The 72,089-nt window shown below is 36.5% G+C and overlaps 1 protein-coding gene, 1 long non-coding RNA gene and 1 other non-coding gene across 3 annotated transcripts; 1 reads left to right on the plus strand and 2 right to left on the minus strand.

Annotated features, from left to right (window-relative positions):
• Positions 1 to 32,290: 32,290 nt before the first annotated feature.
• On the minus strand, positions 32,291 to 33,640 carry LOC140177980 (uncharacterized). The gene is made up of 3 exons (XR_011869860.1): positions 33,472 to 33,640; positions 33,325 to 33,378; positions 32,291 to 33,248 (listed from the first exon to the last, which is right to left on the minus strand). It is a non-coding gene; the product is annotated as an uncharacterized lncRNA (long non-coding RNA).
• A 7,387-nt stretch (positions 33,641 to 41,027) lies between these two features.
• On the plus strand, positions 41,028 to 43,289 carry LOC112732600 (1-aminocyclopropane-1-carboxylate synthase). The gene is made up of 3 exons (XM_025781362.2): positions 41,028 to 41,506; positions 41,592 to 41,723; positions 41,955 to 43,289. The coding sequence occupies exons 1-3, from the start codon at positions 41,336 to 41,338 to the stop codon at positions 43,107 to 43,109; spliced, it is 1,458 nt and encodes a 485-aa protein (XP_025637147.1). The 5' UTR covers positions 41,028 to 41,335; the 3' UTR covers positions 43,110 to 43,289.
• Positions 43,290 to 51,034: 7,745 nt separating this feature from the next.
• On the minus strand, positions 51,035 to 51,142 carry LOC112739169 (small nucleolar RNA R71). The gene has a single exon (XR_003170107.1). It is a non-coding gene; the product is annotated as a small nucleolar RNA R71 (small nucleolar RNA).
• Between the last annotated feature and the right edge of the window lie 20,947 nt (positions 51,143 to 72,089).

Here is a 72,089-nt window from a genome sequence, read left to right on the forward strand (position 1 = left end):
AAATATTATGAAATGAGAAATCTCTCATTCCGTATTAATCATACCAAATGGGTGTGACCTCCAAAAAAAGGAGTATCAATTTTGAATGCGCCTTTGAAAATTCAAGGAGGCCAATATACAGTCATATGATTGCGCTTGTTGGTCGGATTCCACAAGCTAATGCTGCCAAAACTATACCCCACTTCGTTGAAATAGTGAAACATCTACTAGAAGATCTCATGCAGGGCCAAAAGAATAGAGATACAAGTATAAGAACAGTCTCCAAGCTCTCTGATAGCGCGCGAATAGAATAGTAGATCATAAACCAATTGGCCAACGGAAAAAGAGTTGTACCGGAGTTAAGTTTTCTTATATAACAAGGAGAGAAAGTATTCCTATAATGGTTGCATGCACTTTTAACATAAAACAAATTAAGTCTAGCCGTAAATATATTAAAAAAAGATGCAACCCGTTTTACAACATTGTCACCAAAGAGAACTGCAGAAAATTTATATGAGTACAAAATGACATGTAAGTGTTAGTATTGAATGAAGTCATGCAAGAAAAGGACGAATGAAGTTATCTAATTTTATTAAAAATGGGCCTCTTGTTTTAAATTGAATTATAAGAATAAAGTCATCTAATTTTACTCTTGAGAAACTTGTAAGAGCATATAAGTTAAGATTATGAATGCTGTTAAATTATAATAAATACATTATTATAGAACAATTCTAAACTAAAGTTGTGAACGAATTTATAGAAGAATAGAAATGTCTAAAAATAAATTTATAAGTATCCATACTTAATTGATCCAAAAAGTTATGAATTTGTAGAATAATGGAAATGTCTAAAAATTATATCATTAAATAGGTTTCAAAATTATATATAAATAACTAACGTTATGGAATACTTTTGTATTCTCAATTAATACCCTTTAACCTGATTTGATTTTATCTTTGAAAGAGCAATAAAAAATTGTTTGGACAAGTATAATTCCATAATTGTTAAAGTTTAACTCTGAAACCTATTAATAGTGATAGATAATAACATACACAATAAAGATAATGAGTCCTTTTCTATGATTAACGTCATCTAACAATGTGTTCGGTTGGTCGGGTACCGGACGTTTCGGGTTAGGACTCTGAGGTCAATGTTTCGGTTGATGGGATAGCTCGTCTGGTCGTGGTTTCCAAATTCCGGGTGTGCGAGGTCCCGAGCACTTCCGATGGAAAGGGGGGGGCCACCTGCAAAGACACTCCGACGCCCTTGTCAGAATATGTGCAGGCGGAGAGAGAGTGATGTGTGAATATGACGTACCTTGGGGGGAGAGCCAGTCTCCCCTTATATACATGCCAGTAGTGGGCCCTTCTAGTGGACAGGCCCACACTTTCGAGGATGTTGTCACACGGCTGTGCACAAGCCGTACGGGACACGTGTTCGGGTCGGGTGGAGGGCGAACCATCGGGCCGGCGCGAACTCGGGTCGAGTCGACCCGCGCGAGTTTTGGGCCAGGCCGTAACAGTGCCCCCGACGCGTCAGCGATGGTCGTGAGGGCCATGGGTGGCGCGTGACGTTTTCCTTCGTGTGTTGTCGCTAGGTCGTCTGGTCGTGGGAGGGACGCGTCTCTTGTGCGCGTGTCCCTTGATTTGCTGTGGCATTTGTTTGCCGTTTCGTTTTTCGCGCTGGGAATTTAATGCTCATAATGATTTGAAAAAACCCGTGCGTAAAGACTATCTTACCCCTGCTTCCTTTCGCGCTTCTTTGGGGGTGGTTTTTAAGTGGTTTTCGCCCTATCCACCTCCCACTCTTATCATTTCTAACTTCTTCTCTCCCTAACATCCAAAGCTTCCTGCGCGAACCCCTTCCTGCTTCTACTTTCAGCCCAGATTTCCTTCATCTTTCCAGGTAATCTTCTGGTTTCTTTCTTCTGATATCTGCGTTATGCTCTGTTATTGCGTGATTTGTTGTTTGCATCTACTGCATGGCTGGTTTTGTTTTTGATAAGAGGTTTTTCTAGTGTTGGGATAGGTGGGTTAGAGAGGGGGTACCATTCCAGGGTAGGCTTTTTGGGTGGTTTGTGAAGTAGGTGCAGTCTTTAGCCGTATCTGGTTGTGATTGAGTTGGAAAGACGTAGTTTCTGAGTTTTTTCGAGCTTCCGACCTCATAGACTAACGGAGTGGTACCCCGCTGTAGGTATGCCTCGTGTCGTCTCCCGGTCTTCCGGATCTGCTGCGGCTTACGACCCGTATGCTTGGGTAACTGATGATATAAGGAGTTCACCCAACCAGATGGACTTGGAGGAACTGACGGAGTTCCGGCAAGCCGGTTACCTATGTGGGGGGACTGACGAGGAGGCCAACTACGAGGCTATTGTCCCGCTTCCTCGTGAGCGTATTTATGAGCTCAATTTCCATTCTCCTCGCGTTCCCGATTGGATTTGGTTTTACAAGTCCATGTTCACACAAGTCGGTGTTCGGATACCGTTCTCCGATTTCCAAATGGCGCTGCTGAACCGGATATCCGTCTGTCCGTCTCAACTTCATCCGAACAGCTGGGCTTCGATCCGTTGCTTCGAGATGGTTTGCGAGTACTTGGAGCTACCGGCTTCAGTGGACGTTTTTCTCTATTATTTCAACCTTACCAATCCCTCCAAGCAGGGGAAAGCAAGAAAGGGGTTTCTTTCTTTCCGTGCTGCTCAGGGTAGGAAGATTTTTAGCCTCTTTGAGGATTCCTACCATGGCTTCAAAGATAAGTATTTCAAGGTTCGTCCCGTTAAGGGTCGCCATCCCTTCTGGTTGTCGTTAGAGGGGGAGCGCCTTATCCAGACTTACTGGAGCTTCGGCGCGGGGTCGAATCCTTTTGTGAAAGTGTCGTACAAGAGGTTGTCGGCTGTAGATAGACAGATAGCGGACGTTCTTCTTGCTATCTTTGAAAAGAATCCCGTGAACCCCCATCTTCTCATGGGTGAACGGGAGGCCGGTCGGAGCTATATTCGTGAGTTCCTTTTCTTGTTTACGTATGCTTCTTGCTTTATTCGTTTGTCGGCTTGACGGCTAACGTTCTTGTTGTTTATCGCAGTGGAAATGTCTGCTACCGTGACTGGTCTTGAGAACCTGATGAAGACCTTTTTTGATGCTAGTGATGATGAGAATGCCGAAGGGAAAGACGCCGGCAAGTCGGAGGGTCCATCGGGGGAAAAAACGGGTCAAGCTTCCCCTGCTCAGGATGCCGAAGAGTCGGGAAAGCAGGGCTTGGGGGATCAGGCTTCCCCTCTTCATGAGGAGGGACCTGCCGACGAGCAGGTGACTCGCACTCCTCAACCGGATAGCGATGTGGAGCTTATCCATACTCCTAGGAAGCGAAAGATGTCTTCTAGCCCGGAAGGGGTCCTTACCGTGATGGAGAGGAATTTTGATGCCTCCAAGTTCATTGACTCCCAGTTGATACCCGGGACGGAAGAGCATTTTCATGCGACCGAGCTGTCCGGACAGGCGAGGTGGATGTATCGCACCTTGCTTCGTGGGGCCGTGATAGCTCGGAAGGCTGAGTTTGAGCTGTCTGGTATGGAGGCGCTTCAGAGGAAGCTTGAGTCTTCTGTTAAGGCGAATAATGACTTTAAGGCTCAAGTTGAGCTCCTCCAGGGTCAGCTGTCCGAGATGGGGGGAAAGCTTAATGCCGCCGAGGAGAAGTCGTCGTTTATTGCGGAGAGGCTGAAGGCGTCCGATGAGACCGTGGCTCGGCTTCTTGAGCGTGAGATGACATTAGAAAATCAACTGAACGCAGCTCAGGGTCGAGTTGTCGCTTTGGAGAAGGAACGGGAGCAGGCCATTTCGGAAGCGAAGGCCGCTAAGGCAGAGGCCGTTGATCTCAAGAAGAAGCTTAAGGTGGCCAAGGAGCAAGGGAAAAGTGCCATCTTGATGACCGAAGATGCCCTGAAGGCCCAGCTGAAGATTGCTGCTCCCGATTTCGAGATCTCGTCAATTGGTGTTTTTAAGACCATCCAGGACGGGAAAATTGTCGATATGCCGAGGAAGTGAGGTCTTATAACTTAGGATATTTTGTAATGTATTTGTCGAACAACCTGTTGATGCTTTGTCTTTTTGTTTGCCTTGAACAATTTTACGTGTTCGTCGCGCGTTTTGATGCTTTGTTAGTTATCACGGTTTCATTATTTTGTCGTGTTGTCGTTTTCGTGTTACCGTTTAATTTGGGCGGGCTTATGTCTTGTGCCCGTCTTGCCGTTTTCGTACTTGGTAGCAGTTCGGACCGGTTTGGTCGCGTAGTCGTTGCGTTGGTTGAGGCCCATGAGCCGTCTGGCTCCCGGGGTGATCAGTCCCGGGGTGCCGTTTTAGATTTTGGTCACGAGGAGCAGATATCAAGTAAGAGATTTTTAACAAAAGATAAAAAATTTGAACAAGTAAAAATTACTCGACAGTTGGGTAAGTATTTCACAAGGTAAGTAAATAAGTTGAATTAACATGTGGATGGGGCAGATACTAACTCTCCGGCAAGGCTCTCTGGTCGTTGAGCCGGTGGGTCAGGAGTAGAACCTCTTTAGGTTGCTTGCGTTCCATGTTCTGGGTATTTCCTTGCCGTCCAGTTTTTCGAGTTTGTAAGCGCCCTTGCCGAGTACCTCCCTTACCCTGTAGGGGCTTTCCCAATTTGCCGCCAGCTTGCCTTCTCCTGGGGTCGGGACGCCGATGTCGTTGCGTCGTAGGACGAGGTCCCCTTCTTCGAAGTCTCGTTTGAGGACTCTTGCGTTGTAACGCAGGGCTATTCTTTGTTTCAGCGCCGTCTCTGTTAGGTGAGCCATCTCCCTTGTTTCTTCGATCAAGTCTTTCTCAATCGCTTCGCTCATGCCCGCGAGGAGTAGTCGGGGGCTTGGTTCGCCGATTTCAACTGGTATTACCGCATCGACCCCATAGGTTAGGCGAAAGGGGGTTTCTCTCGTGGCGCTTTGCTCGGTTGTCCGGTAGGACCATAGGACGGAGGGGAGTTCGTCGGCCCAGTTTCCCTTCTTGCTGTCTAGGCGCTTCTTTAGACCAAGAAGGATGACTTTGTTTGCGGCCTCTACCTGCCCGTTTGTTTGGGGATGTTCTACTGAAGAGAACTTTTGCTTTATTCCCAGGCCAGAGAGGAATTCCATGAATTTCTTGTCGGTGAATTGGGTTCCATTGTCCGAGATAACGACCTCTGGGATGGCGAAACGGGTTATCACCTGCCTCCACATGAACTTCCGGCAGTTGGAGGACGATATGGTGGCTAGCGGTTCAGCCTCTACCCATTTGGTGTAGTAGTCAATGGCTACAATGAGGTATTTGACTTGTCCTGGGCCGACCGGAAAGGGTCCCAGGAGGTCGACTCCCCATTGTGAAAAGGGACGTGTAGTCGTTAGTGAGCTTAACTCGGAGGCTGGTGCTTTGTGAAAGTTGGCGTTTTGTTGACACTTTGTGCATTTTGTGACGAATTCCTTCGAGTCCTTCATCATTGTTGGCCAGTAGTATCCTGCTCGGACGAGCTTCCTTGCTAGGGCTTTACCTCCGATGTGGTGTCCGCAACACCCTTCGTGGACTTCTCTGAGCACGTAGTCCGTTTGGTCGGGGTGCAAACACTTCAACAGGGGCTGGCTGAGTCCCTTTTTGAATAGTTGTCCTTGTATGATTGCGTATCTGGCCGCCTCCCTTCTCAAAGCCTTGGCCGCCTTCTCGTCTTCGGGTAGCTTGCCAAGTTCCAGGAAGGTGGTAATGGGGTCTAGCCATGAGGGGCTCGCCCCCGTCAGGTGGAGGGCGACCGTTGGTTCCTTCACCATGCCCTGGATGAGCGACCGGTTACCCGATCCTGGCTTTGTGCTCGCTAGCTTCGACAAAAGGTCTGCTCGTGTGTTCTTTTCTCTTGGAACGTGCTGGATGATGATCTCCTGGAACTGGCTCATCATTTGCTTAACCTTTTCCAAGTATTTTTGGAGGAGGGGGTCCCGGGCTTGGTAGCTTCCGTTTACCTGCGAGGTGACGACTTGGGAGTCGCTGCATACTTCGACCCTTGTCGCCCCGACTTCCCGAGCCAGTACTAATCCGCCTAGGAGAGCCTCATATTCAGCTTGGTTGTTTGACACTGGGAACTCGAACTTGGTCGATTGCTCATAGATGACCCCTGCTGGGCTTTCCAAGATGACCCCCGCTCCTCCGAACTTTTGGTTGGAGGCTCCGTCTACATGGAGCCTCCACCGTGTGCCCGTTTCCTCGGAAGGATCGCCCGTTACCTCGACTAAGAAGTCAGCCATTGCCTGTGCCTTGATTGCATGTCGAGGCTCATACTGCAGGTCGTATTGTGAGAGCTCGATGGCCCAGGTCATCATCCTTCCAGCCAAATCAGGTTTTTGCAATATTTGCCGAATCGCCTGATCTGTCCTTACGACTATACGGTGACTTTGGAAGTATTGTCTTAACCTTCGGGAGGATACTAGGAGTGCCAGCGCCAGTCTTTCCAGTTTGCTGTACCTCAGCTCCGGTCCTTGGAGTGCCCTGCTCACGAAGTAGACTGGCTGTTGTGTCCTTGCTTCTTCTGTGACGAGGACCGCGGCAAGCGCTTCCTCGGTTACTGATAGGTAGAGGTAGAGTGGTTCTCCGGCTCTGGGTTTCCCGAGGACTGGTGGTGCCGCCAAGATTTGCTTGAAGTGGTTGAATGCTTCTTCGCATGCTGGTGTCCACTCGAACGTCACCCCCTTTCTCATTAAGTTGAAGAAAGGTATGGCCTTTGCCGCCGATGCGCCGAGGAAACGGGACAAAGCTGTCAATTTCCCAGCGAGTCTTTGGACGTCTTTGACGCAACCCGGACTCTTCATTTGGAGGATAGCCTGGCATTTTTCGGGATTGGCTTCCACTCCTCTTTGAGTGATCATGAAGCCTAGGAACTTTCCGGCCTCCATGGCGAACGCGCATTTGAGTGGATTAAGCCTCATGTCGTGTTGTCGTAGGGACGAGAAGACATCATTAAGGTCACTCAGGAGATCGTCAGGTTGGGCGGTTTTTGCGAGTATGTCATCTACGTAAACTTCCACTGTTTTGCCCAGGAGTTCGCTGAATATCTTATTCATCAACCTTTGGTATGTGGCTCCTGCGTTTTTTAGGCCAAATGGCATGACCTTGTAACAATAGATGCCTCCTGGCGTTATGAACGCCGTTTTTTCCTCGTCAGGTCGGTGCATCGGTATCTGATTATACCCTGAATAGGCGTCCATGAAACTCAGATATCTGTACCCTGCCGCTGCGTCAACGAGCGTATCAATATTAGGTAGGGGGTAGCAGTCCTTGGGACAAGCCTTGTTGAGGTCAGAATAGTCTACACACATTCTCCACCTCCCGTTGTGTTTTTTAACCAGAACCACATTCGACAACCAAGTCGAGTAATCCAATTCCCGGATGAATCCCGCTTCTAAGAGGCTGGCCGTTTGCTTGGCTACCTCGTCCGTCCTTTCCTGCGACATTTTCCTCCTTCTCTGGGCCACTGGTTTGGTTCCTGTCTTTACGGCCAGGTGGTGTGACATGAGCTGGGGGTCTATTCCTGGCATGTCGGCAGGCGTCCAGGCAAAGAGGTCGGCGTTAGCCCTGATCATCTCCATCAAAGGCTCCTTTATTTCGTGCGGGAGGTTCCTGTTTATGAATGTGAACTTATCGTTTTCCTCGCCGACTCTGAACTTCTCCAAGTCTCCTTCTGGCTCTGGTCTGGGTTTGTCGTCTACCCTGGCGTCCAGGTCGGCCAGGAAAACTCCTGACGCCTCCTTTGATTTTTTTCTGAGAGAAAGGCTGGCATGGTCGCAAGCGACTGCCGTTTCCAAGTCGCCTCGGAGGGATCCCACGGATCCGTCATCGGTGATGAACTTCATCACCAGTAGTTTCGTACTGATAGCTGCCCCCAGGTCGTTAATGGTCTTTCTCCCCAGGATGATGTTATAGGCCGTTGAATCTCGTAATATTACAAAGTCTGCCATGATTGTCCTTCGTCTTTGCCCTTGTCCCACAGAGGTCGGGAGTGTGATGATTCCGTCTGGCTTTATAAAGTGGTCTCCTAACCCTACCACACCGTGCTGGTGGGTCGTCAGGTCGGAATCTCTCAATCCCAGGGCATCGAAAACGTTTCGGAACATGATGTTTGAGTCTGCCCCCGTGTCTACCAGGATTCGTTTGACGAGGCCGGTTCCGACCCTAGCCGTAATGACCATGGGCGGACTTTCCGGCGCTTCGTCGAACCATTGGTCCTCCGGGCCGAAAGAGATAGGTGGGAGACCCTTAAGACCTCTACCAGGTGGGGCGGAGATCGCTAAGACCTTGGCATCTTTCTTCTGCGCCGATTTCGACCTCGGGGCGGTATTCCTGGCCGTCACCACGTTTACCACCGTGAGACCGTGGTCGTCACCCTCTGGCTCCTGGCGCCGTCTTGTTGGTCGGGATCTGTCCTCGTTGTCGTTGTCCCGGTTGCGTCTCCTTGGTTCCCTTATAAGGTGGGAGAAGTCGGCGAGTTTGCCGTCCCTGATAGCTTGCTCGAGGGCGTCCTTTAGGTCAAAGCAGTCTTGGGTCTTGTGCCCGTAACCCTTGTGGTACTCGCAGTAGAGGTTCTTGTTTCCTCCCGTCCTGTCCTTCAGTGGTCGGGGCTTCGACAGTATCCCCTTTTCTGCTATCTGTTGGTAAACTTCAATGATCGGTGCCGTAAGGGGGGTGTAGTTGGTGAACCTCCCAACTCGGGGGAACGGCTTGGATGGTTTGCTCGGGCCGCCGTCCTTGGCGTGTTCCTTTGGTCTTTCTCTGGCTTCGAAGTGCTGGGATTGGTTGTAGGCGGGCTGCCGCTTATTGGCAGCCACGACCCGGCTGACTTCCTCGTCATTAATGTATTCTTTGGCCACGCACTGGATCTCTTGCATCGTCCAGACGGGCTTCGTGGTGAGGTGTTTCCTGAAATCCTCATTTGACAGCCCGTTCGTTAAGCACAAACTTGCCACTGAGTCCGTCAGACCGTCAATCTCCAAGCACTCGTCATTAAAACGGTCCAGGTACTTCCTGGTCGGCTCTCCGGGTCTCTGTGTCACCCCCAGCAGATTGATTGGGTGTTTGGCTTTGACAATCCTAGTTGTGAACTGAGCCAGGAAGGCGCGGCTGATGTCGGTAAATTGGGTCACCGAGCCTTGCGGGAGGTTGTTAAACCACCGTATTGCCGGGCCCGCTAAGGTGACCGGGAAAGCGCGACATCTGACCTCGTCTCCCACCCCTTCTAGGTTCATCCTGGCCTCGAAGGCCGTCAAGTGTTCTAGGGGGTCTTGTGTTCCGTCATACTTCATGTCTGTCGGTTTGTCAAAATGTTTTGGTAATCGGACCTCGAGTACAGAGCGGTGGAAAGGGGTCGCTCCTATTATGACAGGTCCTCGGGCAGTTCTTCTCGACTCATTGTTTTCGCGGTGACGTTCCTCGTCGCCTCTGTTCGACGCGCGCCGCCTTTCGTGTCGGGCGTAGATAATGGGGTCGCGACTTCTTCTTCTGGGGCGTATCCGTTCCTCAGTGCTCTCCGACTCGCAATGGGGGCTCGGCGTGCGCCTCGAGTGGCTTCTTGAGCGGGAGCGGGTGGGGCTCCGCTCTGGGGAGCGTTGGTCGCGCTCTCTTTCTGCTAGTCTGCGCTCTAAGTCTTGCATTCTGTGGCGTAGTTCTTGCATTATCCTGGCGTGGTTGTCACCCGTCCCCCGAAGGGGCGTCTCTCGTGAGTCTGCGTCGCATCCCTCGTGGGCGACCGTTGCTGCTGCCGGGATTCCGTCGCGACAGCGCCTCCCCCGAGTATGGGAGGCGCTACCTCGGAACCAGTCCCAGTCTGGACCAGTACGAAATCCATGAACGTCTAGTTCCCCACAGACGGCGCCAATGTTCGGTTGGTCGGGTACCGGACGTTTCGGGTTAGGACTCTGAGGTCAATGTTTCGGTTGATGGGATAGCTCGTCTGGTCGTGGTTTCCAAATTCCGGGTGTGCGAGGTCCCGAGCACTTCCGATGGAAAGGGGGGGGCCACCTGCAAAGACACTCCGACGCCCTTGTCAGAATATGTGCAGGCGGAGAGAGAGTGATGTGTGAATATGACGTACCTTGGGGGGAGAGCCAGTCTCCCCTTATATACATGCCAGTAGTGGGCCCTTCTAGTGGACAGGCCCACACTTTCGAGGATGTTGTCACACGGCTGTGCACAAGCCGTACGGGACACGTGTTCGGGTCGGGTGGAGGGCGAACCATCGGGCCGGCGCGAACTCGGGTCGGGTCGACCCGCGCGAGTTTTGGGCCAGGCCGTAACACAATGCATATATGAATTAATTTACACATATAAAGTATATGTATTGTTTCATTTGGGATGCATTTGTCCATTATTAATTTATATAGTTTAAACAAATTTTTTAATCAATAAAACTAAAAAATTAAAAAGCAATGAAAACTTAAAATTTTTTATTACTCGTGGAAGAGAATTGGTTTAACAATTAATAGAGTAACATTAAACCAAATGAAATATGACATGTTATCTAATCAACATAAAAATATTAAAAATTCCTTGTATAATAAGAGTGATACAAACTATTGGATATAATGTACATGGAAAAAAAAGAATGTAAAAGAAATAAGTTAATGTTTTAGGGATAAACTAGTAAGTGCGGTTTATAGCTTCTATATTTCTCGAGATAGAATGTTTATTCAACCAAACGGAGATTTTTATAAGCAAAACATTTCAGTATTATTATCAATTCAGATACTTCTACGTAAGTATAGCTATAAAAATTTCAAGCACAAATCTTCTTACTAATCAGTCTCTTTTAACTATGGAATAAAAGTCTCAACCTTAAATAGTTCTCAACAAAACAGAAATTGTAGCCGCATCTGTTTGTCTATGGCTGAGATGGATCAATTTAGATTTTGTATGAACCATGGACACTAAAAGTATTAGATCTCTAGGACAAACTGATTGGAATATTGTACAAAATACCTTTTACTTATTCAGAACCATATAGCCTCTAGAAAGGTCCAATCTTATACTAGCTGCATATAAGAATGACAATTATTATTAGCTATCCTAGAATTAAAAAAGTATATTGCCTCAGGAATAAGACACAAAAGACTATACAACGACCACTGTTGTTATTCGAAGAAGCATGAAGAAAAAATAAGTATTAGTTATATGATACATTCACATTTTTAGTATTTTTTCTTCATGATTTTTATTTAATTTGCTAAGAATTCCTATTAGATAAGTAATGATTTCATGGTTAAATGAGCATTACTTTAAGTTAGTTAAATTCATTGGTTATAGAAAAATTTGGAAGGAAATTGGTAAGGAACAAAGAAAAAAAAACAGAAGATAGGTGTCATCAAACACTTGAGAAGTACATGAAACTGGAGTAAACAGAAAGCTCTCTGGATTAAACAGGAGGCTCACTAGAAACAACCCACAGTGGCCGTGTGTGAAATGTGGGAGACATGGCGTACCACTTTGGGGTGTAAAAGGGATCTATGCGTACGCATCTAGCTAGCATGTATACGCACAAAGATAGATAATTGGCCTATCATGCATACGCATGACTTCACTTCTACGTGGGACGTAAGATCACAACCGTGGCATGCCTGATCTAATCAGAGAGTAAAATTTGGGATGCCTAAGGCAACGTGGAAAGTGAAAACCTTCACGTGGGACATGGGCTTGTCATGCGTACACACTAGCATGCATACGCACAACCAGGGCGAATAGGAGGTATCATGCATAAGCATCTAGCATGCGTACGCACAACAAGAGATTTAAGAGATATCATGCATACGTATCTGGCATACGTACGCACAACACCTAGTTTGCGTGGGACGTGAGTTTTTGGATGTGGAACTCCTTGAGCAAAACAGAAGCAAAAATTGAAGGGAATTAATACCACGTTCTACGTGGGACACTCCGCATCCAACGTGAGCAAGCAGGGAGTGAATTGAACCAATAGTGGTGCTCTACGTGCAACGTGAAAGACTCACATGTTATGTGAGATTCTAGTCACCTTCCAAGAGCCTCAACTTAGCCACTAAACCTTCAATTCTTTATCACTTGTGTGGTTGATTCAAAGCTCAACTTAAGCCCACTAATCATAAGCATTAATTGAGGATTGTAAGAAGAAAATATTGAGGACTTTGTTGGAGAAAAATATTTATGAAGAGGATTTCATTTTGTTTTAATTTTGATTCTGTTTGAAGTTTGAATTTTAAATTTGTTTTAGGGTTAGTATTTAAGGGAAGAATAACTAATGGCCTCTCTTCTTCGGCAATTTTTATTTTTAGGTTTTTTCTAAAGACATGAGCAACTAATCTCCTTGGTTAAGGTTAGGAGCTCTATTGATTCCTATGGATTAATATTCTAGCTTTTCTACCTTTGATTAATGCATTGATATCTTCTTAAGAAAAAGTTTTCATTCTTCATTTAAGGAATTTGAATGTGTTGGGAAACAATTCTCTTCTAACTTGAATTCTTTTAAGTTCTTGGAAAAGTTGATTAATCGAATTAAGCTTGAAAACTTATTCTTACAACTCTTAAGTTTTGAAACTAGGCTTGATAGGTGACATCGAATCAACTAGGGGAGATTCTTATAAATTGTGTGGCTTATAAATCAGTGAACGTGCTTTAACTCTTTTCTTAAATAATTGACTAAGGAATTAGCGATTAATTAGGTTATAGAGAAATTGAATTACCAAGTGATTGGGGTTTCATTATTAATGATTAGCCATGGATGTATCTTTGCATGATCAAGATGAAAAGTATTGATCCGGAAGTCTCAACATCTCTAAAACCTTAACTTTTTTAATCATATTACCTTTCAACACTTACTGTTTGCCCTTGTTTACTTCACTGTTTATGTCAAAGCTTTCTAAAAATCTAATTTTAATTGTCTAACTAGAAAAATCGATTGACTATTGCTTGCTTAATCCATTAATCCTCGTGGGATCGACACTCACTCACCGTGAGTTTATTACTTGGTATGACCTGTTGCACTTGTCGGTAGTTGTGATATGAAAATCCGCATCATTATATTACATATATCAAATTCACTAAATAAATATGCTAATATACGCAAATGGGGAAATTCTTAGTATTTAAATAAAGTTAACCTGAACCTTTATAGTATAAAAAGAACAATAGATTAACATCCCATAAGCAATGGCGTGCAACAAATACGTTTCTGGATAAATCTTTTCATCTGAAGCCGCAAACATAAATTTCTAGCCTAAACTAAATTGATAAACTGCTACAATAGATAAAGGTGCATTACTCGCAATTAATTCTTTTTTAATTTTCTGATTACAATTCAGGATATCAATTGATCAAAGAGGATTAGATAAGTTGAACAGAACATGAATAATAGCTGTTAAATTTCTACGAAAAGAGCAGAATAAATAGATAATATTATATGTGAAGTTGTTGTATTGAAGTTGTTGTTATATGATACAAGAGTCACTCTATTTATAGGAATATTACCAACTAACTTCATAAATATTCTATCTACTAACTACTGGCTATTACTAATTTAACTCCTAACTACTAACAACTCTAATAATATTATAATAGCATTGGAAAAGTGAAAATAAGAGACACCCAAAAAAAACAATAGTATTTGTAAAGTTTCATCAAACAAATTGAAGAGAAAAAGATGGAAAGGAGTTTACTTGTGGGCAATGTACTCATGTTCCTTATCAATGATTTGCTGAGAAGAGGAAGAACAAGCGTGGCCTTGACCCCTTGAGGAGAAGCCCCATGTCATTTGCTTCCCGTGCAAACTCTTTAAAGCAAACACTAAACTGTACTCCTTCAGCCATGGAAGATTGAACAATGAATAAATGAATGATGCTTTTTCTAGTTAAATCTCATCAATCTGCTTTGGTTTTTGCTGATGTGCTCTCTGTTTTCATAGTCTCACTGCATGTGCTCTCTATGTCCGCCACTGAGAACTTTCTAGCAATCTACTATCTTCTGCCGCTTCCTCCTCCATATCCATCACTACAACATCGATGACCACCATAATATCTGTTGCACTCGCTGTGACCACCACCGCCACCACCGTATCATTGTCCACCATCTCATCCACTATTATGAATCTACTACCACGGTTTACGTTGTTTCCACAGCAATGAATTCTCTGAAGTTTGGATCCATCAGGTACAGTGATATTCTCTGTCTTGGTGCAACTATGAATTTTATAATTTTTACCTCCAACTCAGATTAAGAACAAATAAAAAGAAGAAGAGGAACTGAAACGAACGAAGAAGAAAAAAAAGAAAATAATGGAAATAAATTTTTTTTATAATTTTTATTTTGAATTCAAAATTTAAAATTTTAGAGGAGTGTGATGTGGTGTATTTGATGGAGAGGTGTTATCGTAGGTAATACGATATACGATGCAGGAAAAATTTGGAGAAATACAAGAAATTGCACGTAGGAATTTAACTATAGAAATAACCTTCTTTTTACGGAATATTATAGGATAGGATATTGATACTCTTGGCGTTTGTTGAAAGCAAACCAAAGATGAAGCAGTTGCCAATTTCATTGCATCTTTAAAATATAAAAAGGACAGCTAATAGCTTTGGATAAAATATTCAAAGACTTACTCCCATATTCTATTATTATTATTATTATTATTTGTGAATCCTTTCGGTCATTGCTTTCTCCACGAATGATTTATTAAAATTTGGTTCAAATAGTGAATCTGAGAGTTTGAAAATAAATTTGAAAGTGTATTCATTATTTATTTTAGTATCAACAAAATTATTTATTTTCTATTCTCCTTCTTCTCTTTTCACCTTTGGTCATAGTTAGTTCGTTGTATAAACTGGACTATATATATAAATATAAAACAAAATATCCATAGGAGTCAAATAAAAGATTCAACGTTATAAACAAAACATTTTCATTAACTAATAATCTATAGACTTAACAACAATAACTAGAGATTTATTTAGAGTTAAATCCTAAAATATCCATGAGATTGGCCGTTTTTATCCAAAAGATTTTTAAGATTTTAATTGTATCATAAAAGTTTTTTAGATTGAAAAAAGAGGTAAATATCAAATTGATATCTAAAAGATTTTAATATTAATAAAATAGTATCTAATTTTTGTTATGATAAAATAATTTTTGAAAAATTTTAAAATTTAAAAAAAATGACTAATTATTGATTTAGTTATCTGGAATTAAAATTTAACGATAACGTGTTAGTTAACAATTATCCTAATTACAAAAATTATCCATATTTAATTTTTATAATTTGAAAATACCTTAATTTCAATTTTTTAAAAGATCCATAAAAAAATAATGGCAAAAGATCATTTGATTCCGATACATTATTTCGTGTGGCGATTCATCATTTTTTGGATGGATCGGAATAATTAAATAAGGAAAAGTAATTTTGAAGAATATTTAAAATTCTTAATGACAAAATAATGTATTTGGATATCTTCTAAAAGAAATTTCAAAATTCAAAGGATTTTAACGAGAGATTTTGCTATTGAAACTGAGAAATTTTAATTTTTTTAAAGGAAAAGAATTTCATCAGCTCCCTCCATGCAAGAACGTCGTCGAATATCGACAACTTTATTAACAGATTTAGCGATGAAATAAATTTGACAATATAAACTTTATTAGTAATTGTTTATTAACAAATTTTTTCATTCGTTGTTAATTACTAGTGGATATAAACTTTTAATCGTGAAATTCTGAAGTTTGTTATCGTCAGATTTTTTTTGTGGTAAATCCGACTGTAAACTCAAATTTTATCTTTTTTTGAAAAATTTGTTTAAAAATTCAATATATAATTTTAAAATATTTAACTTTAATAATTTCTAAACTAACAAAATTCAAAGTTTTATAATTTCTTATAATAATTTGTCTATAATTTTTAGTTAAAATTTTACAAATAAGTTTAAATATCAAAATTTATTATTATTAAAAAAAAGAGAATTTTATTAAGCAGAAAATCAGATTTAAAATGCACCAAATCCTCAATTACAAAAATTGAACAAAATTAAATCAGAAATCGAAAGAGCAATACTGATGAGCATTAGAGATTAGGCTATACTATAATACTACTATATTACATAAAGAATCAACCATACTAAATTATTTATGATACTAACAATTAATTAATTTATTGTGTCTCCCCATTCTTCTATCTTGATCCCAATTCTATGACTAATTACAAGTGTAGTTGAAGAATCAAATGGTTAGTGTAGTGAATCTGTTATGTTACCATAATCTTACACTTTACATTGTTACTGCTACAAGAGTGTATTGAACTTGTTGCATTACTAAGGCTCCGCCAACACTGTATATCCTAGCAGTATGTCTCATCAACCTGTAGTAAGGTTTTGCATCAAACCTCATCAGTTCGTCATCGGAAAATCCCAAGAAACGCCGCAGTGATATCTTACAACTTTAGCTGACACGATTTATTAGTACCATATTAAAAAAATACATGATTATTCAATCTAGCTACTGGTTCACTGGATCAATAAAGGTTCAATCGTAGTTCAATCGGAATAACCAAATTATAATAAAATAATATATAAAATATAAATAAACACACAAAATATAATTATATTATAATATAAACCTTAAAAATATCATCCAAATTAAAAATTCTAAATCAACCAAGGTGTTATCTAATCTCATCAAAGCCCGCACAAGTCAAATAAAAAAAATATCCAAACAAAATTAATAAGTATGCAGCAATTAGTATACAAATAAATAACCGCTAAAACAATAAATAGGCAGCAAGAACAATAACATCTAGGCAAATAAATTCAATAACTATATAGTAAAAAATTTAATAACACCTAACAAAAAATTAGCAAAAGAATTATTAGAAAAAATTGAACAATTATTAGCAAAAAATTTAACAAATCAACAAGAACCATAACAGCAATAACTACGAGAACTAAATAATTATTAGCAAAAAATTTAAGTAATTATGAACAATAACAGCAAATAAATTCAATAACTATAATAAGTGAACATCTATACAACAACAACATAACAATTAACAAGAAGAATCGACAACAAAAAGAACAACTAACAGAGGCTAAAAAAACAATCAGTAACGAGATGCTGAAGAACTTAATCGAGTAACAGAGTCGCGCACTATACTTAAACACCGAAAGAATAGAACTGGAGGCGAGCAGGTCTGAAAGAGACGGCAACAAAAAGCAGAAGACAATGACAAGGTAACAGCAGAGCTTGCAGAGTGGTAAACAGAAGAACTCACAACTTCAAACTCTGGGAGAGAAAGGGGACACACCATCAAATTAAAGAGGACAAAAAGGGATTAAAGCAAAAAGGGAATTATAATTTTTTATTAAAAAAATGAAAACAATATGAAATAGGGAGAGATATGATAGATGAGGGAAACCTACCTGGACGACGGAGGAGAGACACAACTCCGGCGACAGAGGGAACGGCAGCGGCAGCTCTTCCAATGATAGTGGAGACGGAGGGAGCAACTCCGTTTGAGGCAACGAAACATGATATATACAGGCGACTTGACGCAAACTTTAGAGGAGAATGGAGGTGGACATTGCTGGCGGAGGGTGGCCAGAAGGGGTGCTGGAGGTAGTTGCATGGGGAAAGAAGAGAGAGGAGAATGGAAAGAGAGAAAAGAGTGTTCTCGAAAGTGAGAGGAGAAGGCCGCGCATTTTGAATTTAGATTAGGTTTACCGGCGGATAAATCCGACAATAATACATTGCGTATGACCAAAACAAAACGTTTCATTAATTGAGCTTTACCGGCGGATAAATTTGTCGATAATTCCGACAGTAATGCTCTCGCCAATTTTTTTTCCTTCAAATATTATTGGTGAATTTATCATCGAAAAATCTAATTCAATAGTAACTTTTTAATGATCGACTAATTTATTGTCATATCCGTCAATAAACCTGCAACATTTTTTTTTTGTAGTGCGTCTCCTTTTAATTCACTTCAAAATGTATTTGTATGAATTAATTAACACTTATAATTAAAAAAACGATAATTTCATTTTCGTTTTTTATAATAATTTTTTTGTGTTGTATTTTTATATAAATTTATAGAAAAGAAGTAGCAATAGTAAAATAGAAGCTAGTAGTTTTATCACGCATTTTCCTATAACTAATAATTGATAAAGTCCACTACATATTTTATTAATGAAGATAAGTTAACTATCTTTTCCAAATAAATCATTTTAAAATACAACCAAAAAAATTTAAAATTAAAAAAATTCAATTACAATATTTAATTTTTTTATATTTAAAATACATCAAAGTTTAAGAATACGCATCTAATATAAATACACACTAAAGCATTTAACGTAATGCTACATGCATAAATATAATATCAATTATATAATATTAACTATCATGCGTGCATATAAAAAGTTATTCGTCACTAAATATAAAAGATATATTAAAAATGCGTTAAATAATATATATTAGTTAATTTTTTATATGTATTTTTTTAAGTGATTTAATCAATTGAATCTAAAAAATCGATAAGTTTATAAAATAATAGAAATATTTAATAACAAAAAAATTAGTCAAAATTAATAAAAAAAATTTATTTAATATTTATTAATTATTGTAATAATAACTAATAAATATTAAATAAAATAAATTCTAACCCCCTTTTTTTGTTTCTTTATATTAGTATTAACAAATTGTATTCTATACAAGTTTGACATTGATTGTTTCACTATATAGAAAATTATTAGTAATTTCTATGACTATAATCTATCATCATTATTCTATTGAATAATAATTAATAAAGACAAGTAATAATTCATGTTTCCCCCTGATGCATGCGAGCATTTGGGACTCGTTATCCATTGGGTTGGTTTTTGGGGTGAGGTTGCAACATCTGCTATATAAATTAAAAATGAATCATTGCTACGGAAAAAATGTTTATGACGACGGCCTTAATTATTTGTGGACTGAAGAAAAATTATGCTTGAAAAAATTTGGCCAGTAGTTGTACTTTGGACTGAAGTATAAGTATTTATGTTTGCAAATTGCAACTCTCATTTTTCCTTGGAAAAACTGATGGCGTTTGACTCATAAACTCCACGTGGGCTACAATTGCAGCCATAAGATATATTTTGACCAGACTCTGTTTGGACTTTCTTTGGAGTATTCAAATTCAAATAATAGACGGGTGAAATTGCAATTGACCGAGGGCTGCCTAGAAAACCAAACATAAACATTTGTGGTGAAGGCTTTCGAGTTTTGAGTATTTGACTACAAAAGATTGCTCCTTGTCATTGGAGCATTTATGTTGTTATCACAATCACATTCTTGTGTGTCTGGGCCACCCCCATGTGCGAATTATTCTTTGTTTAATATCCAGAATTTGTATTACTGTTCATATTATTGTTTTATTTTCTGATCTTATTTAGATTTTTGAGTAAAGTATCATTTTTGTCCTTAATGTTTGGGGTAAATTCTATTTGTGTCTCTAACATTTAAATCGTCCTATTTGTATCCTTAACGTTTGTAAAAGTAATTCAATGTTATCCTGCCGTCAATTACACATCATGAGCACTTTAGTTTGAGTTTTAAAAATTTCTTCTTGAAGTTAGAATACAAATGTCTGGGATAGAATCGATGATCTACTCCGAAAAATAGCTCATCAAATGTTGAAATTAATTCCTATAACATTTACATAATTCACTTTTTTAGGGACATAATTAAATCTAAACACAAATAGTGGATATAATATTAAAATCGAACACATCTAAGTGAGACCTAATTGAGAGTGAATACATCCAAGTGAGAATAATTGAAAAATATAATCTGATTTGTTAGTATAATTAATAGTAGGATAACATTGAATCACTTTTATAAACGTTAAGGATACAAATAGGACGATTTAAACGTTAGGGACACAAATAGGACTTATCCCAAACATTGGGGACAAAAACAATACTTTACTCTAGATTTTTTTTACTGAAGACTTGTTACGGCCCAATCCAAATGTCATGCGAGCCGACCTGATCCATAGGCCACACGACCCGAACGGGCGGGCGCGAGATGATCAACGGCCGACCCAAACACGCGTCTTTTACAGCTCACTACTACAGCTATATTGGGAAGCTTCGAGGAAGGTGGATCTGCCCTCGTGGGACCCACTCCTGACATGGTATATATGGGGAGGGTCCTATCCCTCCCCAAGGTACGTCACCCTACTCCAAATTCTCACATCACCTATACACTCTACTGACTTGGGCGTCAGAGTGTCATTGCAGGTGACATCCCCCTCACTTCATCAAGAGCTCGTCAAATCGGCAGCCCACGCGAACTGTTACCAGCGCCCAGGCCAAGACAGAGACCCATTTTCTCGCACATCCTACCACCCGAACCGTCCCGTAACCCGACGTACCAAACAAGACTTAACTTTTATTCATAGAAATCGTTAAACAATACTTACAAATAATAACAAAATTATTAATTCTATATATAAAAGAGAAGACAAATATTTTCTATATTATATTATAAACTGAGAAGAGATATAATATTTACTTACAATAAATAATCTTAATAAACAAAAATAAAGATAAAATTAAAATTTTTTTGTTTTTGAATTTACATAGAAATACTATAACACAACAGAATATTTTTTTCGTATATAGAAACAATAACGGTGTAGTGCAATGAAATGGATGGACGAACAAAAATTTTTCTGCTATAAAGTTAGTATAAATCGTAACTTGCGTTTTACTATTTTCAATAGTTTTTTAATGTTTTTTTTGTTCATCAGAATAATAAAACGTAGCCTCCGTTTTATTGTTTTCATGTTTTTAAAAAAAAATTTATTTTCTTGTGGCCCAAACGCATCGGGCAATATTTTAAAATTTTTTGAAACAACAAAACGCAGCCTGCGTTTTTTGGGGTGTCAGATTTTTTTTTTTTTTTTTGAAATAAGCAAAACGCAGGTTGCGTTTTTCAAGTGTCAGAAACTTTTTTTGGATAGCATAAAACGCAGGTTGCATTTTTTGGAGAAAAAAATATTTTAATCAAGAGTGTTGCCTATAAATACGATTCGGAGTTTATTTGGAGTCCCTCACTTCACTTCTACTCCTATTCTTCTCTCTTCCGTATATTTCATAGTTGTGAATTTTTTTTACAGTTACTTGTGTCAAAAAAAGTCAGATTAGGTGGGTTGAAGTTATGGAAGGTGTTGTAAATTTGCGAGTGTATTATAACGGTGAGATTATACCAAACACACACGAAGGAGTGACTTTTATTTGTGAATGTCCATTGTCATTTGCTATTTCATGCACCATGAATTTTGTAGAGTTACAAAATGGTTTTTGTGATAATATACAAAGTCACATTTCAAAAAGGGTGAGCAACATTTTATACAGAAATCCTATACAAATATTTGGTGGGTTGATATAGTTTCAAATAATGTCCATCACTGATGATGCAAGTCTACAGCAGACATTCTGTATTTATCAACAAACCCGATTTCACGTGCCGATGATAGAGCTGTACGTTGAGTTCGAACAACATTCGGGACTGGACGCAGTTGGCGAGGAGGTCAATGTGGATAAGCTCGGGGATATAGATTGGGAAGAAGATAACAACGACATTGAAGAGGAGTTCGAAGCCAACTACGAAGTCGATGACGAAAACGACGACAGAGACTTGGTAGGAAATCTGGCGGTACAAAATGAAGCGGATGCGATTGTAAGCCAGCACCCCTTTGGTGTTCTGTCTTTTATGCGGATTCTGGATCTCGAAGCCATGCATGCCCTAGAATTTTCTGAGTATGCGAATATGGGTATGTTATGATTATTAATTCAAGTTACCACTAGTGTGCATTTTATTTGCCTTGTCTGACTGATGGTGGTTCGCATGTCGTAGGTGAAGGTAACGTTGCGGTGGAAGATGGTGAGTTTAATGTCGGAATGGAATTTGGTTCTTGAGAGTCGGTGATATCTGCAATAAAAACCTACATTATCTCTAGAGAAGTTGATTACACTGTGTATGAGTCTAAGCCATAGACATTTTATGCGAAATGCAAGGGTTATGGTGCTGGATGCGATTGGCTTATCCGAGCTAGCTTGATTCGAAAGGAAGCTTGTTGGGAGATCAGGAGATACAATGGCAAACACATGTGTACTATAGGGACGATCTCACAAGATTATGCCAAGTTGGACTCAGACACAATTGCAGATGGTATTAGGCTGTTGGTCGAAGTAAACCCGTCGATAAAGGTGAAGTCTGTTATTGTAGAAGTTCAATCCAAGTTCAACTACACTGTAAGTTATCGTAAGGCTTGGTTGGGAAAGTAGAAATCTGTAGCAAAAATTTTCGGTGATTGGGAAGTTTCTTACCAGACTCTGCCAGTATGGTTGAAAACAATGATTGCGAAGATGCCAAGGTCTCGTGTTCAAATCAAAACGCTCCCCATTTATCTGAGAGTGAGGAGGTTCAAGGTGTAAGAGTTCTTCATCGCGCTTTTTGGAGCTTCTATCCGTGTATTTTAGCATTTAGACACTGTAAGCCATTGGTGCAGGTTAATGGCACACACCTGTATGGAAAATATAAATGTGCAATTCTAGTGGCGGTTGCACAAGATGGAAATCAAAACATTATACCTATTGCGTTTGCGATAGTCGAGGATGAGACAACAGATGTGTGGGAGTTTTTTCTAAACAATTTATGGAGATATGTTGTTACCATTGATGGCTTTGGCATCATTTCTGACCGCCATAACTCCATCGACGCAGGAATAGCTCACAGTAACGGTGCATGGTCACCACCAAGAGCGTGGCACATGTTCTGCATCTGACACATCGGGTCCAATTTCTTAAGGAGGTTCAAGGCTCCGTATTTGCATAAGCTCATGGTTAACACAGGTAACTGCATTCATGGTTCTGGGCATTTTTATAGTAATTTTTAAACAACTGCTTATGATTACATGGTTAGTTCACAGGCTATTCTAGGACGGAACAGGAGTACAACAAAAAACTACCAAAGGCTTAAAGAGCAGGGTGAGGCATATACTCAATGGTACGATGAGATCGGTGTTCAGAGATGGGTGTTGGCATTTGACGGAGGTCATCGTTGAGGACATATGACGACAAACTTGGTAGAGTGCATTAATTCTATCCTGAAGGGTGCATGCAACCTCCCTGTGCCTGCCATTGTTAGGTCTACCTTCTATTGGCTAAACGAATTGTTCACTCGGAAGAGCGCCGAGGCTCATGAGCATGTCCGCAATGGATTCACGTATTCAGAATTTGCAATGAAAAGAGTAGAAGAAAGTTTTCGACGTGCAGAAAACATTGTGGTCAATCGATTTGACAGGCGCAACAAGATGTTTGAGGTTCGTGAACTATAAGATGGTTCCATTTACACTGTTAACCTTGCGCAACGACACTGCGATTATGGCTATTTCCAGGTTGAGTGACTCCCATGCCGCCACGTCCTCGCATGTTGCACTAACCAGGGTCTTGATTGGCAAGTATATGTGCATGACGTGTACAAGATGTTTGAAATTTGCAAGGTCTACAGAGGCGACTTTGTCCCGATGGGTGACCCATCTACGTGGGCTCCGTATGAAGGAGCGAAGGTGATCGCGAATTGTATGTTGAGGCGCACGACCAAAGGAAGACCCAAATCAACTCACTACTTGAATGAGATGGATTCGCGGGATATGCGTGGTCCTCGCCGATGTACTATATGTGGACGGGAGGGACATAGCCGGAACCGATGTCCCCAGCACGCAGGTCCAAGCTCCGTCGGGGGTCAATCTTAATTAAGCCTTTTGTATGTTAACGCATTTTAAACTAGTTAGTAATTTTTTATGTAACTTTTTATGACCTATTTAACTTTTTATGTACCTTCATTACCTAGTTCAAACTAGTATGTAAGCTTTTTATGTCTATGAACAATTTATTTATGTATGCATTAAACACTGAATAATAACTACGAAGTTAGATAAAAAGTACAACAACCTAATAGGTACGATACAAATCTAAATACACAATAATAGCTACGATGACTAATAGAAACATCTAAATATACTATACGATCTAGAACACTGAATAAAAAGCTAAACTCAAATAGACTGAACTAAACTGCAACAACCTACTTCCTGGGCATCTTCTTCGCGTATTGAGATGGAGTGTATTTATCCAGAGGTGCAGTCTGTGTTCGTAAATTATACGGATGATCCTAAGAAATATCGGCGTCACCAACACCAACATCTGGCATGCTGGCATCGCCAGCATCGCAAAAACCCGAACCACTCATGCCCGGAGCACTATATCCACCATAATGAGACTCGTGCTGGAGGTCATGTCCCATAAATCCCTCTTCCGGCTGCAGGTATTCATTCAAGTCGAACAACTCGGTGCGCGGTGGTGCGGAAGGACGAGGAGGATCTACATGACCCGACGAACGATCCATGTCGAAGTCACTGCATGACCTGATGTGGCGCGACGACCAACAGATGGGTCACTACCAGTAGACCCTTGCTGCTCTGGTGCCAGAAATAGATAAGCTGTCTCTCTCATGAGCTAAGAGAAGCTGATCGAATCAAGCCACCAAACGGACTGGACTGACCATATGCCGAAATTACCATCTATGGTATGTAGGGCTCCGCTGCCTGATGTTGTTGTAGTTCCGGTATGTACGGTTGTTGCTCCTCATATGCCGAAAACTGTTGACCGTAGGCCGACTGCTGAAAGTGCTACTCATAGGCCGGTATCTACTCTTCTTCTTCCTCCCACACTGTTGTCCAAACCCTTTTCCTCCCCCTCAGAGTTTGAATCTCTCCCTGGAAGTGGTGGCTTGCATTTTCTTTTCACTCTTCCCCCTTCCACCTATGTTTTTGTATTTTAAAGGCCCGCTGAAGACCCTCTTCCACCATGTGTCGCACATGCATGCTCGGTGCTGGCAATCGCAACCTGCGATTTTCAATTGCTTCTTGACAAACGCAACCTGCGTTTTGTGCGGTCCCAAGGCAGTCAACACAGCAGGTTGCAGGGAGCTTGGACACATTTCATCCTCTGGCTGGCCTTCGTTGACAAACGGAAGCTGCGATTTGCAGCAGCTGCAGATGTTGCAGCTTTTGCATTTTGGAGTCTCTGAAAAACGTAACCTGCATTTTTCATGTTACTGGCATGGCAGATTCACATTTTTGGATTACACGCCATGCACCAATAATGCTATATATCACGATTTTCATCTCCATTAATAAATTAATTTCTGCCAGAATTTGTATACTGTTCATATTTATTGTTTTATTTTCTGATCTTACTCAGACTTTTTTTACTAAAGAGTTAACTTTTATTTATAGAAATTGTTAAACAATACTTACAGATAATAACAAAATTATTAATTCTATATATAAAAAAAGACAAATATTTCCTATATTATATTATAAACTAAGAAGAGATATAATATTCACTTACAATAAATCTTAATAAACAAAAACAAAGATAAAATTAATTTTTTTTGTTTTTGAATTTACATAGAAATAATAAAAGGGATCTATATATGGTGTTTATTGATGTGGAAAAAGCGTATGATAGGGTGCCAAGGGAGGTCTTATGGAAGGTTTTAGAAAAGAGGAGAGTAAGGATCGTATATATTCGTGCAATTAAAGACATGTATGATGGAGCCACAACTAGTGTGAAGACTCAAGGTGGTGTGACAGAAGAATTTTCTATTGGTATAGGATTACACCAGAGATTATCCTTAACTCCATACCTTTTCACATTAGTCTTGAAAGTACTCATAGAGCACATCCAAGAGCCTATGCCATGGTGAATGCTTTTTGCCGATGATATCGTCCTTATGGGAGAGTCAAGGGAAGACCTAAATAAGAAGTTGAACTTATGGAGAGAAGCTCTAGAAGTGTATGGTCTGCGCATAAGCCGTAACAAGACAGAATATATGAAATGTAAGTTCAGTCTGAGAAGGAAAAACCCTAATATAGAGGTGAAGATTGGAGACAACATCCTACAAAAAGTTAAAAGTTTTAAGTATCTTGGGTGCATCATACAGGATATTAGAAAGATTGAACAGGATGTAAATCATAGGATCCAAGCAGGTTAGTCAAAATGGCGGAAGCATTTAGTTTTATATGCGACAAAAAAGTGTCTTTAAAATTTAAAGGTAAATTCTATCGCACCGCTATAAGACCGGCTATGCTTTATGGTACAGAGTGTTGGGTGGCCAAAGGGGAGCACGAACATAAGATGAATGTGGCAAAGATGAAGATGTTGAGATGGATGAGTGGTCATACGCGATTGAATAAAATAAGGAACGGAGATATAAGAGAGAGAGTTAGAGTAGCACCCATTGTGGAAAAGATGGTTGAATCGCACCTCAGGTAGTTTGGACATGTGAGAAGAAAACCGATAGAACACCTAGTCAGGAGGGTGGATGAGATGGAAGATGGACAAGGGGCGAAAGGCAGAGGAAGACATAAGAAGACCATCTATGAGGTGGTTAAACGAGATCTACATGTAAACAGTCTCTTTGTAGACATGATACATGACAGAGCACAGTGACGTCGTTTGATTCATGTAACCAACCCACCTAGTGGGACAAGGCTTTGTTGTTGTTGTTTTGTTGTTGTTGAATTTACATAGAAATACTATAACACAACAGGATACTTTTTCTTCTCATAGAGTAGATTTGAATTTTTTTTCAATCCGTAAAATTTTCTATAAACAAAAAGCTTTTCTCTTAATATTTTCTTTTCCTAGATTTAGAGAATTTATATAACCAAATTCAAAACACCTAAAAAAAGAAATATAATACCATAAAAAAAATATTATATTACAAAAAAGAGAAAAATTACTAAAAGGTTATTAAGATCTAAAATTTAAAAAAAAATCTAAAAAAATAAAAAAATAATAAATTAAAAGAAAAAAAAAAACAAAAGAAGCTAAGGAAGAGGGGGAAAAAACAGAAAAGCAAATGAGAGAAAATTAAAGAGAAGAAAAAAGAATTAAAGAGAGAGACATCCAAATCTCAAATTTATATTTTTAAATATTAGATTTTTATTATTAGGCATTATTTATTTCATCGATAAAAATTTTTTTATTCATAAAATTATATTGCTAATATTTAGAGGTGATAAAATAGATTATGTGACTTGTCCCGTTTAGCTAGCTCTCTTTTTGAGTCTAATTTGTCAATATAAAATAGACATAATGAATTGACAAATTAAGGTGCTAGTTCCTTTAATTTGATTTTTTTTTCTTTCTTATATAGCAAAATATTTAAAATAATCTAATAAAAATTATAAATATAAATGAAAATTAAAAAAATAGTAAAGTTGCAGCAATTCCTTATATCTTTTATTTGTTTCTAAGTTTTCAACGTTAAAAACGTTAGTTCATCACAATTTACAAGTTCAAATTACTATCAAAATTAAAAATAATAATTTTAACTTAATTTTCACTAAACAAACAATTTTAGAACAAAAGAATTTACAACACCAATACAATACAAAAATAATAGCAAGTTTTGTGACAAGAAAAAACAAAATAACCATCTTTGCTTTAAAAAAATGTTAAGTCACGCAACCTAAACGAAGAGCCAAATAAAACAAATAAAGAAAAAATAAAAAAAAAATAAATAAATTACCTATTGATACGGATGGAAAAGAATATGTTTCAATAATGACGATGTTGAGATACTGCAACATAGTTAAGTGAAAAATAGTCGGTAGAAAAATTCGAAAGCAAAGATACTAAATGACAAGTATATATGAGAGTAAAAATGTCAAGAAGAAAGATGAATGTCACCAAAAATATTGAAAGGTGAATGTCACTAGAGATGTTGTGATGTCAAATTGTATAAATATCATTAGTAAGAAGATTGTACAGACTAAAGACAACGAGATAAAGAGCAAAATATTCTCTCTTAAGTTTTGGTTCTTGAGACTGTTGTTAGAGGAGTAAGAGAAGTGTGTCAAGAATCAAGACTCTAATTTTAAAGTTTTGTATATATACTCATGTGGTCCTTACTTTTTTTTTAAAAAAAAAAATTAGAGTAACCTGCTAAGTCAACCCATTTCGTTGCTCTAAAACCCAAAAATTTATTATTATGAGTATGATTTTTTTTTTTAAATTGAACAATAAAATCTCAATTCAACCAGTTTTTTTTAACGAATTTGACGGATTATCAAATTGAATATATTTTAATATTGTCTTTATTTTTTACTTGATTCAAAACTTTTTAGTAGATTTCAACTTTATGAACAAATAAATAAGTTTATCTCATATATAACCGTTTTAACTCATTTATGTTATAGCGTCATATCATAACTACATTTAGCCTTATTACTAATGGCTGTTCTGATGATGCCGTCGCTAAAACACAAAAGTGTCGTTAAAATAGGCCGAGCTTTTTTTTTTGAGACTTTTACCAATGATCTATCCATTTCATCAACGCACTTTTACTAATGGTAAAATCGTAGAAAAAATTTATTAACAACGATTTAACCATCAATACAAATAATCTCACTTGTAAAGTAAATTCGTAGAATATTACATATATGTACAGTCACAATTATTTTTAGAATAAGAAATTAAGATATAAATTATTGTTAAAAATTTAATTTGTTTCTCTTATTTTTTTATTATTATTTCTGAGTATAATTTATATGATACTCATGAACATCTAAAAGTTTATCATCTTTATATTCATAGGTGTCCACAAAAAGTATGATTGAAAAAGACATTCCTTCCTTTTAGTAGAAATAATAAGCGAACAATAATTAGGACTGACAATACTAATTTTATTTATAGATTAAAATCTTATTTAATCAATTCGGATATGGTTGATAATTTAATCTACAGTAAGTTGCGTTGAGAGTGGAGCTGATTGGACTGTAGATAGGATCGGGTGTAAATTTATACCTAACCCAATCTCCTCTCTTGATATATTATATAGTATATAATTAAAAATTATTATACATATATAATAAAGTTGATGGAGATTATTGAACCCAAATTCTCTTATTTTTGTAATTTTAACAAAATTTTATTATGATTTTTGTTATTTTTAATTTTAATATGGGCTTAATTTTATATTTTATTTTATTAATATATATATTTATAAAATATGAAATGATTAAATATTATATTTGATTAAAAAATTAATTTGTTATAGGTTGTAACACCCTACTACGCCGAGTTCTACGCTTAAATCGTAGAGCAGAGGTAGTGTGGTGTTACGGACCTCTAATCATAAAATATATACATATAATAGTGCAAAGAAATAATATACTAGGAGCCTTGAAAAATGGATAAAACAAAATCGCAAAATAAAAAAAACGCAACGCTCAAGAAACAGAGTTACTTGCGTGCTAAGAAACTTAAAAGTTAAGGATAGGAACAAGTGAAAGAGTCACAAGAGTGCTAATAATACAGAGGAACTAGTTCCTGACTCAGCTTGCGAAGCTAAAGCTAGCCGGAGAATATATATATATATATATATCCAACATCCAAAATACAGAAACAAGTCCCTAACTCTCCTGTAACCTCTATGAGGAACAAAATAATCAAGTTTCTTGGTGAGCAAGCTACTACATATACACATACATATACAAACTAGAAACCCAAAATACACCGGGGACTGCTTCGCTTCAAGAAATCCAGACGCCTAACAAGGTGCCTCTCGACTTGTATTTGAAAACAACAACACAGTATGGGATGAGAACCGAAGGTTCTCAGCATGGTAAAGGTGCCACGCGTATAATAAATAAGGTCCTGGGAATGCCAGAGGCAATCCTAGAACTCCTTCATACAATTATAAAACTTAATCTCTAAGCAGAAGCCATAAAAAGGGGGTAGGTAATCTAAGCATTCCTAAACTTACACACTCTGAAACCTAGCATCAACACCAAATCATTCTACCCTTCCTCCATTCCTCCATCATTCATGATTCAACAGAGACAAATAATCAAACAAATTCACGCACAAGTAGAAAACAGATAGTGCAATTAACAAATATAACAATTAGCAGGATATATGTTCAAGTAGGCAATCCCAAGTAATGCACAGCAGACAAACAAACAAGATGCATATGATGCATGCCTGTCCTATGGCTGATGAGGCTCATCTGTCGGTTATCCAGCCAACCCGACAAGTCTGAAAACCTTAGATTGTCCTCTGTCGCGCATCCCCATGAGTCTATGCATAGATTTCACATTCATTCATCATTCAAATCACTCACTGGGGGCTATCCATACTCGGGAATTTATACATGCCCGGTCACCCTTACGACGTAGGGTCAACAGAGTATCGACTTTCAACCTGGAACTCGTGGTGGCAAGCCACAGCTCTTACCCAGGAAAACTCATGTCTCAGATATCATCATTCATAAGTCATTTCATCTTCATAATCATTAATTGATCACTTATCAAATTCATGGCATCATAACTTCATTCAATAACCACTTTCCTTTCACATAACTCATCATTTTTACCTTTCTCTTCATTCCCAAGTTACCTTAGATTCCTAACTTCTACTATTCACTAAGCTTACCAGTAGAATCTAAGATTAACAGGGCAAAAATAGGGGTTTAGAGGTTCAAAATCATATTTAGAACAGAAAAATACAGGTGTTGGAAAATAGGGTGTGTGCGTATGCACATAGGTGTGCGTGCGCACAGTTCAGAAAGATATCAGAACGTGTGCGTGCGCACGAATGCGTGCGTGTGCACACATCTCTTGGTGTGCATGCGCCTCACCTGTGCTAGCACCACCAACAGAAGGCCTATCCTGGTGTGTGCGTGCGCTCACACTTTATGAAAAGCACCAGGTGTGTGAGCACACAAGGTGTGCGTACACACAAGTAAACTTTTTGCTTCTGTTGGGTGCGTTCGCACAGTTGTGTGCGTGGGCACACATAAAAAAAAAACTGATTCTATTATAACATTCAAAATTTCAGTTTTTTGCACCGATTTTTCGACGTCCATAATTTTCTCTACAAAATTCAGTTTTTGCCAACCTTCTATCATTTTCAAGCTTTTAAAACCTTCTTTAATTTGAAACAAACCTCAGCTTTATCAAAAATTTGTAGAGCAATTTATGGACTACCAAAGTTCATCAAAATTCACTTTTTTCCAAAATATACCAAACCCCACTTTTTACCAAATTCACATTTCTTACCCACAAAACCTGCAAATTTACCACATATCAAGTCCCTTTTTACTAACACCAACCACTAGCACACTAGTATACACCATTCTATAAAATTCATACATTAATTCTAACATTCACCATTCCAACCACAAGCTATAATTTTTAAAACTTCATTAATTTACTTCTTCAATTCATTAATAACCAATCAACAACTCATAACCACAAAATCTCATTGACATATACAAACAACATCATCAATTCACCATTATTAATTCCAATAACACATTCTCATTAATTCCATTCATCTTATGACCATTAATTCCAACACAACCCTAATCATCAAGTTACCACCAACATCACAAAACTAACCATTTAATGCTTAAAACCATTTCAACTTATCCTATAGTTTTCTAGCCTAAGTTTTCACACAACCTTACATATTAAACGCACAAAACCTAAACCATACCATGGCCGATCACTTTATTTAATCCAAGACAGCCCCCAAGTCACCACACAGCCCCTCAAGCTTAGAGAAATGACGAACAGATTTCTATCGGTAAAGAATTTTATGAAAATAATTACGTTGTAAGTATAGTTTCTAAACCAACATAGAGTTCTTTCGTACAAAAGTTTGGTTGTCACAAGTAACAAAATCCAATAAAATTTATAACTGAAGTATTTAAATCTCGGATCGTCTCTCAAGAAATTATAGGGAGGTGTATTTATTATTGGTTATGGAAGATTAATTTTGAAATAAGGAACAAGTAATTTAAATGGCAAGAAAAATAAATTAATAATTAGAAAAACTCTTGGCAAGGTATGAGAACTGGAAATTCCATCCTAGTTATCCTTATCAGGTGTGATGAGAATTGTTTATTGCTCCCACTTAGTTAACCCTTACTAAATAAAGGAAAGTCAAGTGGACTAATTAACTTGATTCCTCAAGTCCTAGTCAACTCCTATGGAAATACTTGCTTTAGAGGGATCCAAATCAATCAGCAATTCCCAATTTTCAATCAACCACTGAGTTTGACAACTCAACTATCACCAATTACTTATCCAAAGCCAAAAGGGAATGAAATCTACTCGAATAAAAATGCCGTTTCATCAATTAAAGCTAAGAGTATCATAATTCTGAAATACCTCAAATTGTATTTAAACATAAATTCAAATCTAACATGGCAATGTTCATAAGCCAATTTGACAACATAAGTAATTAACAAGTAAAAGAATTAGAGTAAATAAAAGTAGAAGAGAAACATAAATTAAAGGAACATTGAACTTGGATTGAAGAAATAACCATACTCTAAGAGAAATCCTAATTCTAAAACCTAAGAGAGAGAGAGAGAACCTCTCTCTCTCTAAAACTACATCTAAAACCTCAAAATTTCTTTTTTCCAATTCCCATAATGAATGAATGAATTGATTCCCTTATTCTCCAACCTCTATTCTGTGTTTCTGGGCGCCGAAAAAGGGCCCAAAAATCGTTGGGAGCGTTTTTTGCAATTTCCTGCATGTGGCGTCCGTCACGCGTGCGCATCATTTGGAGTTTTTCCTTGTCACGTGTACGCGTCAGTCACGCATTCGTGTCGTTTGTGCTCTGCACTTAGGCACGCGTCCGCATCGTCCATGCGTGCACGTCACTGCCATTTTTCGCTAGGCACGCGTCCGCGTCGTCCATGCGTGCGCGTCGCTGCCATTTTCTTCAAAACTCCATTTTTGTGCGTTCCTTCCATTTTTGCGTGTTTCCTTTCTGTCCTCTAAGCCATTCCTGCCCTATGAAGCCTGAAAATACTTAACACACAGATCACGGCATCGAATTGTAATAAAGGATAATTAAAATAATTATTTTTAAGGCATAGAAAACATGTTTTCACATATATCATAGAATAAGGAAGGAATTGTAAAACTATGCCATTTCTTATGAATAAGTGGGTGAAAAAATTGATAAAAACACTCAATTGAGCACAAGATAAATCATAAAATAGTGGCTTATCATGAAACTAGCCACAAGCTTAGCTTCAATCACCACCAAGCTTCCAAATGCTCACTTTTCAATTCCAATGCTTATGTATAAACTTAATTCACACCTAATTCACATATATATTCCAAATTCAGCTTTTACATAATAAACTCAAAATTGACTAGGGTTTAGGTTGTTCTTACTGTATCCACACGCATAATAACTCAAGCCCAATAAGCTCCGCAAGCTAAATCGAACTTAAAACACCAAATTGAGCAAGATTTCATCTCAAGGATTCAATTTCACAATAAGAAAGGGGGTAGAAATTCTGAAATGAAATTGAAGCTTACTGATAAAATTGATCCGACAGAAATGTAGAGCTCAACGCGCTGGACGCGTGGCCGTGAACGGTGCGGCAATCGGAGCTCAAATGGGGAAGTTATGGTGAAAGGAAGATTTGATGAAGGTTATGGAATTCTCTTCCTTCCCAATTTGTTTGGCGTCGTTGTTGTATGAAATGGGAAAGAAGGAGCTGCTGCTTCTTTTAAGTTATGGGTCCGGTTGGACCCACGGGCCCAGTTTGGGCTCCAGTTTAGTCGGTTCGGCTCTTTCGGTCTAATTTTAGGCTAAATTTTTTGAAATTGGTATCAAAATTTTTGTTTTGAAGAATTCTATCCTATTTTGATATTAGTTTTGCATTTTTAATTTTTCTAATTAAAATTCAATTTATTGACTAATTATTCACTAATTTCACGGAGTTTACATAGGTCGGCTTGAGTAAGGTTGGATGTGAAACTTTAGAATGCGAATATAGTTAGGATTGAGAGATTCTCAACTTGCAGATAAAGTATGATTGAGTTTTAGAAAAAATTTAAACCCACAAATAGAATTAGGGTGAAGTTTAAATTATATCCTATTCTATCTATTGACATTCCTATAATTATAAACAACTCTTATTCATTTTTAGAATAGTAATATTTTATTTTTGTATTATTTGATATTTATTAATTTAGTATTATAGATTATTTTTATTATTATTGTTTATTAATTTTTTTTTGTTATAATAACACAAATTAATAGTAAGTAGAGATTTTAATTCTTATCCACTTTTCTTTAAAAAATAAAATTAAAAGCATATATATATATATATATATATATATATATATATATATATATATATATATATGTATAGCCGTCCACGCTTGCGTTTAGGCTTGGAACATGCATGAAATGTATGAACCTACCAGTGGTTTAAACTTTAAACTCGTTAAACAGAAGTTTTTCGTGTAGGTACATGATCTCCAACTCTGAACTCCCACACGTGGAACTTGGAATATCTAAAAGGAATATTGATGTGTAATACGCATCTATTACCAGATAATTGTGGGTATTATTGTAATTATAAATTTGGAAAAAGAATAGGCATTTCAAAAACTGATTTTTAAATTATTTAGTTGCCTATTATGTAATGTGATGTTATCGTTATATGAGAAATAGTTTCCACTTCATGAAAGTTTTAAGGGTATATGTGAACTAAGCTTATCTTAAAATGTTTTTTTAATAAGTAATAAAGAGTATTGTATTTATTATTAATTAAATAAATTTTAATTATTATTTATTTATTTATTATATTTTATCAATGATTCAAATGTAGATTTAAGAGTAATTATTTGCACTTTTTATCTTTTTCAAAATGCATTAATATTCTTTTTAATTATCCAAATTAAACTTCTATTTATCGTATTTTTTAAGAGAAATAAAGTTTGAATATTTAATTTTAGTAGACATTAAAATATAAATCTTCTCTCTCTCATTTTCTCTCTCTTGATTATTTTTTTCATTGTTTTTCCTTTTTGAATGAATTTCAAAATTTAACCGAAAATATATGCAGAAAAGGTGTCTCATTATTTGGATGTTCATAACACGGTTCTTTTTAAGCAAGCTAACACGATATATTTTAATTTTTCTTTTTCTTTATAGGGCTCAGATTCGCCGGTGATTAGATAGTATATATTTGTTTTTCTAAACCTAATTTGATATTGACACTTCTTTCGTCTAAATTTATGTAGGAAAAAAAATATAGATTATATATCCAGATACGATAATAATATACTCTCATATTTAAAATGCACAACTGTACTCCATCATATTCATATAAGATATAACTATTCATTAATTGTTTATGATATAACCGTTATAATTTAATTACACATTATAATTTAATTATATATGTTATAGATGGATTATTAATAACAGATATTAAAATAAATATCGAAACACTCTAATATGTTATTATTTTTTATTAAGACAAATTATTTAAAAATATAACTGTTAATATTTCATTCCAAATTTAAAAAGAAGGTAAGATATTTATTTAAACTACAATAACAATATAAAATTTATTATACATTTACTAATTTAAATATCAAATGTCTTTTTATAGTATCTTCTCCTACTATCGAAGTATAACTTATTTCAATAAAAAAATTTTTAATTATTTATTGGTGGACGAACTATACAGTATACAATGACCCACCTATACAAAATCAATTTACTTTTTTTTTATTTTCTATTCTTTTTTATTTTAATACCAAATTAATAATTATATTAGATATACACTAAAATTAATTATTAATATAAAATATATATTAAATATAAAATATATTTTTTAAATAAATTAAAATATATATTTATACACAAGTTCATAATTAATTTTAATAATTAATTTTAGTATACAAATACATTCTTACCAAATTAATTGTGGAGATAGATATAGACATAAAAGAAGAAGATGCTAGGCATCGGGCCAATATTTTAAGAAAAATAATAAATTGACTAATAAAAAAATTAAATCAAAATTTTTAAAATAAAAAAGTTAATAAAATGATCAAATAAGAGATTAATTTCTTTTAAATTAAGTTAATAAAAAATATATTTTATTAAAAATTATAAATTTAATAGTGATTAATTTTTTAATGTATTAATTTATCAACTTTCTCATTTTAGAGTATTTAAATTAAAAAAATATTAGTTTCTTAATATTTATAAAAAAAAATGTGTATTCATTTTGAGGAAGATATAATTATAAAATTTATTTAGATTTTTTTTAGTGATTTAATAAATGAAAGGAAATAAATGTTGAACCTAAGATTCAAAACATATATGCATAAAACTTAACCATTTAACTATGAGCCAAAATGCTCAAAATACAAAAAAAAAATCATGTTAAATATATATAAAAAATTAACTATTAAATTAATTATTTATATAAAATATATATTAAAATATAAAATATATATTAAAAAAATTAAACACTATATATAAATACATAATAATGGATGCAGTGACTTATTTTTTATATTCACATATCATTTTTGAATAAAAAGTTATGGCACTTTTTGAACGAGCCAAGGGGGATAGTCGCGCATAATTGAAGAATCACATCTTATGCAGCAGGGTCTTATAAAATTTTGAAAAGAAAAAAGCATTAGCTAGCCCCGCGTGCGGTGATTTGGAAGATGCACCAAAGTGAATGAATCTGAAAAATGGAAGAAAGTGTGAAACTCATTAAAAAGAAGAATTTCGTGCTGCTGCATCTGCATGATCATCTCTCTCCTCAGTCCTCACGTCAAATATGCATTGTCCATGTAGGAATTTACGTGGACTCCCCCGCACGTGTTTCAGATCAGATATATATCATGAAGTTTTACGTCGGTTATTTAGCTCAATATTTGTTTTAATTCTCTAATTCAAAATATCAAAAATTATTTTATTACGAATTTAAATTTTATTTAAGAATTTATTGTTGACTAATATATTATTATATATACAAAACAAATTTTAAATCATAAATTTTTAATATTTATTTATTTATTTTTTAAAGTTAGAAGTAAAATTTAAATTTGCTACTTTTAAACAAATATAAAAAGACTATACTATTTAAATTAAAATTCGTTAATTTTTTAATATTTATTTAAACACACAAATAAACCAAATACTTAATCAACTCCAATTAATTCGTATTTAACTCAATATATATTACATTTACTCCCTTAATCCATTCACGTCACTTCTCTATAAAATATGAAAAATCACCTCTTGTATCTTCGTACGACCCTCAGTACAGTGTATAAAATTAAAGAAATTAAATATTAATAATCTAGAAGTCCAGAGAGGATCGAAGATGACCCTTTTCGGAATAATCCAAGGGGCTCATCGTAAAATAATCACGCTTGTGAGAGTAAATTATTTTTTGGTCGGTTGTTTAAAGTTCAGGAATCTTTAGTTTGATTTTAAGTTGTAAAATGAACAAAATTGGCCAGCTCTATTCCACTATTTTAGTTTCCTTATACGCACACATTTCTCTTTTCCTTTGATAATCTAAACTTGCTTTATATTGAATAAAGCCAAGGCAAATAATTATTTAAGGTGGCCCTCAATCGCACTTGCTTCCTGTTGGCTAGCTACAAGAGCTCCACAAACGTTTGTTTATTTTTGTGCCTAAAAATTAGAACTAAAATAGCATTTTAAATTTGTTCCACTGACGATAGTGTTATGAGGCAAACACACTAAACATACACTTATCTTTCCGCGGGACATACTCTCTACTAATTGCATGCCACTTTAATTTGGATTTAATTTTAATTACAATGCGATGATACACATTTTTGCCCAACATGGGGACCCAATATCGATATTTGCCGGAGCCATTAAAACTAAACGACGACGTGTATCCATTTTTTGTCCTAGTATATTTATTTCTTTTAGACACGTATTGGACTGTGAGATGTTCGTATATATATATATATATATATATATATATATGGTGGGTACTCCCATGAAGATATTATAATTGTTTTTATGTGATGATTTTTTTTTTTATGATGGATTGTAGGATTAGATTTTGATATGTTATAAAAGTGTTGTTTTTATTTGAAATGTGGCCAAATTAATAAATCACACTTTTATACAAAGCATCTTTATAAAAAGATATTTTTTGCATCTTCATTTGAGTAGTTCCCTATATATATATATGTGTGTGTGTTTTTTTTCTTAATTATCAATAGTTATAGAAAATTAATTTTAATTAGTTAATATTCAGATACAGAGCCTCACATAGAGAAGGGTGTAATGGCCCTCCAAAATTCTAGTTTTTTTATAAAGTATACTTAAATTTTAGGTTACTTTCCTTTAAAATTTTATTTTAATTTTTTTATTATGAAATTTTGTTTTGCCCCTTCTTTTTAAAATTTAATCTAGTTTTTCTCTTGTTAATATTAGTAAATTTTTTATTATTATAAATTATTTTTCAATTTTATTTTTTGAAGCATTTAAAATTTAAGATTTAAATTTTACCCTTCTTTTACCTTTTTCTCTTATAGCTCTTCTAATAGCTTACTATTTTGATATCTGTTTTATAAAAATGCCAAATGAACAAGTTATTTTTGTAATTAATTCTAATTAATGTTTTTCATCTTCTATTTATGTCTCTTTTTCTTTTTCTTCTTATTCAACTAAAGCTTTATATTATCAATTTTTAAGTTATTAAATCAAATTGATTGAACTTAGCTACTAAAATAATTTGGTTACATAAAGTTATTGTTCATTTTAATGTATTTCGCTATTAATATTAAACTACTCTTTTACCTTAACCCATGACAACAATAAAGAAGTCTCATGATCTATATATTCAATCTAATAGAATATATAAATTCAGTTACAATTTTAGTCTTTATTATTTTATTTTATCTTATTTTTAATTGTTCTTTTCTTATCTTTATTTGGTTTTATCTTTCTTAGGCCAATGCTCTATATATTTAGTTTTACCTTCATAATTTACAATATACAATTCAATTCAATTCAATCAATCAAAAAATACAAAGTATAATATTCTTCCTCTCTTCTTTTTTTATTCTTTCATAATTTTATCAGTGATAACTCGGTTTAAATAATATATATTTTGTAGAAAACATAATGGAATTTAATAAAAAAGAGTTATGCTACGTGTATACTAAAATCAGCTATCAAAGTCAGTATAAAATACATACTGAAATACAAGCACACATTAAAAATAAATTAAATCACACATGTATTTAGACACAAATATATTGATAGTTAATTTTAGTGGCTGATTTTGACGTACAAATAGTATTTCTCAATAAAAAATGACTGTCTTAGCCGGATTATTTTCGGTTGTTAGCGCTGATTGTTAGACACGGAACAGTAATGATGATCATACTAATATCTTTTATTTCTTCGTGTTGGGTCCTCTTATAAATTTTCTTTGAAAGCAGATGAAATATTTATTTTGTTATAAAGATGCCGAAACTAGTACTTAAAATGGAGAATGTAGAACGCGGTATAACCACTGAATTGGTTGAGAAAATTAATAGGGCGTCTAAACTAAACTAGTTGCTTATTTATTAGTCTGCGACTCTGCGTATTAGGCATGCAGGCGATGAGGCGACAGTTATGATTATATGAAACCCTCCAAAAAGAGCATACGAGTATTTCCAACAGTTATGATACTATTTGAGTAGAATGCGACCAGTTTGTTGCTTTGGTAAAGTTTAGTCGTTTAGATTTAGACATGCTTGGTACTTATATCCATCACATATGAAAACAGTAATATATATATTATATTTTTTTAATGAAATATACTGTATTTAATATCTTATTAGAAAATTAAAACAAAAATATTAGATATGATGAAAACATTTTTTATTACATTTTTTAATTATTCTTTTCAAAATTTTTAAAACTTTACTTTTTACTCTCATTACTTTCATCATCAATAATTTATTTTTTAATTAAAAACAGAATTATATTTTTTTTTTTTTGTATAATATCTTTGTTTTTGTATATATTTATTCATCACTTTGCGGGTAACTCGTTCAGCCGTGATTGAGTTTTCTCTTTTTTTTAATGGGTGAGATATGCTTCTGGTGAAAGAAAAATAGAGAGCTTGAGTACCCACAAAAAGTATTTTAACGCTCAAATCAATAAAAAAAAATATTATAACCGTAAAAAATAATTTAGAACAAAGACTTTTAAGAGGTAAAAAGTGTTTGTATATAAACTGTAGGTGAATGACATCGTTGATGTCATGGACGCTTGGTCATTAAATCAGCAATGATTACTACTAATCTAGTTGTTTACAAATTTAAAATTAAGATAAAATAAAATTAAATTATGATTCATAATATACAATAAAAATCGATTGTAATATAACGAATCACAACTTTTAAATTTTGTCTGTTAATTATATAATTCAGATTAAATTTAGAAAATAAAATAATTTATAACTTGGTTAAAAGATAAGAAAATAATGATAACCTTAAAAACTAAATAAATTACACACACATGTACATTTATGTATTTTTGTACAATAAAGTATAAGCGATGCGATGAAAGGGTTTGGCACTCCTCCTTCTTTAAATAATCTAGATACGATATAATACAGTAGAGCGAGGGAATACTTGCATTTGAGTGGGAAACAGTGATGTTAAATGCGAAGAAGAGAAACACAAGTGGCAGTTGGCAGAATAGTTAGACAATTATTATTAAGAGGAGTGTTAGGGACTAATAATTTTTTTAATTTGTAATTATTAAATAATTATTAATGATATTTTTAATAGTGTAAAATTTTATCTAATAATATAAAATTATTCATTTTTCTTTTACTGAATTTAATATAATCGGCACCATTTATTTTCTTAATTATTAATATTAAAAATATAAATTAAAAATATATTATTAAAATATTAAATTAAAAAAATTAAATTAATAACTAAAAATACCAATCAAAATCAATACAATTGGGCTGACTTTGAACATTTTTCTAAATAAAATAAATGTCGATATTGACTGCCTACCAAATACCAATACACATAGTAGTGTTGCCTAATTTTCAACCCTTTTGATAAATACATTTATATGATTGTATCATATCAGAGTCCTCCCCCACTCTCCTTCACCGAAACTTCATTCTTATTTTAGTAAGACTTTTGTCTTCCATTTTGTGCCCTTCACCTATAAATTCCGACCCTCTCTCGCTCTCCTAATTCACCTTCATTCATTCATTAATTCATTAATTCGTTAATTCATTCATCACACTACTACTTCCTAGTTCCTACTAATCCCCTTTGCTTCTCTATCTCGATACATCTCTCTTAATTTCAAGCTATTAATTAATTATTAACAAGTATCTATATCATGGGACACATGAGCAAAGAGCAATCCCAATTGTTGTCAAAGATAGCCACCGGCAACGGTCATGGCGAAGACTCACCTTACTTTGACGGGTGGAAGGCTTATGATGAAAACCCTTATCACCCCACCAATAATCCTCACGGTGTTATCCAAATGGGTCTTGCAGAGAATCAGGTACAGATAAACATAGCTAGGAATTCAATTATTCTGAACAAACTATATGTTATGTATGCTGACGAGGATTCATATATACTTGCAGTTAACTGCTGATTTGGTTGAAGAATGGGTGATGAGTAACCCGGAGGCGTCCATTTGCACACCTGAAGGAGTAACTGACTTCAAAGCCATAGCTAACTTTCAGGATTATCATGGTCTCCCTGAGTTCAGAAAAGTGAGTGCTAGTGTAGTGACGTAATAATTAGATTGATTATGCTACGTGTGTACTAAAATCAGCCATCAAAATTAGTCACAAGTATAAAATACATATAGAAATATAAATACACATGTATTTATATACAAATACATTAGTGGCTGATTTTAATAGTTAGTTTTAGTATACAGATAGCATTTTTGTAATTTGATATGATGGGACATACACTAACAATAAATAATGATTGAACAGGGTGTGGCTAAATTCATGGCTAAATGCAGAGGCAACAGAGTGAAGTTTGAGGCAGAGAGAATTGTGATGAGCGGTGGAGCCACCGGAGCACACGAGGTGACAACGTTCTGTTTGGCTGACCCCGGCGATGCCTTCTTGGTGCCTACTCCCTACTACCCAGGCTTTGATAGGGATTTGAGGTGGCGAACAGGGGTACAACTCGTTCCAGTCACATGTGAAAGCTCCAATAATTTCAAGTTGACAAAGCAAGCCTTGGAAGATGCTTACGACAAAGCTCGACAAGACAACATCAGAGTCAAAGGCTTACTCATTACGAACCCGTCAAACCCATTAGGCACAATCTTGGACCGAGCCACCCTTAGAACCATCGTCAAATTCATCAACGATAAGCGCATCCACTTAGTATGCGACGAAATCTACGCCGCCACGGTTTTCAGCCACCCGGGCTTCATAAGCATCGCTGAGATATTGGAGGAAGAAACAGACATGGAATGCGACCGTGACCTCGTTCACATTGTTTATAGCCTCTCCAAGGACATGGGCTTCCCTGGTTTCAGGGTGGGGATCATATATTCCTACAACGACAAGGTTGTCCAGTGCGCACGCAAGATGTCCAGCTTCGGATTGGTGTCTTCACAAACTCAGCATCTTCTGGCTTCCATGCTCAACGACGACGAGTTTGTGGGGAGGTTCCTTGCTGAGAGTGCAAAGAGGTTGGGAGAAAGGTACAGGGTTTTCACAAAGGGATTGGGTCAAGTTGGAATTAAGTGTTTGCCAAGTAATGCTGGGTTGTTCTTGTGGATGGATCTTCGTCGGCTTCTCAAGAAGGCAACATTTGAGGCTGAGATGGAGCTGTGGCGAGTCATCATTCACGAAGTTAAGATCAATGTTTCTCCCGGTGCTTCTTTTCATTGCTCTGAGCCAGGCTGGTTCAGGGTGTGCTATGCCAACATGGATGATGAGGCTGTTAAGGTTTCTCTTCAGAGGATTCACACCTTCGTCCTCAAGAACAAGGATGTCGTTGTTCCTGACAAGAAGCGTTGCTGGCAAGATAGCTTGAGGCTTAGCCTCATCAAGAACCGAAGGTTTGATGATATCATCATGTCACCTCACTCACCGATCCCTCACTCGCCCCTTGTCAATGCTACCAACTGAGTAGTCGCCCAATTCTTTCTTCTTTTTTTTTTTTTTCACCACACCAAATCCTGTTCCTTTATACGGTGAAAGAAGTTTATAGCGTTTCTAAGATTACTTTACTTGTATACTTATGAGAGTCCACAACAATATATTTGTATTCTCATTATTAATAAAGGTGCTATTCTTTTTTCACTTTAAGATGAATTTGGTTAGTAGTGGAGCATTTCTCCTTAGAAAGTTGTACTGGATAAGAGTAGTTAGGATCTGCATAAATCAAGATATGAGAATAAATAGATTATTGATGGAGAGGCAGAGCACATGATTATTGCCCGAGTGTCTCGCAACAATTTGAAAAAATTCAGGCTTGGATCGACAAGATAGTGTAACAATAACCTTCAATTTAATAAGTAGTCAACACACTAAATCAAATCAAGTTCCACCGAACCAAAACCTAGATATGCCAACACTAGTTTAAATTATCTTAGTTGGATGCATAAACAAATAAAGTCAAAGGCTCCAAGCTATGCACATCCATAACCAGCAGCCAAGCTGATGAAGACATGCGGCCAAGTTACTAGTACTCATAGGATAAGATTTGACTCTGGAATTATTAACTGTTTGTTTAAACACCAGAGATCAGATTTTTTAGGTGTTTGTCCAACAGCACCATTACAAATGAAAAGGTTTCGGAAATTACCAGAAGCTAACCTATAACCATGCCATTAGACACACATGATCTGATGTAAGGGGTGACAGAAGCTAATTTGGCTTCACAAATGATTACATCATAGATGAGTAGATGCATCAAAATAATATAAGTATCTGAATTCTAGTGATTATCATAGTTTGCACCTAACTAATAGGCAAATGATCAGAAAGCTTGTCAAATTGGACCTCATCATGCCCTTTTTTTTATATTTAATTAAAATGTCTAAAGCAGACGAATCAATTTGTTTATCAATTATTCCTGCAGCTGGCGGTGGTTTGTGAGCATAAAGTATTGAAGGCAGACAGAGAACAACAAGAGAAGGATTAATGCAGACATAGATTAAAAAAAAAAAAAAACTGTTGGCAAAAGTTAGTAAAAAGAATGAGGCCAGTTTTGATTCATGTTATTCATACGAAGGTCTTTTTGGGGATTAATAATTTAGCTAAGAATTCTGTTAGGGAGCCAATGGAGTATCTATACAATGTGTACAATGGTCTGTTTATTTGGCCTAATATAATTTAAAAATGAATATCCAAGGTAAAATACTACTAATTTCTCAAACACAATACACTCATATTATCCAGAATAACCATCCGGGTATCAGGGATAATAAACATCTGATATCCTACTGAATCGAACATAATACAGTCCATTGTACACATTGTACAGATACTCCATTGGCTCTCTATACTTCCTCTTTAGGTAATTAATAATTTTTAGTTATCTGTTGATTGTAAAACTATTAATTATATAGAATAACTCTTTTTTTTATTTACAACGCCAAGGAAAATACATCTTTTTGTCAGATATATATTATTATTGAAAAAAAAAGATGTTTGGAAGTTAATAAGCAGTTAAAGTTATTCCTTTTGTTTTTTTTAATTATTGTTTATTTTTTTTACTATTTAATTATTAAAATAATTAAATAAAGGATCAAGTATTTTTTCGTCCTTAAGATTTGGAGTGAAAATCAAATTTATCCCCAATAAAATTATTCTCAACGTTATTAAACGTTTTAAAATCATCATTTTCATAAAAAATAATAATGTTTTGACAATTTTGCCCTTAAAACAAAAATAAAAAATCTCTTTCCCGCTAACCCTCCTCTGTACCCATGCATCTTCATCATCTCTCTTTATGTCTTTTTCTCTCACCACCACCACCACCACTACCACCAATTATCCTTAACTCTTTCCAGTTGAATTCCTTATCCAACAAAACCCAACACCCAACACAAAACCACACTCAAACCTCAACTAACAAGCCCAACAAAAAAGTGAGAGTTTAGGGATGCGACGGAAAGTACAACGAGGAGGAAAGTCGCTGCTGCTGCCATTGGCTCACTGGAGAGAGAGAGAGAGAGAGAGAGAGAGAGAGAGAGAGAGAGAGAGAGAGAGAGAGAGAGAGAGAGAGAGAGAGAGAGAGAGAGAGAGAGAGAGAGAGAGAGAGAGAGAGAGAGAGAGAGAGAGAGAGAGAGAGAGAGAGAGAGAGAGAGAGAGAGAGAGAGAGAGAGAGAGAGGTTATTGCCGCGTTTGCCGCTGTTGCTGCTGGTCCATTGCGGTTGCCGCTGGTTCATCGCAGTTGCTGCTGGTTCGTCGCTTCTGCCGTTGGAGCCTACCAAGTGTGGGTGTTATTCCGGTGATACCAAGTTTTGCCTGAGATGACGCTGGTATTCGAAGCCATCAAGCTCTTCCACACTCCATCGAACTAATTCCACCGCCGCTTAACCGTTTATGATTCTCACTTCAAAATTGAATTGTTGTTATCATTTGTTATTGTTATTTAGATGAGAGGGTGGCTGACATTGTGATAGATGAAGAGTTATGATTGGTGTTAGAGTTAAGAATAGTGGGTGGTATGGTAGTGGTGGTGTTAGAGATGAGAAAGAAAGAGAGAGAAAGAGATGTGCGAGGGGGACATGGGGTTAGTGGTAAGGGTGGGGGAGAGATGTTTTTTGTTTTAAAGGCAAAATCGTCAAAGCATTATTATTTTTTATGAAAAAGATGATTTTAAAACGTTTAGTAATGTTGAGGATGATTTTAATAACAAAAAAGAGTCGGAGACAAATTTGATTTTTACTCCAAACTTTAGTGACGAAAAAAGTACTTAATCCTTAAATAAATATATAAAACAATTATCATTGTTGTATATAGTAAATATATAATTATAAATATTATATATATAAAAGTATAAATATTAAATTAAATTAGATAATTATCATTGTTGAAAAGTATTGTGGTCACACATTTAACTTACTATAAATTTAATATAAGAGACTAAGAGTAGCTAAGATGGCCACAATTTATAAAAGTAGAGTTTTTATTTATTATTTGTGAGAATTCAACAATCCAACCGTTGGAGAAGAAAAATAAGGAGTTTCTTTTTTTTTTTTGGACTGAGGAAGAGTAGTTTTATTTTAGGAATTTTGGACATGAGACTTTGCTATGTGACAAGTTAGCAATAAAAAAATACCAAAGTTTTATTATTCTATTGATATTTTTTTTGAAGTTATCTATAATTGTAAGAAGAACAAAGAAAAAATATAGAACAAATATTCAGAGTATTATAATTGTAAGTACGCTTTGTAATTATATATAATCTAGTTTTAAAAAATAGAAATTTACAAACATAATGAGAATATAATCTATTTTTTTTTACAAACATAATGAGCATTTATAGTATATTGCATAATATAGTTGTTGAGGATAAAAAAGTATTTATATAAAAAATTTTACTCAAGACTTAAAATATGACGAATTAACAATGTCAAAAACGGCTTCTCACAGTCTCAGTTAGAAAAAAAAAACTTTTCACTATACTATTAATTTCTCTAAAAAAATGTCCAACTTTGGAATAGGTTACAGCGACAACTGAAAGAAGACTTGATTGAACACATATGATAATTTCACAATGCGCGTCATCAACTATAAAGTTTAACTGTGTTTTTCTTTATATTAAGTAATGTTGGAAATTAGTTCGAACTCCAATTATATGTTGTGCATTATTGTTATCTATGAAGTTATTAATTTTTTTCGAATATTAACTATTTTAAATAGTGAATTATTTTTTTAATTTTATAAATTTTAATAATATAATTGTACAAGAATTAATAACTATAATAATTTATTTTAATTTTAATTAATTAATTAAGTGATACCACAATAAAGACGAAACTTAATTTGTCACGACCCAAAATGAGTCACAACCGGCGCTCAGAAAAATAATCATATAGCAAGCATAATGATGAGCGGATAATTTATACGCTTTTTGGCATTATTTTTTACATAGTTTTTAGTATGATTTAGTTAGTTTTTAATATATTTTTATTAGTTTTTAAACAAAAATCACATTTCTGGACTTTACTATGAGTTTGTGTATTTTTCTGTGATTTCAGGTAATTTCTGACTGAAATTGAGGGACTTAAGCAAAAATCAGATTCAGAGGCTGAAGAAGGACTGCAGATGCTGTTGGATTCTGACCTCTCTGCACTCAAAGTGGATTTTCTGGAGTTACAGGAGTCCAAATGGCACGCTCTTAATTGCGTTAGAAAGTAGACATCTAGGGCTTTCCAACAATATATAATAGTCCATACTTTGCCTGAGTTTAGATGACGCAAACTGGCGTTCAACTCCAGCTTTCTGCCCTATTCTGGCGTTAAACGCCAGAAACAGGTTGCAAAGCAGAGTTAAACGCCAGAAACAAGTTACAAACTGGCGTTTAACTCCAAGGAAGACCTCTACACGTGAAAGCTTTAATACTCAGCCCAAGCACACAATAAGTGGGCCCGGAAGTGGATTTCTGCATCATTTACTTATTTCTGTAACCCTAGTAACTAGTTTAGTATAAATAGAACTTTTTACTATCGTGTTAAGGATCTTTGGATCATTTTTGAGACTATCCTTGTATCGCTTTTGATCTCTTGATCACGTTTAGGGGGCTGACCATTCGGCCATGCCTGGACCTTGTCCTTATGTATTTTCAACGGTAGAGTTTCTACACACCATAGATTAAGGTGTGGAGCTCTGCTGTTCCTCATGAATTAATGCGAAGTACTATTGTTTTTCTATTCAATTCAAACCTATTTCTTCTCTAAGATATTAATTCGCACACAAGAACATGATGAATGTGATGATTATGTGACGCTCATCATCATTCTCACTTATGAACGCGTGCCTGACAAACACTTCCGTTCTACATGCAAACAAGCTTGAATGCATATCTTTTAGCCTCCTGATCTACGATAAGAGTCTTCGTGGTATAGGCTAGAATTATTGGCGGCTATTCTTGAAATTCGGAAAGTCTAAACCTTGTCTGTGGTATTCCGAGTAGGATCTGGGAAGGGATGGCTGTGACGAGCTTCAAACTTGCGAGTGCTGGGCGTAGTGACAGACGTAAAAGGATTACTGAATCCTATTCCAGTATGATCGAGAACCGACAGATGATTAGCCATGCGGTGACAGCGCATTTGGACCATTTTCACTGAGAGGATGGGATGTAGCCATTGACAACGGTGATGCCCAACATACAGCTTGCCATAGAAAGGAGTATGAAGGATTGGATGAAAGCAGTAGGAAAGCAGAGGTTCAGAAGGAACTAAGCATCTCCATATGCTTATTTGAAATTCTCACCAATGAATTACAAAAGTATTTCTATCCTATTTTACGTTTTATTTATCTTTTAATTATTAAAACCCCATAACCATTTGAATCCGCCTGACTGAGGTTTACAAGGTGACCATAGATTGCTTCAAGCCGACAATCTTCGTGGGATCGACCCAGTGCACTTGCTGGTTAGTTGTGCGAAGTTGTGACAAAGAATTAAGATTATGAACATGCGTATTAAGTTTTTAGCGCCGTTACCAAGGAATGAACGATCACGATTTTGTGCACCTAGTTTTTGGCGCCGTTGCCGGGGATTGTTCGAGTTTGGACAACTGACGGTTCATCTTGTTGCTCAGATTAGGTAATTTTATTTTATTTTTAAGCTTTTTATTTCTTATTTTTGAAAATAATACAAAAAAAATTTCATAAATAAATAAATTATTCTATGACTTCAGAATTTTTAAGAATGAATTCTAGAGTTTCATTGTGATATGTTGAAGTCTGGCTGGCTGTAAAGCCATGTCTAAATTCTTTTGGACTGAGGCTTCCTCTTCACATGCTTGAACTATGTATGCTAAAGCTTGGCTGGTCATTGGCCATGTCTAGTGTTTTGGACCGGAGCTTTAGACTAACATTGCATGATTCCTGGAATTCTCATTAGAAATTTTGAAATCCTTATTTTTATTTTTCCAAATAATTTTCGAAAAATACAAAAAAAAATTAATAAAATCATAAAAAACCAAAAATTTGATGTTTCTTGTTTGAGTCTTGTGTCAAATTTTAAGTTTGGTGTCAATTGCATGTTTTTAAAATTTGTGCATTTTTTGAAAACTCATGCATGTGTTCTTCATGATCTTCAAGTTGTTCTTGACAAGTCTTCTTGTTTGATCTTCATATTTTTTTGTTTTGTGTCTTTTCTTGTTTTTCATATGCATTTTCAATTTGTTAGTGTCTAAACATTAAAATTTTTAAGTTTGGTGTCTTGCATGTTTTTCCTTTCTTAAAAATTTTCAAAAACAAGTTCTTGGTGTTCATCTTGACATTCAATGTGTTCTTTTGATATTCATCTTGACATTCAAAGTGTTCTTGCATGCATTATGTGTTTTGAGTCTTTTTATTGTTTTTCTCTTTCATCATTAAAAATTCAAAAATCAAAAAAATATCTTTCCCTTTTTCTTCTCATAAAATTCAAAAATTTGAGTTGACTTTTTCAAAAATTTTTAAAATCTAGTTGTTTCTTATGAGTCAAATCAAATTTTCAATTTAAAAATTCTATCTTTTTCAAATCTTTTTCAAAAATCAAATCTTTTTCATTTTTTCTTTCATAATTTCGAAATTTTTAAAATTTATTTTCAAAATCTTTTTCTTATTTCTATTTCATATTTTCGAAATTAATGCTAACAATTAATGTGATTGATTCAAAAATTTTAAGTTTGTTACTTGCCAAGTAAGAAAGGTTCAATCTTTAAATTTTAAAATCATATCTTTTGTTTCTTGTTAGTCAAGTAAACAACTTTAATTTTCAAAATCAAATCTTTTTAAATTTCTTTTTCAAATCTTTTTCAAAATAAATTTCAATCACAACTTTTTCAAAATCAATTTCAAAATCTTTTCTAACTTCTTATCTTATCAAAATTGATTTTCAAATCTTTTTCAATTAATCTTATCTTTTTATTTGATTCTTATCTTTTTCAAAACTACCTAACTAATTCTCTCTCTCTCTAATTTTTGAAAATTACTAATCACCTTTTTCAAAATTCTCTTTTAATTAACTAATTGTTTTAAATTTTAATTCAATTTAATTTCATTTTCCTTTTTTTTTAAAAAAATTTTTCGAATTTTAACTTTAATTTTTAAATTAAAAAAATATTTTTATTTTATTTAATTTTTGAATTCTTCCCCCTCTCATCTCCTTCTATTTATTTATTTATCTACTAACACCCCTCTTTAACTCAAAAATTCGAACCCACTCTTCTCCTCTGTGTTCGAATTCTTATCTTTTCCTTCCTCCATTCTTCTCTTCTTATACTCATATAAAGAATCTTTATACTGTGACATAGAGGATTTCATATTTTCTTTTCTGTTCCCTTCTTTTGCATATGAGCAAGAGCAAGGACAAGAACGTTCTTGTTGAAGCTGATCCGGAAAGAACTCTGAAGAGGAAGCTAAGAGAAGCTAAAATACAACACTCTAAAGAGAACTTTACTGAAATTTTCGAAAAAGAAGGAGACATGGCCAAAAATAATAACAATGGTGGAGATGCAAGGAAGATGCTTGGTGACTTTACTGCACCAAATTCCAACTTACATGGAAGAAGCATCTCAATCCCTGCCATTGGAGTAAACAATTTTGAGCTAAAACCTCAATTAGTTTCTCTGATGCAACAGAATTGCAAGTTTCATGGACTTCCATCAGAAGATCCTTTTCAGTTCCTAACTGAATTCTTGTAGATTTGTGATACTGTTAAGACCAATGGGGTTGATCTCGAGGTCTACAGGCTTATGCTTTTCCCGTTTGCTGTAAGAGACAGAGCTAGAATATGGTTAGACTCTCAACCTAAAGATGGCCTGAACTCTTGGGATAAGCTGGTCACGGCTTTCTTAGCCAAGTTCTTTCCTCCTCAAAAGCTTAGCAAGCTTAGAGTGGATGTTCAAACCTGCAAACAGAAAGAAGGTGAATCCCTCTATGAAGCTTGGGAGAGATACAAGCAACTGACCAAAAAATGTCCTTCTGACATGCTTTCAGAATGGACCATCCTGGATATATTCTATGATGGTCTGTCTGAATTATCTAAAATGTCATTGGACCATTCTACAGGTGGATCCATTCACCTAAAGAAAATGCCTGCAGAAGCTTAGGAACTCATTGACATGGTTGCAAATAACCAGTTCATGTACACTTCTGAAAGGAATCCTGATGACAAGTCATCTTAGCCTAGTTTCACTAGCCTTTTTCTTTGTTTTTATTAGGTTTTATGCACTTTCTTGCATTGTAAGTAAGTAATTTGGAGTGGAAATGCATGACTTCTTTGAATCAATCAACCACCATGTAATTGATGTTAAATCATGAGGTTTAAGCTAAATTTGATTGATAATTAATTGATTTATAAACCTTGTGAATTTTGTGATACTTTGATTGGTTGTTTTGATTACTTATAGGTGAAGAAAGAAGAAAATAAGAAAAGCGTGGCCTAAGAAATGTGCCCAAAGGAAGCAACAAGCGTGCCCAAGAGAGGAAAAGCGTGGCAAAAATCAAGGAAGAAAGGAAAGCTAAGTTGAGAAAGCAAAATAAGCTTCACAAGGAATGAAAGGAGAAAGTAAGGCACCAAGCTAAGTTCAAATAGTTAACTGAGCACTAAAGAAAGCAAGGAAATGGCATGAAGCTCAGTTCACTAAGTGAGCTTTATCGGGGACCTCTCAGAATTAATTCAAGATGAAATTCCAAGGGATGAAGCTAACAAGATTCGAACCAAGGACCAAGGAGAGGCAAGGAACGCTCCTTGCAAGGAAAATGAGAAGAAAATAGCCAAAATGCCTCCTCCATGGTTCGAACTTGGAACCACACGCTACTCCTAGCAAGGAAAATCAAGAAGAAATAGTTAAAATGCTTGGCCTAAGTTTCGAACTTGGGAATCCTTTGAAACATAAGGGAGGAGCGCCACCAAGCTTGCAAGGAAAATAATCCAAGGTGCATTGGCCAAGGTTCGAACCAGGGAGCTCTTGGAAACACAAGGGAGGAGCGCCCACTCATCCAAGGAAATTAGCTCCAAGACTTCCTCCACCAAGTGTTGAACCTAGGACCTTGAGGCCGAAAGCAAGGCGCCACCAAGGAAAGCTCAGTTGGTTTTTCCAACTGAGCACTACCTCCCCAAGCTCCCCACACTTTGGACCAAGGGGGCCGTGACACGCAAATTGACGCACCAAGGAGGAAGCATTGCGCGCACTTGACACGGCCTAGAGCTCAGTTCAAAATTCCAACTGAGCTCTAGTGTCACACACTCAACCAAGGCTAGGACGCGCACCAAATGACATGGATAGCAACACTTGGGAGCTCAGTTTGGTTTTCCAACTGAGCTTACCCCTGGGAGGTGCAATATTGGGCTGAAAAATTGAATTAAAAATCCAACTTAATTCATTTCTTCACCAAATAAAAAGCCCATCCAAATTCCAAAATCCAAGAATAGAAAGTGTATAAATAGGAGCTAGTTTGATGTAATTAAGACCTCTAGACTTTACTTTGAATTTTCCTTTTAGCTTTCATTTTTTTGAGTTTTTATTTTGGAATTGAGATTTTAGAGAATTGGGAAGGAGACTTGATCTCTCTTCTTCCTTGTTCTTGCTTGAGAACTCTTTACTTTTCTTGCTTTGGATCTTGGGTGAAGAATTGAAGAACTTCTGTTTCAATCTCACCTTGAGATCTCTTGTTTACTTTTACTGCATAATTGAATTTGAATTTCTGTTTACTGCATCTTCTCTTATTCTTCTTCTACACTTTCTGTATTTTACTTTTCTTCATTTCTTTTGCAATTGTTCTTGCTGGATCAAGGAAGGATTTAAGATCTAGATTTGTTATCTAGTCTCTTCCACTCCTGAGATTCTCAACCTCTTTTAAATTGCTGTAAATTAAGCATTGCTCATTCTCTGTTTTTAAATTCTCAAAGCATTTTTACTTCTCTGTTGAGATCTAGTTTAATTCAATTAATCCTCTACTCTTCTGTTTATTGCAATTTACTCTTGCTTGTTTAATTTCTGCAATCCCCATTCCCAATTCCTTTTATGATTCAAGAAATTTACATTTCTTGCACTTTAAGCTTCAGTTATTTACATTTCTTGCAATCTAAGTTTCTTCAATTTACCTTCCTTGTTCTTTAAGATTCAGCACATTTACTTTCCTGCTCTTTCATTTACTGCAATTTCCCCTTCTCCCTTTATATTTCAAGCAATTTAGTTTCTGTAAATTACAAACCACTCAACCAATACTTGATTCGCTTGACTAAATCAACCACTAAACTAAAATTGCTCAATCCTTCAATCCCTGTGGGATCGACCTCACTCATGTGAGTTATTATTACTTGATGCGACCCAGTACACTTGCCGGTGAGTTTTGTGTTGGATCGTTTTCCACACATCAAATCCTGTGAGTAATGGGACGCCTCAGAGGAAGGGAGTTCTTGAAATTGATACTCTGAATGCCATATTGGCTCAAAATAAAATATTGACTTAGCAAGTCAATATGATTTCTCAGAGTCTGAATGGATTGCAAGCTGCATCCAACAGTACTAAAGAAGCATCTTCTGACGAAGAAGCTTATGATCCTGAGAACCCTGCAATAGCAGATGTGAATTACATGGGAGAACCCTATGGAAACACCTATAATCCCTCATGGAGAAATCATCCAAATTTCTCATGGAAGGATCAACAAAGCCCCAACAAGGCTTTAATAATGGTGGAAGAAACAGGTTTAGCAATAGCAAGCCTTTTCCATCATCCACTCAGTAACAGACAGAGAATTTTGAGCAGAATCCATCTAGCTTAGCAAATATAGTCTCTGATCTATCTAAGGCCACTCTAAGTTTCATGAATGAAACAAGGTCCTTCATTAGAAATTTGGAGGCACAAGTGGGCCAGCTGAGTAAAAGAGTCACTGAAACTCCTCCTAGTACTCTCCCAAGCAATACAGAAGAAAATCCAAAAAGAGAGTGCAAGGCCATAACCTTACTTGGTGTGGCCGAACCCAGAGAGGAGGAGGAGGACGTGAATCCTAGTGAGGAAGACCTCCTGGGACGTTCACTGACCAATAAGGAGTTTCCCTTTAAAGAACCAAAGGAATCTGAGGCTCATCTAGAGACCATAGAGATTCCATTGAACCTCCTTTTACCATTCATGAGCTCTGATGACTATTCATCTTCTGAAGAAGATGAAGACATTGTTCAAGGGAAAGCTGCCCAGTATTTAAGAGCAATCATGAAGCTGAATGCCAAGCTATTTGGTAATGAGACTTGGGAGGACGAGCCTCCATTGCTCATTGATGAACTAAATATCTGGGTTCAGCAGACTTTACCTCAAAAAAAATAGGATCCTGGTAAATTTCTAATTCCCTGTAACATAGGCACCATGACCTTTGAGAAGGCTCTGTGTGACCTGGGGTCAGGCATAAACTTAATGCCACTCTCTGTAATGGAGAAACTAGGAATCTTTGAGGTACAGGCTGCCAAATTCTCATTAGAGATGGTAGACAAATCCATGAAACAGGCTTATGGATTAGTAGAGGAATTGTTAGTAAAGATTGAAGGCCTTTACATCCCTGCTGATTTCATAATCCTAGACACTGGGAAGGATGAGGATGAATTCATCATCCTTGGAAGACCCTTTCTAGCCACAGCAAAAGCTGTGATTGATGTGGACAGAGGAGAGTTGGTCCTTCAACTGAATGAGAACTACCTTGTATTTAAGACTCAAGGTTCTCCTTCTATAACCATGGAGAGAAAGCATGAAAAGCTTTTCTCACTGCAGAGTCAACCAAAGCCCCCACAGTCAAACTCTAAGTTTGGTGTTGGGAGGTCCCAACAATGCTCTGATCACCTGTGAGGCTCCATGAGAGCTCACTATCAAGCTATTGACATTAAAGAAGCGCTTATTGGGAGGCAACCCAATATTATTTAATTATATCTATTTATTTTCTATTGTTATTTTATATTTTCTTTAGGTTGATGATCATGTGAAGTCACAAAAACTACTGAAAAATCAAAAACAGAATGAAGAACAGCATTAAAAACAGCTCACCCTGGAGGAAGAGCTTACTGGCATTTAAACGCCAGTAAGAAGCATCAAACTGGCGTTTAACGCCAGAAACAAGCATCAAGCTGGCGTTAAACGCCAGAAACAAGCACCAGACTGGCGTTTAACGCCAGAACAGAGCATGGAATTGGCGTTAAACGCCAGAAACAAGCAGCAAGCTGGCGTTTAACGCCAGACATGCATTCTAAGGGCGTTTTTGCACGCCTAATTAGAGCAGGGATGCTAAATCCTTGACCCCACTGGATCTGTGGACCCCACAGGATCCCCACCTACCCCACCTCTTCTTCTCTCCTTTTCACACCTTTTCATAACTCTCTTCCCCAAATAGCCTTAACCACTCACATCCATCCACTCTTCCCCATAAACCCCACCTACCTCCAAAATTCAAATTCTTTTCCCTCCCAAATCCAACCTTAATGGCCGAAACCTACCCTTTCCCCCACCCCTATATAAACCCCTCAACACTACTCCATTTTCACACATTACAACCACCACTTCTCCCCCTTGGCTGAATACACCTTCTCCCTCCATCTCCTCCATTTTCTTCTTCTTCTACTACTTCCTTTCTTCTTTTGCTCGGGGACGAGCAAACGTTTTAAGTTTGGTGTGGTAAAAGCATTGCTTTTTGTTTTTTCATAACCATTAATGGCACCTAAGGCCATAGAAACCTCAAGAAAGAGGAAAGGGAAGGCAATTGCTTCCACCTCTGATTCATGGGAGATGGAGAGATTCATCTCAAAGGTCCATCAAGACCACTTCAATGAAGTTGTGGCCAAGAAAAAGGTGATCTCTGAGGTCCCTTTTAAGCTCAAAAAGAGTGAATATCCAGAGATCCGACAAGAGATTGGAAGAAGAGGATGGGAAGTTCTCTCTAATCCTATTCAACAAGTCGGGATCTTAATGGTTCAAGAGTTCTATGCAAACGCATGGATCACTAGGAACCATGATCAAAGTAGGAACCCGAATCCAAAGAATTGGCTTACCATGGTTCGGGAAATACTTAGATTTCAGTCCAGAAAATGTAAGGTTGGCGTTCAACTTGCCAATGATGCAAGAAAATGCACGCCCCTACACTAGAAGGGTCAACTTTGATCAAATATTGGACCAAGTTCTCATGGACATATGTGTGGAAGGAGCTCAATGGAAAGTTAACTCAAGAGGCAAACCGGTTCAATTGAGAAGACCGGACCTTAAGCTTGTAGCTAGAGGATGGTTGGAGTTCATTCAACGCTCAATTATTCCTACTAGCAACCAGTCTGAAGTTACTGTAGACCGGGCCATCATGATCCATAGTATCATGATTGGGGAGGAAGTAGAAGTTCATGAGATTATACCTCAAGAATTCTACAAGGTGGCTAACAAGTCCTCCACTTTGGCAAGGTTAGCCTTTCCTCACCTCATTTGTCACCTCTGCAATTCAGCTGGAATTGACATAGAGGGAGACATCCTCATTGATGAGGACAAGCCCATCACTAAGAAAAGGATGGAGCAAACAAGAGATCATGGACCTCAACAAGAGCATGAGAAAATTCTTCATCATGAAATCTCTAAGATGCCTCAGGGGATGCACTTCTCCTCCACAAAACTATTGGGAGCAAATCAACACTTTCCTAGGAGAATTAAGTTCCAACATGGGACAACTAAGGATGGAGCACCAAGAGCACTCCATCATCCTCCATGAGATTAGAGAAGATCAAAGAGCTATGAGGGAGGAGCAACAAAGATAAGGAAGAGACATAGAGGAGCTCAAGAACACCATTGGTTCTTCAAGAGGAAGAAGACGCCACCCTCACTAAGGTGGACCCGTTCCTTAATCTCCTTGTTCTTATTTTTCTGTTTTTCGTTTACTATGCTTTATGTTTATTTATGTTTGTGTCTTTATTACATGATCATTAGTGTTTAAGTGTCTATGTGTTAAAGCTATGAATGTCCTATGAATCCATCACCTCTCTTAAATGAAAAATGTTCTAAAAACAAAAGAACAAGAAAGTACATGGATTTCGAATTCATCTTTGAAATTAGCTTAATTATTTTGATGTAGTGGCAATACTTTCTGTTTCTCTAAATGAATGCTTGAACAGTGCATATGTCTTTTGAATTGTTTATGAATGTTAAAATTGTTGGCTCTTGAAAGAATGATGAAAAAGAAGAAATGTTATTGATAATCTAAAAAATCATAAAATTGATTCTTGAAGCAAGAAAAAGCAGTGAATACAAAAGCTTGCAGAAAAAAATTGCGAAAAAAAAGAAAAAAAAGAGAAAGAAAAATAAAAAGCAAGCAGAAAAAGCCAATAGCCCTTAAAACCAAAAGGCAAGGGTAAAAAGGATCCAAGGCTTTGAGCATTAATGGATAGGAGGGCCTAAAGGAATAAAATCCTGGCCTAAGCGGCCAAACCAAGCTGTCCCTAACCATGTGCTTGTGGCGTGAAGGTGTCAAGTTAAAAGCTTGAGACTGAGCGGTTAAAGTCGAGGTCCAAAGCAAAAACAGAGTGTGCTTAAGAACCCTGGACACCTCTAATTGGGGACTTTAGCAAAGCTGAGTCACAATCTAAAAAAGTTCACCCAATTATGTGTCTATGGCATTTATGTATCCGATGGTAATACTGGAAAACAAAGTGCTTAGGGCCACGGCCAAGACTCATAAAGTAGCTGTGTTCAAGAATCAACATATTGAACTAGGAGAATCAATAACACTATCTAAATTCTGAGTTCCTATAGATGCCAATCATTCTGAACTTCAAGGGATAAAGTGAGATGCCAAAACTGTTCAGAGGCAAAAAGCTACTAGTCCCGCTCATTTAATTGGAGCTAAGTTTCATTGATATTTTGGAGTTTATAGTATATTCTCTTTTTTTTATCCTATTTGATTTTCAGTTGCTTGGGGACAAGCAACAATTTAAGTTTGGTGTTGTGATGAGCGGATAATTTATACGCTTTTTGGCATTGTTTTTTACATAGTTTTTAGTATGATTTAGTTAGTTTTTAATATATTTTTATTAGTTTTTAAACAAAAATCAAATTTCTAGATTTTACTATGAGTTTGCGTGTTTTTCTGTGATTTCAGGTAATTTCTGGCTGAAATTGAGGGACTTGAGCAAAAATCAGATTCAGAGGCTGAAGAAGGACTGCAGATGCTGTTGGATTCTGACCTCCCTGCACTCAAAGTAGATTTTCTGGAGCTACAGGAGTCCAAATGGCGCGCTCTTAACTGCGTTGGAAAGTCGACATCCAGGGCTTTCCAGCAATATATAATAGTCCATACTTTGCCTGAGTTTAGATGACGCAAACTGGCGTTCATTACCAGCTTTCTGCCCTATTCTGGCGTTAAACGCCAGAAAACAAGTTACAAATTGGCGTTTAACTCCAAGAAAGACCTCTACACGTGAAAGCTTCAATGCTCAGCCCAAGCACACACCAAGTGGGCCCGGAAGTGGATTTCTGCATTATTTACTTATTTCTGTAACCCTAGTAACTAGTTTAGTATAAATAGAACTTTTTACTATCATGTTAAGGATCTTTGGATCATTTTGAGACTATCCTTGTATCGCTTTTGATCTCTTGATCACATTTAGGAGGCTGGCCATTCGGCCATGCCTGGACCTTGTCCTTATGTATTTTCAACGGTAGAGTTTCTACACACCATAGATTAAGGTGTGGAGCTCTGCTGTTCCTCATGAATTATTGCGAAGTACTATTATTTTTCTATTCAATTCAAGCCTATTTCTTCTCTAAGATATTCATTCGCACACAAGAACATGATGATGTGATGATTATGTGACGCTCATCATCATTCTCACTTATGAACGCATGCCTGACAAAAGCTTCCGTTCTACATGCAAACAAGCTTGAATGCATATCTCTTAGCCTCCTGATCTACGATCAGAGTCTTCATGGTATAGGCTAGAATTATTGGCGGCTATTCTTGAGATCCGGAAAGTCTAAACCTTGTCTGTGGTATTCTGAGTAGGATCTGGGAAGGGATGGTTGTGACGAGCTTCAAACTCGCGAGTGCTGGGCGTAGTGACAGACGCAAAAAGATTACTGAATCCTATTCCAGTATGATCGAGAACCGACAGATGATTAGTTGTGCGGTGACAGCGCATTTGGACCATTTTCATTGAGAGGACGGGATGTAGCCATTGACAACGGTGATGCCCAACATACAACTTGCCATAGAAAGGAGTATGAAGGATTGGATGAAAGCAGTAAGAAAGCAGAGGTTCAGAAGGAACTAAGCATCTCCATACGCTTATCTGAAATTCTCATCAATGAAGTACATAAGTATTTCTATCCTATTTTACATTTTATTTATCTTTTAATTATTAAAACTCCATAACCATTTGAATCCGCCTGACTGAGGTTTACAAGGTGACCATAGATTGCTTCAAGCCGAGAATCTCTGTGGGATCGACCCAGTGCACTTGCTGGTTAGTTGTGCGAAGTTGTGACAAAGAATTAAGATTATGAACGTGCGTATTAAGTTTTTAGCGCCGTTACCAAGGAATGAACGATCACGATTTCGTGCACCACCTAACATACTCAAATATAAGTTGAATAAGCAAGTTACAAATATTTTACAAGTTCTAAATTGCATAGTTATATATTTTACAAAAAATTTAAAATAACTAAGAATGGTTGGATCCTGCCTGTGACATATGGAGCATATACTTCTAGGAATTCGACAAAAATAGGTACTCATTGCAAACCGTTACTCTTGAATAGAAAGTGTCACATAGTCAAATATTTGTTTCCTGAAAAATATTTCAGAAAAACAGGATGAGTTTTACAACTCAGTGACTAGATAATACATCTATAATTGACATGAGACTATACAAACATTATCATCAAAATAATTTTAACTAGAAAATAATAGTTGATAATAATAAGTGAATCAATAAGGGAGTTCTCATACAGAAATCAAAACAAAAGTCCACACTTGGGCGGCTCCACCTCTATGGATAGCCCTTTCCTCTAGTGTGTCCATACGGAATAACAGATCCAACGTGTGCCCTACATGTTAAGGCTAGCAACGGCCCTGCTAGCTGAGGTCTGAGCCAGATGCATCTAGGTTAACGTCATAACCGCCGTTAACTACGGTTTTCTAATACGAGTCTCCCAATCCAATTCAAAACATATAATTTCAAATACAACAAATCTTTGATCTTTCGAATATATAAGGTATTGAATCAAATCAAATCAGATAATACTTTTTCATCCAAATCATATTCAATCATATTTTCTCAATTCCAAAATAAGTGAGTACCATCAAAATTTCAATGCTTTAAAAATACATATTCGAGTAAAATCAAATGCTTTAAAATAATATAAAACTTCTTCAAATAAACATATAGTCTCATAAAAATATATAGTCTCATGTGCATATAAAAATGAGCTTAACATGGATAAATATTTAGTTCTAATAAATCAATTAGTAAAACCAATTTAAAACCCTTTGATAATAATATTTGTAAGTATAACTAAGTTCAAAGCACCGTATATCAAAATAATTATAGACATAAAGCCAAACAATTATAAATGTAAAGTCTACTCACAATGTGGTCCTAAGGGACCGAAGATACCAAACCCGAAGTGCCAAATTCAAGGTGAGGAGGATTGAAGTAGAATAAAATGAATGAGCGCAGAATTTGGACCGGAGTAGCGACAAGATGGAGCTGGCGATAGTTTTGGGAATCTAAAACAGACAAAACTAAAATCGAATTAAAACAAGGACAAGACAGATTAAATGATGGCATAATATGACATGAAAGCTAGAGCAGAATCAAGGAAAAAGGCTGGACTGGGATAATGACAGGAATGATTCAGCTCCTGCAGAACCAACAACTCCGCGGCAAGGATGATGGGTTGGTTCAGGTACATCCGAATGGCGACAGGAATAGCGCAGCAGCGGATGGTCCCTCCTCCTTGGCGTTTCTCTCTCTCCGGGAATTCCTCTCTCTTCGAAGCTCCAAATCTGCAACTACGACAACGATGGCGAGGCTGAATTCGACAGCGGCGGCTAGGCGTTTCTTGGCGGCAGAGGCGCGGCGGCATGGCAGCAGCAGCAGCGGAGTTCCAACAGCGGCGGAATCTCCCTGCGACCCCTTCTCTCTCCACGCACGTTCTGTTTCTCTCCCAACGATGGCGACAGATCTAGCAGCGCGAACAACGGCATTTGTGGCTGGGCTTGACAGTGATGACCCTTCCCGCGGCGGCTCTGGGCAGAACGGCGCGTCTTCCCTCTGTTTGTGAACCTCCATGGACGGCGACGATGAAGACCTCGACGGTGATGACGGCGACGCGGGCTCCATGGGACAGTGACGCCTCCTTCTCCTCCTCGCGCGGCTCTCTCTTTCCCTCGGTTCTGGCCTTTCTCGCGACGACACGACGGCGGCGACCGTGGCAATGATGCCCACCGGTGCCACCTCCCTTCTTTCCTCTTCCCTTTCCGGTTCTCCCCCTCTTCTCATTTCTCTTTCTATTCTTTTGTTCTGCTCTTGGGTAAGGGTAAGGGCGGCTAGGGTTTTGGTGAGTGTGTGTGAGGGAGTGTGTTATGTCAAAATTAAGGTTAGGATTTTGGTTAGAAAAAAAAAAGAGAAGTAATGGTATTTTAGAAATTTTACATAATTCTTCTTATTGAAAAAAAAAATAAATATTTTTGAGTTTTTATTTACTGTTTATCTTTTGTTTGATTAAAAAATAGGCTAAAGTCCAAAAATTACACTAACGGAATAAGATTGGATACTTTAACCCTTCTAACATCATCAACTATAATATTCCAAAGGTCTGCCAAAGGTCTATCCACAAAATAAAAACCATATATATAGTTAATCTCTCGTATTCATCTCTATTAATCTTCTGACTAGGGGGTCAAGATATTCTTGTTAGTCTGTATAATTGATGAAATTGCTCATAGCGAGTTTATTTTAATGATAATTTTCTTTAGCCCAAATCCCAAAGCATGTTTAATCTATGGGCTGATATGATATTACTTTTCATAATACATGGGTCATAAATATGAATTGTAATGAGTTTTTTTACTAAGAATGACAAAAAATTTTGCACCCGCAACGGAAAGGTTAATGAAGACCCACAAAATCTCCAGAGAGAGAATAAATAGAGATGGGGCGGGATTGAGACACCCGCCCCATGGGAACTCGCAAAAGTTTCGTAAAAATACATTTACTTAAATATTATTTTATAATATATATATATATATAAAAGTTAAAATTTTATGGTTGTGTTACTTTTTTTTTAAAAATAGAACTTAAGGGTTAAGTACTTTTTTCGTCCTTAACATCTTACATCAAAGTCTAAATTGTCCCCGACCTTTTATTCTTATTAATATTATCCTCAACATACCAAACATTTTAAAATAATCATTTTTCTAATACTTGGACCAAATACCCTTTATCATCATCATCTCTCCCTTTCACCTTCCTCACCCTCCTCGCTCCACTTGTAACACCGTCACTATCAGAATGTCACACTTCTGGCTACGCCACTCTAATAGCTCGAACATTACGACGACACTAAATGTCTTTAATACTAAGATAGGAGTCTAGATAAAACTTAAAATTGTATAACCTTTTAAAAGACTTTTAGTTGAAAACATAGATACATACTCACAAGCCATATACAACACTTAACCAGAATATATATATATATATATATATATATATATATATATATATATATATATATATATATATATATATATATAATATTGACTTACAAGCATTACATAATACAAATCATACCCTCTTACAAAAAACGTAAAAATAAAGGTGAGGGAAAAAAATAATATCTAAACAATACAATGCAACATCTAAACAGAAACAAAATAAACTCTTTGTGACTTCTTCGCCCATATCCTAAAAAGAAAACACCCGTAGGGGAGTGAGAATCGTCCTTGCTGGTTGACACTATAAGGTTACAGAATTGCTATAATAAGATACGTAAAATAAAACTGTTTTTAGAGTACAGTAATCGTTGTTCGCCTTACGTATCTTTGAAAAAAAATACCAAAGGTTTACATTAAAAAATCTGAAATCCCTTTTTAAAAGAGAAATCCGTTTATTCTTCAAAACCTAAAACCTTTTGTATCCAATATTAAAAGTTTTTTTAGACAATATGAATGACCAAGCTGTTCCAAGTATGGGTTCATTAAGTCTATACTGAACCAGTTTGATTTTTCATACTTTACTAAACCAAAAACTGAAACCAATCACGGCCTCCGGCCCATCACATAATCAATCACAACCTCAGGCCCAAACAACTCAATCAACATTCAATTCACCACAATCCAACCAATTTCAGTTACAAACACAAGTAGAGAGGTTTAAACACAAACAAAGCAATTACATCAAGTATAGCAATTAGCAGTTAAACATAATTATTCACATAGGCAAATCAATTACAATATATACACCTAAACAATGTCAGATAGATGTATATGATGAATGTCTATCCTATTGGCTCGTGATATTACTTGTCGGTTTAAAATGCCAACCCGACACATCCCCGGGATTTTGCCTTTTTGCCATGACCAGGGATATAGTTCCCTGCTCACTCTTTCTTTATCTTGCGCCCCCGCGATTTATAGTACCCGACACACTCTTTTGGGTTATAGCACCTGAGTTCACTTTGGTAGCAGAAAAGTTAGGTGAGCAGGAGACTGCCACAACGCTCACATCTCAACGAAGGCAGGAGACTACCTCAACCCCTATGTCGGCACCGCTACCTCGACAAGCGGGAGACTACCACAGCCCTTGCCAAAGGCACATAGCAACTTTTCAAATCAATGCATGTCACGTGAGCAGGAAACTGCCACAGCCCTCACATCCGAACGTAGGTGGGAGACTGCCACAGCCCCTACGACGGTGGACAATGCATTTCACAATCACATACTCAAACTCATCATCATCAGTTTCCAATTTTTCAAATCAATTTTTCTTTAAAATCAAAACCCATTCTTTTTGGTAACATTCTCCGAAAAAGACAACATCTTCAAAATCATATCAATTATAAATCTCTTCCAAAAGTCATCGAAAATCATTCATTCTAAATTAAGATTTGGTAATAAAATCCTACACCAGAGTCTTAAAACTTTAGGGGAGAACAACCTATCTCAATTCCTTAAATTCATTGAAAACCTCTAAAACCTTAGCTTCTTGACCTAAATAAATAAAATAGAATTTAAACCAAAACAAAGTCATGTATCCAAATATTCTGAACTAATTTTAAAACCAACTTAATTAAACCAAAACTAAATCATTTAAACCGAAAATAAATTTCAATTTCATTATTAATCTGAGGCGTTTCTAAAGGCTCAGAAATTGTTTTAGTTTTGCTAAATCAAAGTTTTTGAAAATACTTCAAACTTTTCCTAAAATGTCGTCAAGTGAAATTAGTCAATCGAAATTCAAGTTTCTTTTTAAATCCACTAAAACTCCTTCAAATCTGCTTACTTAATCAAATTCCAAAACATAAGTATTTTCCTCTTCAAATCGAATTTAAAACATAATTCTTTTCTTAAATAAATTACATTCGAAATATAATAATTTTCTTAATAAAATAAGTTCAACAATAATTCATTTATCAGTAATTCAATTCAAAATAATGTTTCAAACAAAGTCTCGGATTTTATAGAAATTTTGATAGCACCTCCCCTAAAACTTGGACTATGCCACCCTTTTCGGGTCCCAACCAAACCATTTCCAAATCAAACCAATCCAAAATCAAATTGTTTTCAACAAATCAAACTCATTTCCAAAACTTTAAAGAAACAGATTCATCAATCATTTGTTCAACAAATCCAAACTATAATTCAATTAACCAAACAGTCATAATTATCCAAAAATAGCCAGACAATACATAAGACTTATACAATCACTAAAAAGTGTATTTCTCACACCAATATCTATTTATAATAATTCCAAATTATAAAATTGAGTTTTTAGAAAGAAACCCCTACCTTGAAAAATTGAAATCATAACCCAAACGCGTCAACAAAACCTTTTCTCTTAGTCCGAAATCATCGGCAACTTCAACCATAGCTTCGCTCACTTCCGCAGCAGCAGAAACAGTCCTTACTCGCAACATGTGGCCCCGATAACATAATCCTAAAAACATTAATATCACGAAAACCTTAAATGCATAACGGGATATGAACGGGGAAGGCTCCGAGATAGAGATACTTACTATAACTAAGGGATACTGACTGAGCCAAAAGACAGAAGCTTCGACGGTGCTCCCAACGGCCACAAAACCGTTCTCGGTGGCCAGAGGTGCGGCAGCCATGGCATCAGCGGCAGTGGAGCTCCAATGGTGGTAGAAACAGCCCTCTTCACAGCACCGCTTCACGTGCTTCTCTCTCACAAGCACCAGCGACATCCGGCATCTTCTGTGACAATGGAGGGCGCTTCCTCTCCGATGCGGCTTGACAGCGACGGCGACGATGCCCAGCACGACGATGGCCACCCTGACCAGCATCAACAATAGCTACGCGATGGTTCCTTGCTTTGACGGCAGCGGAACGGCGAAGCTCCAGCGGCGACAGAGGTAAGGTGCGGTGACTGGGCAACACTGGCTTCGACGGCGGCGAGACAGAATGACAACCCAGCAGCGGCGGCTCCCTCTCGCGCATCCTGGCTCACGCTCGCCTCTCTCTTCCCTGGCAGCTTCCGCAAACACACTCTCTCCCTCCATGGTTTGACGATGGTGCGACGGCGGCGGTGAGGCCTAGTGTGCCGGCGTGGTCTTTCCCCCTCCTTTTCTCTTCTTCTCCGATCCTCTTCCTCTCTCCCGTGTGTGTGCTTACTGATGCAATAAGGGAAATGGGAAAAAAGGGGTGTGTGGCGAGAAAGGGGAAAAATTAGGGTTAAGTCAAAATTAGGTTTAGAATTTTAATTTGGGAATTTTGGGTTTAATTTGAGTAGGGTAATTTTAATAAAATTAGGACATATAATAAAATTACTTAGGAATATTATTGGTTGTATCAAAATACTAATTGATTTGAAATCAAATACTCTAATTGAAATTATAATGTAATATAATTAATTTTCTTTATTCCTAAAACTTCAAGTATTAAATTGTAAAAATATCAATTATTTAAATTAAGTCATATAAAATTATTATTATTTCATAACTACTAATGTTGTAATTTAATTACAGAAAATAACTCAATAATTATAAAACTGGATAAGAATCTTAATTTATTTCAAATTCAATTAATCAAAACTTATTTTAATTATCTTTAATAAAGAAATTTCTGAAATTAAAGCTATAAATAAATAATTGAATTTGAAATTAGTTTATAATAAAATTTTCAAAAGTTTTGGGTCTTACATTCTACCCACCTTATAAAAATTTTCGTCCACGAAAATTAATGCAAAATGAAAGAGATTTCATAACACTTCACTTTTGAACACATTTAAGAAAAAGGCAAAAAGATCTCAGCATATGTATACATACAGTTTTCAAATACTAAGATTTTCACATGGTATAAAGATACAAAGGTAGAAGTGTGATTGCAAGCAGAAGTTACAAGGCAAGCTCAATGCAAAAGATGACATGGTTCAAACATGTGATGGTAAAGCAAGGCGGCAAAAAGGCTATAAAACAGGATGGGGTTAAAACGACATGCTTAACATCCGTACACTATTCTCGTATCAACTTCAAAGCTTTGACTTCCAAACTTCAACCTCTAACGTTTCTCCAAAACCCACGATTCGCGTTTGATGAGAGAACTTTTGCGTGGTCTAGAAAATTGCGGATGGATCCTCGTTGCAAGTATAGTTTCTAAACCTTCAAAAGTCCTTTCATACAAATATTTTGGTTGTCACAAGTAACAAACCCCTTTAAAATTGATAACCTAGTATTTAAACCTCGGGTCGTCTTCTCAAGGAATTACAGGGAAGTATGTTCTTATTATTGGTTATGAAGATTGTAAATTGGGGGTTTTGGAAGTTTGGGCAATGCGCACAGGTATATTTTCGAGCAATAAAAATAAAAAATAACTGTAAAATAAACTCTTGGCAAGGTATGAGAACCGAAAATCCTGTCCTTGTTATCCTTATCAGATGTGATGAGAATTGGATTTTAATCCCACTTAGTTAAGTCAAGTGGACTAATTAGCTTGATTCTCAAGTCCTAGTCAACTCCTGTGGAGAGATTAGTGTTAGAGCAATCCTAGCTAAAGCAATATCTGCCAATTTCAACCACTCCTGAGTTTGACAACTCAAGTGTTACCAATTACTTGACCAAAGCCAAAAAGGAGAACAATATCTAAATTAAATTAAAAGCAATCTTAAACAGAGCATCAATATAAATAAAGCAAAGCAATCTTAAATCTGAAATACCTCAAATAATATCAATTAAGAAAATCATAACATGAATGTAGCATAAGCCAAATAGGCAACATAACTAATATAAGCATTAAAGTATCTGAACGTAAAAAGAGGAATATAAAGTAAAAGGAATATTAAACCTGGGATTGAGAGTCACTCCTAAAACTAAGAGAAATCCTAAATCCTAATCCTAAGAGAGAGGAGAGAACCTCTCTCTATAAAAACTATATCTACTCCTAAAATTGTGAATGTGAGAGCCTCCTCATGAATGGATGTATTTCCCCACTTTATAGCCTCTAATCTGTGTTTTCTGGGCTGCAAACTGGGTCAAAAACAGTCCAGAATTCGCTGGTTTCAAATTTTGCCACGCTGGATTTCCGTCACTGCGACGCGGCCGCATAGATCACGCAGTCGCGTCACCTAGCGTCAGGGGAACAATAGCATATTATATATCAAATCGAAGTCCCAGACGTTAGCTTTCCAACGCAACTGGAACCGCGTCGTTTGGACCTCTGTAGCTAAAGTTATAGCCGTTTGAGTACAGAGAGGTCAGGCTGGACAGCTTAGCAATTTCTCCAACTTCTTGCATTCTTTCCACTTTTGCATGCTTTCTTCCCATCCTCCAAGCCATTCCTGCCTTATAATATCTGAAAATACTTAACACACATATCAAGGCATCTAATGGTAAATAGAGAGGATTAATAATAAGCAAATATAAGATCAAAGAAGCATGTTTTCAATCAAAGCACATAATTAGGAAGGCAAATGTAAAACCATGCAAATAATATGAATAAGTGGGTAAAGAGTTGATGAAATCCACTCAATTGAGCACAAGATAAACCATAAAATAGTGGTTTATTAACCTCCCCACACTTAAACACTAGCATGTCGTCATGCTAAGCTCAAGAGAAGCTTATAAAGGTGAAGAGGAATGATAGAATGTATGAAATGCAATCCTATCTATATGAATGCAACTAAATGTGAAATGATTCTACCTACTTGGTCAAAAAGTAAATAAGCTCTTTCAAGACAAACATAAATCAGATTTCACTAATTCAAATTATACAGTAAAAGACAAGTAAACTTGTAAGAAGATAGCTTATGAAAGCAGGGAACATAGAATTAAGCACTAAACCCTCACTGGTAGTGTATATCACTCTAATCTCTCAAGTGTATAGGGTTATTCACTCTACTCTTCTCTAGTCATGCTTTCTAAACCTTGTTCTTCATCTAACCAATCAACAAATATTTAATGTACTAATGCAAACATCATGAGGTCTTTTCAAGGTTGTAATGGGGCTGAGGTAAAGGTAAGGATATATGTATGGCCAAGTGAGCTATAATATGAATCTTCAATTAACCTAAGCTCTCACCTAATATACATATACTCTATATACTTTTAAATTCATGCCTAGCTACCCATAATTCTCACTTTTGTATAATTTCCATACTCATGTACCAATTTTTTCTTTAATTTTTATCACATGTGCATTGATCTTTTATTAAACTTAATATTGGAGTAATTTTGTCCCCTTATTTACTTATTTATTGAGTATTTTTGGATTTTTCTCTTTTTTCTCTTTTTTTTCTTTCTTCTTTTGTTTTTTTTTATTTAGAGAAACAAACATAACTTATCAATGCACATGGATTTTCTATTATTTTTCTATTTTGATTTTTCATGAGTAGGTTCCCAAATTCCTGATATTCAAATAAATTAGAAACATGTTCCCACAGTTTCTTATACTTTTTCTTTATTAACCCATGTTCCCACAGTTTCTCCATACTTAATTAACACACTATCTTAAGCTAACCAAAGATTCAATTAGGATATTTAATTATTTTTCTGCTTTAAGGCTAGTGATGTGGTAAAATACAGAACAAGAGGGGGTTAAAAGGCTCAAAGTGGCATGACAAGGGTGATTTTAAAGGGTAGGCTTATTTGGGATAAGTGAGCTAAAATCAAATAATGGCCTCAATCATATGTAAACATGTAAATACACTAAATAATGGACATATAGGTTGGAACAAAATATAGATTACAATCATAGAGAAGGGAACATACAGGAATAAAATATTTATGGTTAAATAATGTAACCATGTAAATAAGCTCAAAGTCTCACAGGTTGTGTGTTCTTTGACTCAAAAATCATGTTCCAAATACAACTTCAAACAAATTTAACACATAAAAATTTATAAAAATTTTTATTTAAATTAGTGAAATTTTTTTTTTCAAAATAGGATCTTAAAAAGAGATTTATTATTTTAACCAAGTAGTAACTAAATGCACAAAATCAAATAATATGCAATCAAATATGCATATGCAATAATGAACAAATAAAGAAAATAAGATTATTGGTGTTGAAAAGAAAGTACTAACCCACGGAGATCGGTATCAACCTCCCCACACTAAAAGATTGCACCGTCCTCGGTGCATGCTGAGATTTGCAGGTGGATGGGTTGTTTCAACTGTTGCTTTTCTCTAAGGATTGTGCAGATGGACTTGTCTGTCTCCCCATGTAAAATGTCTTCCGCTTCCCTTCCGGGTGGTCATCCTGAAAGAAAAAGGGAAGAAGAGTAACCCAGAAATAGAGATAAGAAAATAAGAGAAGTATGGGTTAATGTCAAATGATAAGGGTCTCATTTACATGGAAGCTTCAACATGTAAGGGAGAAAACAATAGAAGCCATGGCATATCAGTGGTGCAAAATTTGCAACCATTGGGAAAAAGGTGGGTAATGAAAGATAATGTAAATTCATGTCAATGCAAAAAGAATATCAGTAATATAAAAATTAGCATTGATTTAAATAATATTACCCAATCAGAATAAAACAAGTCATGAAGCACCAAGAAAATACCAGAAAAGATGTAACAGTTGAATAAGAACATTTGAACACCAATAATAAATTTAAAAAAAATAAAAATATGCAATGAATGAGAGTATGCAATTAAATAAAATAAAATGAAAGTGAAAAAGAATGAGAAGTAGAAAAAGAAAGTGAGAAAGGAGAGAGAAGGGAGAAATTAGGATTAAAAAAGAAAAGATAAGAAAATTGGCACTAATCTGGATAGGTTGTGCGACGCTGGCGACGCGGTCGCGTGGTGCGCGATATGGTTGGGTGACGCGGACACGTGGGGCACGCGATCGCGTGACTCGATTTGTGCTAGTGGCGCGAGTGCAGCCTCGCGGTCGCACAACTCTCTGTTCAAAACTCAGTATTGCCAAAATCCAGGGTGACGCGGTCGCGTGGTTGACGTGATCGCGTGAGTGGCCATCATGGGGATATGACGCGGATGCGTGGGGCACGCGTTCGTGTGGTGAGGCTTGGGCTTCCAGCACGATTCCAGCCCAACTCCAGCTCAACTTTCGGCCATGCACCCGGTTGACGTCGATTTTCAGGTCACGCGGCCGCGTGGGTGACGCGGTTGCGTGGGAGGCCATTATTCCCATATGACGCGGTCGCGTCAGTGACGCGGTCGCGTCAGTGACGCGGTCGCGTGGGGTGATTTGTGTCATTGGCACGCCTCCAGCGCTGCTCCTGCGAAACTCTCTGATCATATTAATATTGTCTCCCATCTCCTTGCGACGCGGACGCGTCGCTGATGCAGTCGCGACGCGGACGCGTCGCTGATGCAGTCGCGTCGCGTGCTCGCTTTTTTTTTTATAATATGAAAAGATACAGAATGCAGTGTTAATATGAATGTGATGCAAAACTCTAGGTTCAATAAAATAAAATAAAACTTGAAAACAAATAAAACTAAATAAAAATGAAAAATGAACGATCATACCATGGTGGGTTGTCTCCCACCTAGCACTTTTAGTTATAGTCCTTAAGTTGGACATTTGGTGAGCTCCCTGTTATTGTTGGATGTCAGAACAGATTCTAGGATCCCAAACCTTGCTTTTACACCCGTTTTTGTCTCGATCTGCATTTTTCCAGCCGGGTGAAAGGTGATCTGAATTCTCACTGCAGCAACCAAACAGTTTCCTAGACCCATTCAGTTGAGCTTTATACCAACCCTTGCCTTTGAACTTAAAGCTTCCAACCATGATGAACCTTGCAGGACGATTTTTACCACTGGCCATCTTCCTCTTACTCTTAATATCACAAAGATCTCTAAGTTGACCATCCGTCTCTAGTAGCCCATATTCAAGTGGAATTAGAAAGCTAAGGGATATGAAATTTACCCACTTGAATGTTGTAAAGGATGATGGCAACTTAGGGGGAGGGGTTTCCAACAACTTTGGCAAGGTAATTTCAAGCTCCACTCCCTTGTGCTCTTCTTTGATATCTTCTACCTCTTGATCAACCTCTACAAAATCTTCAACCATGATCTGCCTTGGAGGTTGTACGCTCTTCTCATCATCAACATCAAACACCGTGGAAGGAGGCTCTGTGACTGGACTTTCCAATGGAGGTACAGCATCTCTTAAGTCTGCAACCACTTCTTCCTTTTTAATAATTGCTGCTTTGTCCAGTTGTTTAAGGATAAAATCGTACTCATCCTCGATGATTTTCTTTCTATGACAACTCCTTTCAACTAT

This window comes from Arachis hypogaea, chromosome 13, assembly GCF_003086295.3.
Source record: "Arachis hypogaea cultivar Tifrunner chromosome 13, arahy.Tifrunner.gnm2.J5K5, whole genome shotgun sequence".
Taxonomy (NCBI): Eukaryota; Viridiplantae; Streptophyta; class Magnoliopsida; order Fabales; family Fabaceae; genus Arachis; species Arachis hypogaea.

What these genes read in the sequence shown, in the direction of transcription:
- LOC112732600 (XM_025781362.2), top strand. Translation starts at nt 41,336, where the DNA reads ATGGGACACATGAGCAAAGAGCAATCCCAATTGTTGTCAAAGATAGCC. An exon ending in TGGGTCTTGCAGAGAATCAG is followed by an intron (nt 41,507 to 41,591) that starts GTACAGATAAAC and finishes ATATACTTGCAG; the next exon opens with TTAACTGCTGATTTGGTTGA. An exon ending in GTCTCCCTGAGTTCAGAAAA is followed by an intron (nt 41,724 to 41,954) that starts GTGAGTGCTAGT and finishes ATGATTGAACAG; the next exon opens with GGTGTGGCTAAATTCATGGC.